General features: G+C 38.3%; 4 protein-coding genes and 2 pseudogenes across 4 annotated transcripts; 2 read left to right on the top strand and 4 right to left on the bottom strand.

Moving 5' to 3' along the window:
- LOC106377708 overlaps positions 1-5,821 on the bottom strand; it is a 12,554-nt pseudogene extending 6,733 nt beyond the window's left edge.
- Positions 5,822-8,338: 2,517 nt separating this feature from the next.
- Positions 8,339-11,286, bottom strand: LOC106380585 (RNA-binding protein BRN1). Its single transcript, XM_013820374.3, has 9 exons — positions 10,956-11,286; positions 10,768-10,850; positions 10,082-10,133; positions 9,878-10,003; positions 9,709-9,788; positions 9,447-9,626; positions 9,053-9,374; positions 8,833-8,976; positions 8,339-8,748 (listed from the first exon to the last, which is right to left on the bottom strand). Exons 1-9 carry the CDS (start codon positions 11,131-11,133, stop codon positions 8,603-8,605), a joined length of 1,311 nt encoding a protein of 436 aa, XP_013675828.1. The 5' UTR covers positions 11,134-11,286; the 3' UTR covers positions 8,339-8,602.
- A 6,493-nt stretch (positions 11,287-17,779) lies between these two features.
- Positions 17,780-20,813, bottom strand: LOC106405067 (mitochondrial substrate carrier family protein ucpB-like). The gene is made up of 8 exons (XM_048748556.1): positions 20,496-20,813; positions 20,291-20,416; positions 19,399-19,466; positions 19,082-19,318; positions 18,836-18,997; positions 18,700-18,748; positions 18,464-18,579; positions 17,780-18,375 (listed from the first exon to the last, which is right to left on the bottom strand). The coding sequence occupies exons 1-8, from the start codon at positions 20,533-20,535 to the stop codon at positions 18,301-18,303; spliced, it is 873 nt and encodes a 290-aa protein (XP_048604513.1). The 5' UTR covers positions 20,536-20,813; the 3' UTR covers positions 17,780-18,300.
- LOC106404864 (U1 small nuclear ribonucleoprotein C-like) lies at positions 20,656-22,629 on the top strand (the record flags this gene model as incomplete). Its single annotated transcript, XM_013845520.3, has 5 exons — positions 20,656-20,708; positions 20,777-20,819; positions 21,449-21,481; positions 21,567-21,798; positions 22,096-22,629. Coding segments are annotated over 5 exons (627 nt in total), but the record flags the coding sequence as incomplete, so codon positions are not given.
- A 15,944-nt stretch (positions 22,630-38,573) lies between these two features.
- On the top strand, positions 38,574-39,964 carry LOC106396762 (autophagy-related protein 8a). The gene is made up of 6 exons (XM_013837240.3): positions 38,574-38,708; positions 38,830-38,883; positions 39,146-39,201; positions 39,270-39,322; positions 39,463-39,581; positions 39,679-39,964. Exons 2-6 carry the CDS (start codon positions 38,847-38,849, stop codon positions 39,792-39,794), a joined length of 381 nt encoding a protein of 126 aa, XP_013692694.1. The 5' UTR covers positions 38,574-38,708; positions 38,830-38,846; the 3' UTR covers positions 39,795-39,964.
- Positions 39,965-40,017: 53 nt separating this feature from the next.
- On the bottom strand, positions 40,018-41,656 carry LOC106392969 (annotated as a pseudogene).
- Between the last annotated feature and the right edge of the window lie 30,433 nt (positions 41,657-72,089).

Raw genomic sequence — 72,089 nt, forward strand, 5'->3', positions numbered from 1 at the left:
TCAAATCGTAAATAACTTCTTTTTTTTTTTATATAACTCGTAAATATTTTTTGTTCACTAAGACAAGAAAATGCTTTTTACTATCAAACTATTTTTCTTTGTGCGAAAATGTTAAGTTCTCTATTAATTTTTGAATTTTTGATAGAACTTACGAAGATATACAAGACAAAAAATCTAAACAAAGAAAAAATCAAAAGAGTAGTTCAAAAAAAAAAATCAAAAAATCAAAAAATCAAAAAAATCAAAAGGAAAACATGGCAACAAAAAAAAAAGCAAAAATGAAGAGTACAATCAAAAATGAATCAATATAGTTTAAACATTTCTAGGGTAGTCAATTACGAGAAGTAGAAACGAATGGTTATCAATAAGGAAGAGACCTATATTATTAACAAACAACATTTAACCGCTACTGTTAGTTGTTGTCGTTAGCGACTATCAAACGAATATGACTATAATGTCAAGGAATGGATTACAAGCAATCATAATAGTAACAGTCACAGTGATTAATCATTTGTGTACATGAACTTCCCATGAAAATGGAAGACCACAATATATAACTATGATGCATTTCGCAATTAAGGAGAAAGATTCGAGAGAGAATAGATTATTTATTTATTTATTTGGCTAAAAGAGTAGAATGGATTATTAATAGCATTAAAACTTTCTTCGACTATGGAATGGGGAAAGAACGACATTATTCACTGGAGAAGAGAACAAAATCACTTGTGTTATTGACTTCGAAACAACATTGTTGTAGCAATCCGTTTGTGGAACGAGTGACAGTAACAAAATCACTTTAAATTCATAAAAATGGTTAAAAAATCATTAAAACTTAATCTCATTAATTCATTCTTAAGTTTATTCTTTATATAGCCTTGAATCTTTTGTAAATATCATTTTTATTTATAGATCAATAAATTTGAAATTTTATTAAAAAGAAAGAAATAATAAATCATCAAACATTTAGAAAAAATACTTACTGTATCAGCATCTATTGTTGACGCTCTTTTAATCTGAAAAAAAAATCAAAATTATGTAAGAAAAAATTATACAATCACTTTAAATTCATGATTTTTTAAAAAAAAAATTCACCTCTTTGTCAACTAGAACCCAGACTAGAACTAGCAGATCATTTATACCACAGTTGAAATAATAAACAAGTAAACATTAAAAGAAAAATGTTTACTTTATGAGCACATATTGCTGATTTTCTTGTCTTCGAAAGTGTTGTTTCACGCAGAGATCAAGATAAAATATTGACCGCAGCATTTATGGGGTTGATTGGTAATGATTTCATTTTTTTACCGTAGAAATATTGCTGTGGTTTCTATTGCTTTGGTTTTAGATTTTTAATTTTTAAAAGTCTTTAAATATGGACTGTAGGTTTTTGTTTCTGCAGAGAAATTGTAAAGACATAATTTCAAAGAAGTGCTGTGGATTTTATAAAAAGGCTGTGAACTTAAAAAAAAAATAGAAATCAAGATTGGTGTAGATTTAGTGCTCTAGAAAGAAATGAGGCTGTAGAGAGCACTCACAGCCACTACCAATCACACCCTATATCTTGGATGACCAAGGAGCATCGAACTCGGAAGCTCCAACTGGAACTCCTTTACTACTAGACCAACATTATCTATGATTAATAAACCTCAAATATCTATTTTTTTATGTGAAAAAAAGATTGCTACGAAAGTGACCAAATATAAAATGGTTTATATATATGTAAAAATATTTGGAACACTTCAACTATTTGTTATAAAGCATCTAAAAGTTAGATTTACAGTGATTTAATGCTTAAGGATGCCTACATATATTGAATAAGGGTTTAGGGGTGAAAGTTGGAGTATCATTTGAATCAGACTTTTGGATTTTTGACATAAATTTCACTCAACTATTTTTTATTTTTGTATTGGGTAGGTTTTTTTTTGGTGTGATTCAGATAGGATTTTACATGATAGCTGAAATTACCTAAATGTCCATAGCAAAATATTCAAAAGTATATAAATTATATGAAAACTCCCATAAAACTATCTAAACTATTCAAAAGTATATGAATCAACAAGAAGTTCAATACAAAATATCTAAAATCCCTTAAAGCACTTGAAAACTCTAAATTACTTAAATTTAGATAAAAATAGGTCAATGAATTTAAGCAATCTAAGGTAGTTCGGATACCCGCTCAAATTTTTGTTCGAATAGGATATTATCCCTTAGGTGGAGTCTTTAGTGCTATGCTCCATTAAACAATTGGATTTGGATTCTTTTGGAATGGGTTCAGATTCGAATTTCAGATTTGATTTTTTCATCTGTGCAACCCTAATCTTGAAATCAATCATTATTAAACCACTAGTTCACAACACATAAATAAAAGACAATACATCAGCAACCAAACTAATCTAACGATATATATATATACATCAAATAAACAGACACCCACATATTTGATTTCTTAACAAAATTTCATGATGAAAAAATGTTCAACACTTCAATTAATTGTTATTATATATCAGGTATGATATCGAAACTGAAATTTCGTAAAGATCTGATAAGCTAAACTAGGGATATTTAGTTTCAAAAGAGAAAAGAAATATTGACATACCCGAAGCAAACTTTTTGGAGGCGGCTTCATCGTGCAACATAAGAAAACCCTAGAAGCGAAGGATAAGATAAAAGGTTTGTGTGTGTGCGCGCTATATATACTGATGATAAAGTTGACTAAATTAATTTTCTTAACAAAATTTTAATTCTATATTTTCACTGAAGGAGAAAATAAAGTAAAATGGGGAAATAAATAGATATACTGTAAATATAAAATATTTCTGATTAATATATTTCATTACCATATTAAGAGATAATTCTAGTTTAAAATAAGAATATCCACCACATATAGTTTACTCTTGAAGGTAGATAATTTTATTAGGTCAACATTCAACTATTTTCCATTTGTCAATTGAAAAACTATTCATCAGTGGTTAAATTTTTTAAATTTTTCATTTTGTATTGTGAGATATATTTGTTACTCATGACATGCATTCTTATAATATAACATGAAAATGTTAGAATTGATGTAAAAAATGAAGCTCAGAGTGTTTAAGTTATGAACTAGAGTAATTAACCCGGACAGATATGCATGTATTTTTTTCATTTTATAAATGTAGAATTTTAGTTTTACATTTTAGTGTTATTTATTGTGTAACTCTTTAATCTTATTATTTAGATCTCTTATTAAAATATTAATATATAGTGATTTGTTTTATATATTTTACTTTTTATTAATTGTTATTAAGCTTTCGAGTTTGGTAGAATAAATTCATAATCTGAAATAATCAAATAGAGAATATTCTTTAAAATATGTTTTTGAAGATATATAGCTGTAGATATATAATGTAACATATGTTAATAATTTTCTTTTTGTATAAAAATATTACATAGTTTACAAATTTTAACTTGTTTTAATGGTGAAAGATAATTTGTTCAGATGAAAGAATTTAAAAAGAATAAAATAGGTTAATTTATCAATTTAATATACTTTTTCGTATCTAATTCATATAATATTTTTATTTTAATATAATATAGACTATAATTATATATATTTTTTAAATATCTTAGAATTATTTTTGTTTTTTAATAATTTTTGTAATTAACAATAATTTATATTAATATTATATTTCTAATTAGAAAATAATTAATGCATTATTTAATAAAAATATTTAAAATTCTTGATAAGATTTTGTTAGATTTTTTCTCATTTGTTTTATTATAACTAAAAATAAAAATCAAATTTATAGTTCAAAGTATTTTTTTCTATTAATATCCGTCTTGATTATTAATATCTTATAGAAATATTATATATTTAAGTAATTAATATAAATAATCAAATATGTCATATTATTTAATTAAATGGTCATAATATGACTTATTAATAGTAGATAAGAAATAGTCACTCTATTTTAATAGAATATATATATGCTTATTAAAATGAGAAATTAAGGTCTATATACACGAAAAATTAAACTTTGCCAGATACATATTTACTATTGATGATAGTATTAAATTTTCATCAATATGTTCTTCCCCTTATGTACTAATAAATTTTAAGTAAAGATGGAATATAAATGTGAGTTTTATCCAAATTGCAATGATATGTTCAATATATAAATATTGTATATTATGATGTAAAAATATCTAATATTATAAAAATATGACTATCATATCTTATATTTTTTATTTTAAAACATTCATACATATATCCATAACTAATAGTCTACAAGAATGAAATAAAATATTAGTTAAACACATAATAGAAAATTTAATTTAAAAAAATTCTTTATCATTGTTTGTGCACTTTTTCAATTTTTCATAGTTTAGGTACACTCAAGAATGAATGATAAAAATGTTGTCTTAAACCCGACAATACCACATAATATGGTTCTAAAAATCGGTCTAGGCGGCAAATCAGTCTTAGCCAAAACGATTTTCTTCAAATCTGATTTACACGATTCTAATCAGTTTAAATTATTCTAAATCAGTTTTTACTGTTTTAAATCAAATTAAATTGATTTAAATTTGTCTAACTAAATCTTTTAAATTAAGCATTATTGTTAGTACAAATCCACAATTTTGTCTAATTTTTTTGTTTTTGTATATATAATTTTGATAATTCATCAAAATAATTTTATAATTAAAGGCAAAAACTAAAATACCTAATAAAAATGTAAAAATAAGTAGAAATTAAATCAGTGATTCGTTATCACCTAGGTCTTGACTAGTTCTGGAATAATTCGTGTAGCCGTTAGTCCTCTATAAATTGCTTAGTTACTGCCTAGCAATTTTTGAACATTCCCACATATATACAAAGTCAAGAAACACAAATAACTATAACCATATACAGTGCCGGATGTAAGAAGGGAGTAGGGGGTCAGCTGACCCAACCTCATTTTGAAAAATATATGTATTCCTTCAGATAAATAATGTACTGATCCCATAAAATATTTTTTTAACCCCACAAATATTAAGCACATTAAAAACAAAATTCTAAAAGACCTAACTAAATGATTAAATGGATTCACTACCTTTTGTTGGTTAATTAAAAATTAATTAGATTATTTTTATTTTAGAAAATATAAAGTTCAGAGATAGGAGTTTAATTATATATTGTGTTGATGATTTGTGAGAATTTTAGTTTTTGTTCAAATCTCTCCATATTGTATTAGTAAAGCACTGCGACATCATTCTGAAATAAGAATCAAAACTCGCTCCTAGCTGTCTCTCGTACGATCTTATAAGCCATGCTGGACCTCCCAACGCTAGAAATGATTGGAATCTTCCATCTTTCAGTACGCTCTTTGCAATATCCCGAGCTATCCCATTCGCTGATACCTTCTCCTCTTCAAAAGAGACACTCATAAACATACTTTTCAGCTGGTTGATTTGGTTCAATAAGACTCGACCGTGGACATTGCAGCTGGGCGTTGATTGCTTCTATTACTTCACGATAATCTGATGCTATGACTGCTATGGGTACCTGTAAGTCCCGCAAGCTTCTCAATGTCCAGATTATGCATCTTAGCTCTGCAACCATTCTGTTAGGTGAGTACGTCTGCGCATCTCGAGCATGATGTGATACATTGCCCGACTGATCTCGAGCTATCCATGCCACACCACTATGAAGCCTTGCATTTCTCCAGTTGGCATGAACATTACCCTTTAAAATTCTGCTACCTGGTGAACACCATTTCTCCGAGTTGCTTGTCCTATGAACTCCTTCTTCATTTTGATTTTGGACATTAATTAACATGAACCATTGCTCTGCTTCGTCAAACATCTCCTGATCTCCGTCAGAAGTCTTTCTACAGATTCCTGTGTCTCAGCATACATGATAGAATTTATGTTCTTCCATATCAACCAAAGTATCCAAGGCACCACTCGTCTAACTGCCTGAGGTTTACTTCCATCTTCAATCCAGTCAAAAACAAGAGTAACATTCTGTTCAAGAGCTTAATTAATTATTTTAAATTTATCAAATAAAAATAGTTAAAAAAAAAAGATTTCTATATTTTAAATATATAATATTTCGATTTGAGTAAAAAAAAAAAAAATAGAGATTGGTGAAAGATGACATAGTCCACATCAAATGCAAGTGGCTTATCTATTCAACAAGTCGGCTTAAAAGATTAATGGGCCATGTGCATATTTTTTTTCTTCTGAACATTGATGATCAACTAAAAATGTAGACCCTTAATTTGTAAGAATTCCAAAAATGAGGATACTAAAATAACAAAGAAAAATAAAATTAAAATTAAAATGTGGGGTCATGTACTTGTGCACTGTCAGCACATCTTGAAAGCCGGCATTGCTGTTCAATGTAGCAGAGTCACTGTTCAAAAAAAAAAAAAAAATCCAGAGAAGATAGAAGACAGAAGAAATGAATCACAGAAGACTACATGTGAATTCAGATCCTTGTTTGAATAGGCCTGGAAATTTGAATCATAGCCCGCAGGCCCCACTCCGTTTGACCCGCTGTGGGGCGGGTGCATGTCGAGTGTTTTGAAAAAATCGATTCGCGGATGCGGGTTAAGACTATTTTATGCGGAGCGGGTGCGGGTTGGTGGTAGGGGTAAACACAAGCCGGGTACTTGGTATTTTCGTTGTACTTAGTACTTGGCTTGGCTTGTCCGAGTAGTAAAATTTTGGAATTGTATTTGGTTTGCTAAAAAAAAATACTTATAGTTTCAAGTACTTGCAAAACATTAATGGACTTACAAGTTACTTGCCTTGTTTTATACTTGTTACTTGTAAATTACTTGATAATTATTGGTAAATTATTTGCTAACTCGTTAGAATTTAAAAGTAAATAATTTTATTATATTTAAATAATATGTCATTGTTTTCATTTATTTTAGTCAATTCAAGAATTGGAATATATAAGAAAGAATTTTTTTTTAAATGCTTATATAAAAATATATCACTTATGTTTGATTCAGTTATGAAAATAGAAACATAAACAAATTATTTTACTATGATTTAAGAAAATGTATATTTCTTAGTATTGAACCAGACAACACTAAGTAATTTATTTTATTTTAATATTTGATATTTATCTTGTAATTGCAAATGATTTAAATAGATTATTTGACATCGACTAGATCAAAACAAATACTCAAAGGATCATGTACTGATTAAGTAGCGATTAGGAGGCAAGTAACGAGTAATTGTGGCCACTCATAAAATGCAATACATAAATTTTAATTAACTAGTGAAATTGATACCAAGTATTTAATAAACCAAGTAATATATAACAAGTAATAGGATAAGTAACGAATAACAAGTAACGAGTCAAGTAACGAGCCAAGTAATTAAAAATAAAAATGAACTTGATACTTGACTTGTACTTGCGAGTAATAAAATTCGCTTACTTATTACTCGACTTGATTGTATCAAGTACTTGTTTTTTCAAACCAAGTCGAGTCAAGTACCGAGTACAAGTCGGGTATCAAGTATTTGTGCCCAGCCCTAGTTGGTGGATTTTGATTCGCGGGTATCCGTCAACCCGCAAAATTAAAAAAAAAAGTCGTTTTTAAAAAAAATATATATATTTTTTATAAAATACTAATTTTCTTTAAAAATAATTATTTTTAAAAAAATAATATAAAAAATTATTTATAAATATGTTATTTTATAGAAAAACTAATTTAATAATTATTTTTCAATTAAAAATATAACACGCGGGTCCCGCGGATTACCCGAAAAATAAAGTAGGGTGGTGCGGGCATTAGTTTATTTCTTTGCGGGTTGAGCGGGTCAAAATTTTAAGTAAAAAAAAGAGTCGACCCGTGGGTTGGCGGGTGGAGTGGGGCGGGTTGACCCGCGAACCCAAGCCTATGCTTAAGTAAGAGTCTATGTGTTTAGTGATCGATACTCTCAATATTTAGCCTACACTTTGCAGAAATGAGGTCAGTAGAGGAGTATGTCAAGCGCTAGTAGTTGTGTTCTGGGTTGGATGATATGGTTGCTAAGCTAGGATTTAGTACATTGAAATGCTTCTGAAGTTAGGCACTGATTCGATGTAGCTTGCAACATTGCAAAGTTGAAGGTAGTAGTTTTAAAGATGTGTAAATCCCTGCACTTTTCAAACCTCTTTCACATGACTATTATATTTTTTGCTTGAAGGCAAACAAAAGATAAGTCTGAAGAAATTGATAAACTACTCGCACATAATTAAGTAAGACATAAACATAAATTGAATGAATCGCATGAATAGATAGAATTTTTTGTTCGGATAACGGTGAATCTCTCTACTTAAAACAACAAATTAGACCATTAAAAAAAACTAAAGAGAAAATTCAATGAATTTAATGTTAATAAATCATAAAATGTCTACATGAATTTCAATGATGCATAAATTACAAATTGTTATTTGCAGAAATTAAAAAAAAAATGAAAAAGATGATTCATTTGCAGAGGAAGTTATAGATTCTGGTTTGATTTGAGAGATTTGGAGTTATACACAGATGCATGCATCTATTCAAGATTGGTCCAATTCTTTGGTCGACTCATTAGCCCGACCTTTTGTTTTTTTCTTGTAGTTGAGAAGAGTTGTATGAGTTTAACTACTCTGTTGGCCTTTGTTGTTGTTGTTGTTGTTGTCGTCTCTCTTAAGCTGGACTTTCAATTTCTTACCGCCTAAATGGCGACCGTTCATCATGTCAATAGCGTTCTGAGCAGCTGCTTGTGAGTCATAACTAACAAAACCTGCAACCAACAACAACTTGTGAGTCATTCACTTCACCATTTACAATGACCAATCTTTAGTACCAAACTAAAGAGAGAGCTTACCAAAACATTTGCTTACACCAGTGGCTTTGTCTACAAACACCTTAGCGCTCAGAACAATACCGTAAGGTTGAAACGCAGCAGCGAGTTCTTGATCCCCATATTCACGAGGTATGTTATAGATAAACAGATTCGCACCTTCTGGACCTGAAGAACCAAACATAATGTTTAAGGTCTAAAGAAATAGAAGAGAATAGAAAAGAATAAGGTACTTAACACTAACCTTCGGTTTGAGATTGAACCACGGAACTCAAACCGATTCCTAAAGGTGTTGACCCGCCAGGTGATATGGATCCAGGAGAGCTACTTAGAGGGCGAGGATTCATAATCCCTCTAGGATGAGCCAATGGATAAGGGAGACCTCTCACAGGGGGATAGCCAGAGCCCATGTAGTTTGCTGGAGGCAAAGGAAAGTTCCTACGGGCCAAGCGAGGTGGCACAGAGTCAGGTGAGGTTCTTTGCAGCGCGTTGCTATTACCTAGATTGGGTAATGGAGCTTGGTTCTGAATTGGTGGTAGCATGTAGCCATAAGTTCCAGGAGCTTGCTGTGGAAAATGAAAAGGAGGAACTTTTATAAGTTATGATTTTGAATGAAACATATGTTATAGCTCGCTTACGTGGTAACCATATCCATTATATGGTGGAGCATAGCTCATGGGTAATGCTCCAAATAATGAGGGGTTTGTTGGATCAGCGGTAGCTAATCGAGTGAGGTGAGATTGAGCCTTTTGAAGTCTTCTTGTGTGTCTCTCCCTTTCTGTGTCTGCCCATTTGACAACTAAAGGAACAGTTGAACCCTAAGAAGAAATCAAACAATAAAGTGATGAAACTGTCACAGGAGGAAAGGTGAGTTAACAAAAAGTAACAAAAGCAAATCACCTCCATTTTGTGTTTTCCATTGATGGATTCCATGGCAGAAACAGCTTGTTCTTTTGTCTCATACTTGAGAAAAGCACAGCCTAACAAAAAAATACACACACAGAAGGTTATCAAAACAACGGAGAAAAAAACGAAAAGAAGAAGACAACACAGAAAATGGGTTTAAAACCTTTGCTTGTTTGTTGAGCACCTCTTAGAATCTGTAGATCCTTTATGGTGCCGTGCTTGGAGAATAACGATAGAAGTTCAGCTTCAGAGACATTCTTTGGAAGCATACCGACAAAAAGCTTGTGCTCTGCATTGTAGAATAAAAGAATTAATAAAAGAAGAATCACATAGAAGCAGTTCTAACAACAGATGATGGCGGCATCACCTAGCCTTTCCAGTTCGCCATCTGCATACTTTACTTGCAATAGACTGGCTGCCTGAGAAACATTATTTAAAAAAAAAAACAAGGCACGTTAGAGAACGATAAGCTTTGATTATCATCCCAAAGTTTACCTATAAAGCCCACAGAAAAAAAAAAAATTAATAATGTTGCGAAAACAAACACAAAAATTCATCATCAGACCAATGATGTCACAAGATTCATCATAATTTCAAACAAATTAACATATTACATTTTGTGACAATAATTATTCAGGTTTTTCGTAAGAAGCGAGGATCAAACTAACAATCTGTTTCGGTTAAGGACCCATTTCTAGTAATTTTACTAGAAATATCCAATTGGTTTCAGTTTCTTGGGTTTGAAGACACCATTTCAGACCAATGACACAAGATTCCGACAAAGCTGACCCTTAGACTCGGTTCTGATTTGGGAAACACCTAAATACAGAAAGGGAACGCTTCGTTGGAAGCATGTATACAAATCAAAACTTGCCTATTCTGGAAATTAAACAGAAACCCAAAACCAAGTACAATAGTAAATTAAAAACAATTCACGAGATTCTTAAAACCTGACTCTGAATAAATGTGAAATTCAATTATAGAAGCTTCATCAATACTTATTCAAGAATCTTAACAAAATAAATCCCCGGAAGGAGAAATAAAAAAACATACACCAGGTAATGTCTTCTTGTTATGACAAGCATTGACCAGCTTATCTGCTTCCTCTCTCGATGGACATATTACAAAACAACATCCTAAATCACGAGGATGGCCCAAAACAAAGGTTAGGGTTTCGAAATAATTCAAATAAATCTCGACGAATCACATTGAAAGAGAAACAGAGAGGATGAGAAATAAACCTCGAGAGGCGCGTGTGAACTTGTCCTTAATGATGTTAACCTCGTCGACAACAGCGAACTCTTGAAACAATGTAAGGAGTTGAGATTCCGACATGTGTTTCGGTATTTGTCCCACGAAAACCTTAACGCTCTCTTCTTCTTCTCCTCCTTCATTCTTCTCCCTATTTTCTTCCGCCATTGTTGTCTCCGTCTTCTCCTTCTTCTCTCTCTCTATTTGACAAATTGGTCGTCTCTCTCTCCTGTCGTCTTCTCCTTTTCTCTCTCCCGGCAATTTTTTTGTTTCTAAAACAAATATTTGTTTTTTAAATCAATTATGAAGGAGAGGAAGAAAATGGTGGAATTTTGATAAGCTGGAATTAAACTAAAAATGCTGACAACCTAATTTAAACCCTTTCTGTTACTACTTATTTACGATATTTGCCATTGACAGGTGTACAAAGGGGAAGGCCAAGCTTTATGATGCGGGGAAAACACTTGGGATTTTTTTGTCTTGTTATGAGATTGCAAACCGAATTTACTATATTGCCCTGCCGTTACCCGGTTTGTGTGGTTGTTTTTTCTGTTTCCTTTATTGGTTCGAAATAGATAATTGTAGTCAAACTTGTTTACCTTTCTTTCCCTACATCAACTTCTATTGTTTACTTAAAAGATGGAGGGGAAGCTGTCAGTTTTATAACCTACTGTATATTTTTGTATAAGGCTCACATTTCCAAAACTCTAATTGAATAATGGAATTAAATACTCCCACTTTCAATATAATGAATATTTTAATTTTTTTTCACACATATTAATAAAATATTTAATAAATACATATCTTTTTTGATTATTTTTTTTCATAAATCTAAACCAATAAAAATTTAATAAGTGCAATTAAGTTTTTTGAAATTTACAATTGATCATTATTAGTTAACAAAATATGTATTGAAAATACATAAAATGTATCTTTTTGTAATAAGTTTTTGTAAAATATGTAACATTATGAAATGGAGGAAGTGTAAAACAAGATGTCATTATTTCTTCTGAATATTTTTCTTTTGTTTCAATATCTTTCTTCAAATAAATGTTAAGACTAGATTAACTATTAAATCAAATCTATAATCAGGGTTGTGCCCGAATGAAAGCAAGTAAATCATGTGCTTGGGACCTTGGATATAACTTATGTACTTAAAGGGACAATTATTTGACAAATTCTTCCCTAGATCAGTTGGCTACAAGAGCATTTAGAGGTGACAAGCTCGATTGCCGTTCAACCTTAGATAAGGATTGATTTTCAGTTTTCACTAATTCATTGTAAAATGGCCATATAATTATTTTGTGCTTGGGACCCATGTGATGTCAGGCACGACCGTGTCTATAATCGTACGTAATATGGAAGTGGAAACGAATACGCTAAAACGAAATATGGAATCGTGATTTTGAATTTAAAAAAAAATGAAAACGTTTTGGCAACATCTATATATATATATATATATATATATAATTTAAGCTTGCACATACTTTTTCTCAAGTCCATATCACTTACACATATTTTCTCCATGTCACGTACTTTCTTGTGTGACAATTTCTAATTTACCTCCAAAACTAGAATTAGTTTAGTTACCTCTCTTTCTCTTTATGGTGATACACTCTCTCTTTCTCTATCCTGACCCCACTCTCTTTTTTTATTCTAACCCTAAATATTAACGATTTGTTTTTTTTCAACGAGCAGACCAATAATCGCAGATCTCAACATCCTTTACCCTTTCAATTCACCTACATCCCCTTGTTTCTATTGTAGATTTGGAGCATTGGAATGCGTAATCTATCCTCTCTATCGAGTTCGCCTTCAGCATCACCGTTGTGGCTCAAGCTTCTTCGCAGTGGTACAAAACCGGTATTGATTCGAAGCAACCAAAACCACGTTATATCTGTCCAAGTGGCCTCGTCCTCTCCGTGGTCAGCTCTCCCGTCGTGGTCACTACCGGAACCGTCATCATCAACCATATCAAAAGAGAAGAAGGATGGAGCACATCAATGGTGGTTTCTCCATATTTACAGATCTGGTCTTCCAAATCTTAGGTGTTTATGAATTTATCTTACCTTTTAAAATGTGTAGAATGGTCCAATCGATTTTCCCCAAACATTTTAATCTTACAATTTAGCCCAATCGATGTTAAACCACTGCCTTTTATATAAGTTGTATGCATCCACAGCTCTCCAGGCCACATCAACGGCTAGACACCCTCTCCTATCTATAACCACACCACTCCTGACCACGGTCACCAATATCTTTACCATATCTACACAACCTACACTATCACCACTACTACCGTTCCAAAAACTTTTTCATATTGTTCGACCACTTTCTATTCGTCCACATCTACCAATCAAATATACGTAACTACAAAACTAGTTGACCATAAACACAAATAAATTAAAAATAAAAATGTTAAAATATAGAAATACAAAGTTATAATTTATTATATCAAATACATTAGCTATATATATTTTGACAACAAAAACTAACAAAATAAAAGTGGGAGGGTGGAACACTAATTACACAAAAAGTATGAAAGTCAATTATTCTCCTACATCCCCTTGTTTCTATTGTAGATTTGGAGCATTGGAATGCGTAATCTATCTTCTCTATCGAGTTCGCCTTCAGCATCACCGTTGTGGCTCAAGCTTCTTCGCAGTGGTACAAAACCGGTATTGATTCGAAGCAACCAAAACCACGTTATATCTGTCCAAGTGGCCTCGTCCTCTCCGTGGTCAGCTCTCCCGTCGTGGTCACTACCGGAACCGTCATCATCAACCATATCAAAAGAGAAGAAGGATGGAGCACATCAATGGTGGTTTCTCCATATTTACAGATCTGGTCTTCCAAATCTTAGGTGTTTATGAATTTATCTTACCTTTTAAAATGTGTAGAATGGTCCAATCGATTTTCCCCAAACATTTTAATCTTACAATTTAGCCCAATCGATGTTAAACCACTGCCTTTTATATAAGTTGTATGCATCCACAGCTCTCCAGGCCACATCAACGGCTAGACACCCTCTCCTATCTATAACTACACCACTCCTGACCACGGTCAACAATATCTTTACCATATCTACACAACCTACACTATCACCACTACTACCGTTCCAAAAACTTTTTCATATTGTTCGACCACTTTCTATTCGTCCACATCTACCAATCAAATATACGTAACTACAAAACTAGTTGACCATAAACACAAATAAATTAAAAATTAAAATGTTAAAATATAGAAATACAAAGTTATAATTTATTATATCAAATACATTAGCTATATATATTTTGACAACAAAAACTAACAAAATAAAAGTGGGAGGGTGAAACACTAATTACACAAAAAGTATGAAAGTCAATTATTCTCCCCCCCCCCTATCTGGTTCGGTCACTTTCCATTTAAAGTCAACTAGGTTTTTCACCCGCACGGATGTGCGGATAGATTTTTATTTTATAAATATATAACGGATACCATCGCAAAACTTTAAAAGATATTTACATTTTAGTGTTATATATTGTGTAAATCTATAATGCTATTGGTTATGTTTCTTATTCGATATTATTAATGTATAATGATTTGTTTTATATATTTTACTTTATTATTAATTGTTATTATATATTAATATATTTTAGAGTTTGGTAAAATAAATTCATAGTATGAAATAAAAAAAATTGAGAATCTCCTTCATTTTTTCTAATTTTTACAGACTGAATACAATACATTTTAAAATTTTATTTAGTTATACTATAAACTAATATTTTCTTAGCATAATTTATATTTCTATGTTATTTATTTTAGTATATTGTGGGATTTTATAACTAAATACATTATAATAATAATATATTATTAATTATGAAATCAATCGCTGCATTAATTTAAAAATATTTTAAAATTTTATTAAGATTTTGTTAGGTTTTTTCAACATATTTTGTTTTAAGTAAAAATAAAATTTAAATTTATAATTTAAATTTATTTATTAATATCTATATAATTTATAAGATTTTTTAGAAATGTTATTTATTAAATAGATTAACTTAAATAGTCAAATAGAAATTGATAAAATAGACCTAGTATGAATTTTTATGGTATTTCTTTTAATAAAGAAGATATAGAATATAATTATAAAATTTGAAAAATAGCATACACTTTTATTTTATTTTTTTTATAATAAAATGTTATTTAAATTAATGTTTAATAATATATATTATTAATTACGAAATTAATCAATGGTATTGATTTAAATAAAATATTTTAAATTTTTAGAAAGATTTTGTTAGATTTTTTCTCAACATTTTGTTATAACTAAAAATAAAATTTAAATTTACAGTTAAAATTGATTTATTATTAATATCTTTATATATTGAATAGATTAATATAAATAATTAAATAAATGTAATTAATGAAATGGACCTAATAAGACTAGTATGACTTTTTTATGGTAGATAAAAATGGTACTTATCTTTTAATAGAGAAGATTACTTTCTCCTTTTTACCTTAACCAGAAAAGCACATCTCGTCTGTGAAAATGACATTTACGGGAGAAAAAAAACAAAAGTAAAGCAAATAGTACCCTTGAGTCCCAAAGTATGTGACATGCAAACAAACCTGGAAAAGTAACTTTATACGTAAACAGCTCTATATATATTGACTTTGGTTTATTTACACAATTTTAAGTTTAACTAATTGGGGATGATATTAGTTAGGGTTTTTGACTTATCAAAATAACAAATATGTGCCTATTGTTATTAATTATTTATAGAATATGTTCTAAAATAAAGTCTTTTACACATTTTCAAAATAGAATCGTAAGTTTTTAAAACAGAAACGCAATTTTTTATTGAATTTCCAAGATGAAATTTTCATGAAACGAGTTTTCAATGCTTTTTCGCGTGTTTCCACCTTCAACCATGCTTCAATACAACCTAGCTATAATCTCTAAACGATAAAAAAAAATTCTATCAATCACTTCTAAATTGTCAAAAAAAATCAATAATATAACCAAATGTGTGCACCATTTCACCAAAGATCTTTATAGTTTTAAAGTAACAAAAAATAAAAACAATATGCAAAGACTAGGAAACGATATCATCTTCATAATAATTTTTAACATCTAGAACTAGAGTTATCACCACATTTTACTATTTTATGTAAAACACATATAAAATTAAATTGATCGATTCAAATCTTATATCAATGTTAGTTCCATTGAAAACCTTATCTATGTTTTCCAGTGTCCAGAAAAAAAAAACATGTTGTGTTAATCAATTGAGAACCGAAAACCGAACCTGAACCAAATTAACAAAGCCAAAACTTAGCCCAGCAGTTCTCACAAATATTTGAATGTTTCTTATATATATCGAACTAAAAACTGAAACCGACCAAGAACCAAATAGGCACATGAATATGCAAAATATATGTTTATTTTTAAATATTTAAATATCCTAAAATACTATTTATAAAATAAATTATCCGAAAAATTCGAATTACCCAAAATGTGTTATTCAAAATATTTGAATTTATCTTAATTATCCAATATTTTTAAACGAATAACGCGAATTATCCGATGTTTAACCCAAAAAACAAATATCACTTTTTATCTGTGTTATCCGAAATTGTCCAAAAATCAGTACCGAACCGAAACCAAACTGAAAACCAATACCTAACCAAATAAATGGTACACTGTTTAAAGCTGATAACCAGCAACTTTGCGCCCTCAAATTTCAACATTTGCTGCCGTATCCTCTAAACGAATCAACTCCTGAAGACTTGGCTACTTAATTCTTAATTATTATACTCCCTCCGTTTCTTAATATAAGTCGTTTTAGAGAAATTTTTATGTTCCAAATTATATGACGTTTTCGGTTTTCTATGTAAAATTTATCAACAATTAATGTTATATGACCAATGATAATATATTTTCTATTTTATTATTGGTTGATTTGTGGTTAGGTAAATAATTAATGATGTTTTTGTTTATAAAATATAAAAAATTAATGATTTCTTAATCTATGTGCACAATTTTAAAACGACTTATATTAAAAAATGGAGGGAGTAGTTAAAAAATCCCTTTTTAAAAATGAAAGAGAGATCACTTTAAAAACATTCTTTTAATGTAAATGGATAAGCGCGAAAAGAGTTTGACCGTAGCTCTCAGTAAAAGAGGATCACAACTGAAACATCAATGTCCAAGGGCAAAATGGTCAGATCAAAGCAGAAAGAATGGCAAAACCGTGATTAAATCGTAAACTAAGGGACAAAACATTTGCATGACAGACTGTCCCGCCAACGCGACCAGAAAACAAAAGACTCGAGCAGCTCCAACTTGCTCCTTTCTCCTTTCTCCACGCCACAAAATTAAATTTCTCTTCTATTTCCAACAAATAGACCCCTGAATTCTTTCGTCTTTCACATAATAGCCCTACAAGTTTTGAACGTGATGTTTACATCATTGTCGACAACCAACTTCCACCATGACAAATCTAATAATTATTGTTTTGTTTGGATAATTAGTTGTAATCAATTATTAAAAAAAAATGTGTGTTTCAAAAAAAAAAAAATGTATTCTTCGTGATAGAGACACACTTTTGAAACATATAAGTGATTTCGACATAACCACTACGCATATATTTTTATTTGGATAAATAACATTTGAATTCAGTGCCTATCCGATCTGATTAAGAAGACAATAAGAATATAAACAACAACAAAAAGTACTTAACCTTTTCTTTATAATTTTTTTTTTGTCAAGAAACCTTTTCTTTATAATAAAAGTTGATTCTAAGGCTTCCAATGGTGAACAAGATTGTGATTCCGTAAAATTGGACGGTTGATAAATATAAATAAACCTAAGACAATTAACAAATAATAATTAAAATTTTGTGGTGAATAACAAGCTCACGTACTCTTAATTTTATTTTCTTCAAAATTGGAGTAGAACTTAAGCTGGAGCCGGACCGGACCCTCGAGTGGCTACATTGTGTGAAGTCCAGCGAGTGATCTTAGCTTCTCGCAGAGTATGAACGTGATCATCGTTTGTGGTCCGAGCCGAGCGAAAATAGCGAAGAAACGTTTAATTTATTTTACTACGACCATCTCCAATGGCTTACTCTATTTTTTACTCTAAAATAGAGTAGTTTTATAATAGAGTTTGAGTTTACTCCAATAGTACTCTATTTTAGAGTAGAAAATAGAGCGATAAACAAAAAAAAAAAACTACTCTATATTTGGAGTAGATAGAGTGAGAAATAGAGTATCATTGGAGCATTTTTTACTCTAAACTTTATTTTTGAGTGAAAAATAGAGGGGTTGAAGATGCTCTAATAACTGTTTCTATATATCCTCAAGAAATGATATCTTTTTGTCTAACCCTTTGTAAAGTGCCATAGGTCCTTCTTTGCGAACAACCTGAAGGATGAAACATAGATATAGAACATCAACGTTCAACACAAGTAACTCCCAGTGAAAGTATATACTAAAATGTATATTACATTACCTTGTAACCACAGTGAAACCCGTTTCTGTAGATTCTGGAGCTTCCGGAATCATGCTGCATCATCAAGCGTGTTTTAATCATGTCCATGGGAGCAGTTATCAGCGTGCTTACTACACCTGCAACCACACTTGAGCTTCATTCAGCAAGTGGTAGATTAGTTAGTTTCTGTCCATTTATCTGATTTTGTTACCCGAATGTGTAAAAGTAGAATTGGGCAGTGGTTGTAAAACTTTTACCATAAATGAAGATGAACCCTTCTTCCAAAGAAGTTTGTGTAACCAGAATCTGCAGTTACAAGAAACATTAGGTGCTCGAATGTTAGAAAGCCGCAACCTTCTTTTGAATCAATCGTAGGCTAGTCTTAAATATGACCCGCTTTGTTTCGTCGTATGTTGCAAGCTGTGAGGCAGTTAGTGCTGCAGATCTAACCATGGCAGGACCAAATCCTTTCCACAAAGCTCCTATACCTCCTTTAGAGACTATTTCCCGCACTTGTGCCATGGGAACTGCGTTTGGATTCATCTGCAACCTTACCTAACAGAAAGCCAGGTTGTTACTTGTCTTAATAAACCAAGAATGAGCAGCAGAATCTAACAAATTCTTAAGTTTTCCACCTACCTTGACAACTTCAACCGGGTTGGTTAATGCAGTGGAGAAGGCCCCAGCAAATGCTCTTGATGCTATCTTGACCAAGACAGTGGTAGACCCAAACGCCCAATCGAAAGAAACCTTGGTGGGTTCGTATAGTCCCAATCTGAGACCACCGTAAAGCACTGATCTAGTGAGAGCAGGAGTCAAACCCAAGTACAAAGACCTAGGCCCTTCATTCTTCCGTAGTTGAAGAAGGATTCCAGTCTGAAACAGAAGAACATTTCAAAGAGTTAAAACTCTACCATCAAGAGGACACAGTACATGTTTCATCAAGACATTATTACCATTCCGATTACTGGGCCTCTTTGTCCAAGTCCAACATGCTGCATCTGCAATCTTACTTTCAATACATCTGAAAACGCAAACAAGGAGAGAAACCATTTAGGATGAGTATATTATGATGGAAGGGCAACCACTTTCTTCTGTGATATCTTCTCAGTCCCTAACTTTAAAATCCCACATCATATGCCCAAAGTAGTTGAGACAAGACTTATGCACTGACCAAGTACTTCTGTTGCTACGTTATACAAAGATGACTATCCTAAGAGGAAACTTGAAAATCCATCACACTACTAGTGCTACAAACCTACACATGGGGCAGCGATTACCTGAATTTTTGGTTTTTGGTTCATGTTCGGTTATCAGTTTTGAACTGATAGGCACATTTCCAAATTAACTCCTTCTAATTGCAACTAAACCGATTTATACCAATATTCGAAGTGAAATAAACAAACTAACGGAATGATTTGAAATCTAAATATAGCCTAAATTCTCCGGAATAAAACCAAAACTTAAATCGAAAAGTCAAAATTTAAAACCGAACCCAGATGGTTCAATTAGACAGACTTTTACTGTTTTACATTTCCAAATTAACAAAAAAAAAAAACGAACAAGAAAACCCGAATTAACCGATCTAACCACAACCGCAGGACTACTACATCCAAGTGCAGAACATTGCAAATCAAAGAACTCTTCTACCAGAAGAAGGCAATTCGAGGAATTGGAAAATAATAATCCAGATATAGAATTACAAACACCATCATGTTTTTCTTCTAAGGTGGATCATCCAATACAATACAATACAACAAGTGTGTGTAGCTCAGTTTCTAATTTCTAAACCAAAACTGGAGTGAGACTAAATTACGAGTGAACCAAAGGCATGAGGAGGAATCTAACCAAGAGGATGAGTCACGCCGGTGGCCAACGCGACGGACAATCCGCTTGTGCCAAAATGAGACGCCACCGCTGATAACGGCGGTAGCAGATTCTTCGTCTTCCTCACTTCCGCCTTTCCTTCAACAACTACACATATCCATCATTCAACATGAAACTTATGCCGACATAAAAAAAAAAAAAGAAGCTCAATAAAGATCCGACGAACCTGGGATTAAAGCGTCCGGCGGGGAGATATCTCCGATCATCGTTAAAAATTATCTCCTTTTTTATATACATCGTCTAAAACGACGCCGTTTTAATTGAGATACTTCTCAGGTCAATAATAGCCGTCAGATATCTTAAATAAATCTGTACCATTGGATTGACAAATCATCTTCCTACCTCCCCCGAGTTTCCGTCTCTCTCACTCACTCGCAAGGTTCTTGGGTCCGAGATCTCCATACATGTAGTTCGTTTTTGGTTTTGATTACTTGACTTTTTTCGCAGGTATTACTGTGATTATTGCGATACTTATCTCACGCACGATTCCGTAAGTCTTCTTAACCTACCTTCCTCTTTAATCTCCGGCGGTGTCTGTTAAGTTTCCGATTTAAGAGCAGTAGGGTTATTCACCCGGTACATTGGTTCGATTCTTGCATTTGGCTTGGCTCAGCTACTTAATTGTTACTAGGAAATAGGAATCAAGCTTCTGATTTTGTGGTGAAGATTATTTTTCTTTGTTAAATGGTTTTTTTATGGCAAATCTCCGAAATAGCAAATTTCTAAGTTTATATCACAAAAATAGCACTCAAAAACTAAAATGACCAAAATAACACATTTCTAAGTTTATCCTTTGAAAATTTTAATTTTTTTATTTTTCAAAATTTGAAATCTTAAACCCAAAACCTCATTTCTAAACTCTAAACCCTAAACCCTAAACTCTAAACCCTAAACCCTAAATTTTAAACCCTAAACCCTAAACTCTAAACCCTAAACCCTAAATCCTAAACCACACCCTTTAACTCTAAACCCTAAGTTTGTGACTTTTGATAAAACATTAAGTGCTATTTTTGTGATTTTTGACCTTGAGTGCTAGTTTGGAAACAAAAACTTGATTTAGTGCTATTTTTATCTTTTTCTCTTTTTTTATTAGCTCAAGTTTTTATTTTTATTTTTCAGCCATCGGTGCACAATGCTGGTTACAAACACAAGGTTATATAAACAATCAATCCATAATGTTTTTATATTTTTTGCTTGGTGTATGTTCTTTTAATAGAGTTTTGATTATGTTCTTCAGGCGAATGTGAGAATATACTATCAGCAATTTGAAGAACAACAAACCCAAAGTCTGATTGATCAGAGGATTAAAGAGCATCTTGGCCAAGCTGCAGCGTACCAACAAGTTGGTGGTGTGTTTAATCAGCAGCATATGCTCGCTAGACCTCGCCTTCCTATGATGCCACCACCTGGAACTATGCCTATGGGGATGCGACCTCCTCTCCTGCCTAGACCCATGATGCCTGCTCAAGGTAGTTTCTGTTAACAACTTGCCTGGTTTCCCGAGTTACATTACCAAGGTTTAGGAAGTAACACTATCGTAGTAAGTAATACTTAGAAAAGACTAGTGATGAGAAATAAGCTTAGTGAAGAACTGCATCTATATAGGTGGGTCGAGTCGAGAAGCATGTATCATGATGACTCTTATGAAATAGGTTTAGTGAAGAATCCATTTTTTAAAATCATGTTGTTCATATCTAGATGTTTCAGTTCTTCTTTGCATTCAGTTGTTTTTTGAATTGACATGTAATCCTTTGTACTTCTGCCAGGTTACATGCCTCCTCCGGGAGTACCACAGATGATGGCACCGCTTGGTGCTCCTCTACCTCCACCTTCACAGAACGGTATGCTGAGGCCACCAGGAATGGCTCCAATACCAGGTCAAGGTGGTGGACCACCACCCAATTATAATGGACTTCCTCTTCCTCCGCCTCCTCCTTCGTATCCTACAAATCCAGCTGCTGCTCCACCAAGTGGTGGTGGTGGCTTCAACAATCCAAACCCGGGTGCTGAGTCTCCTGAAAGCCATGAGTAGAGTTTAGGTCTGATGAGTCATTTTTATCCTCTTGTTTAATATAGTACAAAATCCAATATATGTGAAGATGTTTAGAAGTAATGCATGTCAAATGCCATAACTTTCATGTGATAGATTCTTATTTGCGTAGAATGATTGAGAGCTCTTAGTATTGAGTTGTTGTGGTCTCTTAAAACAAACAGGTAAGATTTATGAAAGACTTGATCAAATGGCTTCATTCATTGTTTGAAGTCTTGAACCAATCAAGTGGATGTGTTGCTTTAAAATTTGTGTTTCTTTTGTTTCCTTTTGCCTACAATTTAGAAGAGACGATCCCTGCAACAATAGAAAACCAAATAATTTTGAGGTTTGCATGCGACCCAGTTTCTCTTAATTATATTCTTTCAAAATATCCATGGAAAAGAAGAGGTAATTCTTGATAGCCAATATAATTAATGATTTGTGGATGGCATGTAATCTTTTCATTTATCTATCACGGTGTAATCTCCTATATAAGGAACCTCTATGTTATGAATAAAGATAGACTTTTCCATTACTTTCATAACACGTTATCAGCACGAAACTCTAAATCTCTAAGATAATACCCAAATCGAAAAACCCTAACCCTAGCCGGCGATCCGACGAACCCTAAACCCCGATCGCGTCCCTTGTTCCCGCATCTGTTCCAGCTCGCGTCCCCGATCAGCTTCAGCCCAAGGCGTTCCTGATCCTAGCTCAGACGTTCGCGACCCAAGAGCAGCTCCAGCACGCGACCTCTTCCTCGTTCGCGACAGCATCAGATAGCTCGCATCCGACGTTCAAGGCGTTCCTGATCAAGCAACAAAAGACGTCTGCGACCCGATAGAAGCGACTCGATCCATTCCAGCTCGCGTCCCGTTCGTGTCCAGCTCGCGGCTCAACTCCTTTCGTGGTCCGATTCAACAATCATCTAAGATTAAAAGGTAATTCAAAACCTAAGAACCCATAATCGAACATGGATTGATTGATAAAGAATGAAACCCTAAAACCTTAATCTTTATGAATCAAAACCATAGGGTAATAGATCAAAAATCTTAATTGAGTAAATCGAAGCTCTAAAAGTTCGATACCCCAAACCCTAAATCATGTTCCTACATGATTAAAACTCCAAATCGGTTTTTACAAGTTAAAATCCGATAAACCCTAACCCTATATCTATAAACCCTAAATAATATAAGTATCAGAATTAATTATACTATAATTATCAAATCACATATTAAAACCCTAATCGAATATTTTGAAATCAAAACTGTTTTCGGTTTTGATCATTGAGGTTTTAAATCTGATTGAATCTGATGCTATGTTGCTAGAATTGTTTGACCGTTAAATTGATAGATTTATTTTCTCATCCTGCTTGGTTAATTGTTCATCTGATTTAAAATTGTTTAAACCGACCAGCCTGTTAAAACATTGATTGAATCCGATAGGTTGCTAGCTTGCTTTTCTTATATAATCATATAGGTTGATAGATTGATTGAGGTTTACTTGTTTAAAATCCGAATGATCTGATTGCATGATTCTTGAGGTTTAATATCATCTGTTAGGATTGATAGTTTTGTAATCTGATCTGTTTTAAATAGAAACCCTAAATAATCCGTATGATAGGTTATATTGATCTGATTTGGATGTCTTTGAGAATTGAGAATCCGTATGCTAGGTTAATAGATTCATGATAGAATCTAATGTCTTGAGGTTTAAGATTGTATGCTAAGTTCGATTAAATTGATTGATCTGGTTATATGTTTTTGAGGTTTGATAAATTCGGATACTAGATAAATTATTTACACATGGTTTATGCTAAATACCAACCAGCCTTGAAACTGATTCATTGAAATTCATGCTTGAAATCTATTCTAGTATTGCTAAAATCAGCCTTGAAACTGATTCATTGAAATTCATGCTTGAAATCTATATTCTAGTATTGCTAAAATCAGCCTTGAAACTGATTGAGTGATTAATAAATCTTTTTACTAGTCTTGCTAAAATCCATTGATTGTTAAACCCGAATTGCATAATTAATTGAATCCGTTTTTGCTAGTCTTGATAAACCATAATATTATGAGCACATAGAAATAGTATTGCTGAGACTTGCTAGAAATTGACTGATTGATTAAATGCCTTTAAGATTGATAGTCTCATTGTCCTCACAAGATTGAAATCCGAATTGATTGTTTTTAAGAGTAAGGCCGCATGAAAATTATACCTAAATATTGAGTGATATATGATTTGAGATGTCGAAAATCAACCTGGATTTTGCTGCCCTAAATCTCTCTGGAGATAATTATTTACGGTGGGCATTGGATACAAAGATTATCCTAAAGTAAAAAAAAAAGACTTGATGAATGTATCATAGAAGACAATAATGCCAATGATAAAGATTGATACAAGGCAATATTAATTATTAGCCATCATCTTATTAAGAGTCTTAAAGATCAGTATCTGACTATAGAGAATCCTCTAGACCTTTGGACAGAGTTAAAAATCGAGATATGATCACCAAAGAACGATGTTATTACCAAAAGCCCTATTTGATTGGAGGAATCCCAGAATCCATGACTATATGTCCGCGGATGAGTCTATTGGTAGCTGGGCAAAATAATGGATTACTGATGAGAAACAGTGAATTGAGACCTCCTGGATTAACTTCCATTATCTGATACCAATAAGGCAGCAGAATAAAAAAAAGAGGTAACCACGTCCAGAATGATAGACCACACGGTCATGGCCGTGGAGGGTGGAAAGGACGTGGCCATGGCCACTATAACACATTTGGCCGTGGGAATCACTATGGCAGAGGCCGTGGGTATCAACCCAATTTGAGCCATGGTCAAGGCAGTGGCCGTGGTATATCCTTTAAACTACAAAGCTTGACCAAATCAGTGTGCCATAGATGTGGAATTGAGAACCATTGGGCTAAGATATGAAGGACTCCCAAACATTTTTGTGACCTCTATCAAAGAGAGTATGAAAGGGAAGAATCCCGAAACCCACTTGGTGTATAAAGATGGTGAAAATAATTTCGAACATGATCAAGATGATCTTATGAAATATGAGACTTATGATTGCCTAAAAGAATCCAGTTGATAATCTGATTTCGACATCAAACTTGTGTGATTGCTTTGCTTGTATGTTTTCTCTGATTTTTATCTCCTTGAATTTATTTCTATTACATTGTCTGCTTAGATTAAATGAATGAATGATTTTTCTATATGAGTACACTGAAAAATGCCAATATAAGTACTAAAGCAGGTATCGCCAGTCTGAAAGAAGACTATGGCTAGGCTAATATATTATTGCCTAAGGGTATGCATCTAGAAATCAGTGATGTCTTATATTCACCCAGCTCTAAGAGCAAGAGTAGCCTATTGAGTTTTAAAGATATAAGAATAAATGGTTTCCATATTGAAACAATTGGCGAAGGAAACAAAGAGTTCCTTCAGATATATGTATAAAATCACCCAAGGCCATAATAAGTCCTAAAGACTATACCTGCATTCTCTACTGACCTAGACTATGCATAGATCAGTATGATAAAGGCTAAAAGCCTGCAAAAATATACACTTTATGGCACGACCGGATTGGCCATCCTGGTCCAAACATGATGCGAAAATTGATATTCAAAAGGCACACATTAAAAGATAAGAAGAGTTATCCCAAAGAATCTCACGTGTGTAGCATGTACACAAGGGAAACTCATTAGGTCATCACCAGTAAAACGGCTACGAGCCCCTTTTTCATAAATAAAGACTATATATCTAGATAATACTGGTGAATACATGTTCCAAGCGTTTAAATGATTATGGTATGTCCATGTGGATAATTATGTGATACATGTCCATACCAAGAACGGCTTGGTCGAAATCTTTTAAAACGCAAATAGCTGATTGATAGACCATAACTTATGAGGTCAAAACTCTCATTCACAGCTTGGGCCACACGAAATTTACATGCACCTAAGTTAATACGCATCAGGCCATTTAGTGAGCATAGATATCCCCTATCACAATTATTAATGGGTCAAGAGCCAGACATACCCCATCATAAGACATTTGGATGTGATGTCTATGTACTAATTGCTCCACCACAGAGAACTAAGATGGGACCTCAAAAGGAGGATGAGGATATATGTTGGATATGATTCTCCCACAATAATAAAGTACTTTGAGCCAACTATGAGTGATTATATTTGAGGCCAGGTACATGGATTATTTTAAGACCAGGAGGAGAAACAAATAATAAAGCTGGTAAAAGAATGGTAAAAGAAATAGAATGGAATCAACCATCAATGTCTTGGCAAGATCCTCGGACTAAAGAATGTGAAATAGACGTCTAAAGATTATACATTTACAAAGCTAGCTAATCAAATGCCAGACACATTTGCTGACCCGAAAAAGAATGACTAAGTCATATATAAACCAGCTTGTAAAGCACCAACGAATTTGATGTCCAAGAAGAGACACAGTCAAGTTGCTACAGAGTCTAGACAACGTATGAAACGTGGTAGACCAAATAGGTTCCAAAAGATAAGAATCCTCGGAAACAAAAGAAAGGTGCAGAGAATGATAATCAAAATCCAAATCCGAGGTTACTAAGAAAACCATCCCAGACATGGAGATAAGGCCGGCCGGCTCTAAGGTACAGGTACCAAACAATGTAGCTTGGGACGCCAAGCTGCAAAGTATTAAAGGTCCTGATAATAATGAATCTCAATCGATTATATCATGTCTGGAACATAATGGAACCAATAAGGAATGTCGACATAAGATGATTTATTTGCATACAAGGTAGCACTTGAATTTATGAATATAAGTGAGGATCATGAACCCACGTCAATATAAGAGTGCGCACTCGTAGAACAGATTGGATTGAATGGAAACGTGGGGTTAAATAGTTTAAAGAAGAAAGGCGTATTTGGTTATATGATTAAGACGCCATATGATGTTAAAATCAGTGGATATAAATGGGTCTTGTGAGGAATAGAAATCGTGAGATATAAAGCTGATGTTGCACAAGGATTCTCACAAAGACCAGTAATAGATTATGAGGAGACATACTCCCATGTGGTGGATGCAACTACTTTTAGATTTCTCACAAGTCTGGTTATATAAGAGAGAAAATTAGACTTGCAGCAAATTGATGTAGTGACTGCATATTTATATGGTCCACTGGATAATGAAAGTACTAGAGGGTATTGAGCTGAAAGAACAACAAGTTCTCGAGAACAATATTGATAATCATCAAAGTATATGATCTGAATATCCTAGGAACCTCTGGATACAATTTCCCAAACAGTTGAATATCTCAAGAATGAGTTTGAGATGAAAGATCTTGGAAAACAAAGTTTTGTTTGTGATTACAGCTTGAGTACATTAACAATGAAATCCTTGTGCATCGAATATTATATACAGAAAAAGGTACTCAAGAGATTTAATATGGACCAGTCTCACCCATTATCTAGTACATGGGCGTGAAATCACTTGTTTTGGATACTGATCCATTCAGTCCAAAGGTGGACGATAAAGAAGTCCATTTAGTCCTGAGATGGACGATGCAGAAGTCTTGTTTTAGATACTGATCTGTTTGGTCCATAAGAAGGACGATGAAGAAGCCTTTGATTTTGATTTATTTTATACTAACCAGTCCAAAGAGGGGTTATTTGGTTTTGTTGATTTGTTTTCAGACAGGTTATGTTTTACACATGGTGGTACACGCATATCACAGCAACATCATCCAAGATTTCGTGTGTGTGTATTTGAGGTCGATGACTCAATATGTTCGATCAGATTGTGGCATGGCCGATGGTAAAGAAGAACCAATTATCATGTTCGAAGACGAAACATATTCTGTCCAAGATCTTCATCACCCACGGATTACAAAAAATTGGAGAGGTCCAAGGAACCTTCAATAATGTCCAAATCAGGGGAAGTAATGTGTGTTGTACTCTTTTTCCTTCACCATGGTTTTGTCCCAATTGAGTTGTATTTTCCTATATAAGGAACTTCTATGTCATGAATAAAGATACATTTTTCCATTATTTTCACGACAAACTAAACCTTCTTCTGTTGCTCGAGTGTTTCACCGTCCAGGTTATTGCTGATATAAAAACTCGAACATGTGCTAATTTTCTTGGTCCACGAGAAGTCACCTACCTTTCTTGATCTCCTTGTGAAGAAATGACTTGTGCCATTAATTGGTTATGTTGCCACATCTCAGTCTGTCGTTTATCTCTCTGAACTGAGCTTTCACCGCATTCACTTCTTCTTTCGTAATGGGTTTCACCGCCCGTCTGTGCCTCTTCTCTTCGTCCAAAAACCATTTGGGTAAGCCTTGGTCATCAAACATGTACTTGTTGTAAGCATCGTCAAGCATCTCTTCTCTCTCCGCTTCTTCCTTTGCATTCTCTTGGCACAAACCAATATCTCAGCCTTGTTTGTATTAGCTTCATCATCAGAGGATGAGTCTGAATCCGTCTCCGGGGTAGGGACAATCTCAATACCGTCTTCCTCCTTCTTCTTGGACGACTTTTGGTCAGGTTTAGACATAGTTTGGCTCTGTCTTTCAGTTCCAAGATCTCCTTCTGCTTCAATAGCTTCTACAAATATTCTCTGACTGAACTAATGGTTGGATATTTACTCCTTTGTTTGCTCTTCCTCTCCATCACTGTTTAAAACAAAAACGGCGTGTTTGTTGGATTCATACAATGAAGAATTTAAGAATTAGATTTCTTAGATTCTTGAGGTTTAAGAGAAATCAACATAGAAATCAAATGGAAAATGCACATCTAAAAGAGTTTATTGATCAAAGATTATATTACAAGTATGATTACAAGTGTAAAGTAAATCTAAGAATCCATAAACTCTTTATAAGAAGTGTTCTAGATCTAAGTGGAAAAGAGATAGGATCCTTTGATAAAGAGAGGTGTATCTCTATTTATACAAGGAAGAAGCTAGGGCTTCATAACAAAGTGGGCCTAATTCATTGTCTTAATGGGTCTTGAGGGATGATGTAAATCCACCCCCAACAGTAAGCCCCCAAGTTCGTAGAGAGAGAGACAGAATCGATCTCTGCGAATTTTACGAACAGGGTTTATGAGACAATGAACTAGGCACACACCCATGTCGTAGACGATTGTCATAAACGGACTGTCGTGGTTAGGTTGCCATAAACGAAGTGTCATAGACAGACTGTCCCGGTCGAGCTGTCATCGATATACTTCTGATTCCGATCGGACCTCCGGGGATGGTTGCGCAAACGATCTGTGAGGACAGTGTTCGGAACCACCCGAAAGAGTCGCCATGGATGAAGTGTCAATCAACAAACTGCCAAAGACAAGTCGCCATAGACTTCGTCATGAACGTACCGCCATGAAAGAACCGCCACAATCAAATCGCCGTGGATGGGCATGTCTTGCAAGATGTTGCAATCTTCACTTCCCGAAAATGAGTTGTGATGAAGATGACACTCAGACTTGGCGGTTAACACGAGTAACAACGCCCCGTCCTTGGCGTGAAAGAGAAACTACACCGTCGTGATCTCGCTGGCGTGTTGAGTGCGAGCTCGTGATCGGTGAGGTCGCCAAGAGTTGTAAGAACTGTGATCAAGTCAGCTAGAGCTTGTACCGCTTGTGGTAAGCTGGTGGTAGGCTCTCCGTGAGAATCAGAATCTGAGCTTGTCATTTGTGGGGCAATGGCAAGAGATTGATTTGAGAAGGTCACACGTCCGCCTCACAAAGAAAAATATGATGGTTATCAGATCAAGTTTATCCAAAAGAGATAATCAAGTTTTATGTAATTGATAAGCAAGTGACAAAACTTGTTTTACTCAGACCTTCACAGGTTGCATATGATAATAGTAATTTATTTATAGCTAAACAGTATGCACAGGTTGCAAGCAATGAAGCAGTCAAAGTTATAGAACACTTATCTTTGAGGATGAGTAGAATTTTGTTTCAAGGTGAACCCGATGTTTTGGTCATATCTCTTCAATATATTAGCAAAAGGCTTGGTGGTTGTGGTTATCCTGCTAAGAGAGCTTTCTTGAGATAGAATCAAGAGATTGATGCCACAATGCCTTCGCCAAAGCTCCTTCATTCCTTTCAACCGCATGTTAAGAGCGACGGTCCCACCAGTTTGACCGATCAATATTTGAAGTGGTGAGTTCAATACCAAGACAAGATCAGAGCTTCAGTTGTGAGGACAAGCTCGGGCTCATCGTTTGATGAGTGCGTCATTCACAAGAACGAGATGTCGTCAACCATGTGAAATGAATGACAAGGTGATAAGGGGACAAGGTGATTGGTTCTTCGTCTCCGCTCTTGCCGAAATCAAACGGTTTGCAGGAAGCGACAAGTTCGTCCAACAAGAAAGTCTCGAACTTTGGAGGTTCTTTGGTAACATCCACAGCAAGGCTTCATGAGAGAGCTTCCTACCCTTCGTTCGCTGTGTTGATCGAACGCTTCTGTAGATTCTCTCGCTCTGTCTCTTCTTTGGGAGATGCTGAAGCTGTTTCCTTCGTGGAGAAGATGGTGGAGTTATGGTACGAGCACGAGATGGCGAGCACGAGACGGCAAGCTAGAGACTTGAGTTTTGCCAAGATAAAGTCTCAAGCTTTGCTAGAAAGTGATGTTACTCTCCCACCTCAGCTCTAGCTTTCCTGAACTCTCCATGTAGCTCTAGCAGCTCTAGCAGAGCAAAGAAAACAGGGAACCGGTTCATCTTGCTGCTCCAGCAACCCGAGCGACTCTCCTAGAAGGCGTTCTCACCAACCACGAGCTTGGAACCGAGCCGAGCCGAATCTCTAAAACCGCAAGCTGGCAGCATAGAGAGAGAGACAGGAACAGAGAGTTCAAGAGACATGAACGCTCTCTACCAGGACCGTCACGAAGCCTAGCTTGTCTTCCGTAGAGGTTTCCGCGCCGGCATGAACAACCCGACAGGGAGTTGCTGAGATTGATGCTTCCCGATAAGACCGTGTCTGGCACTGAAGTGACCGCGTTTCTCCCTGTTCTCCTCGAATCTCGTCGCCATTCCCGCCGATCTGTGAATCCTTCGACAAAATCAATGGAGCTTGAAGTCAGAGACGAGCTTCTAGCGATGGATTTAAAGGGATATCAGCATCAGATGCTGCTTGTCTCAGAACACGTTATTTTTCTCTACTCTGAAAGAGTCGAACTTGACGAAGTGATTGTGCTGTGGTTTTGTCTGCTTGTGCCAGGATCGAATCATGGTCGTCGTCATCTTTCTTCTCGCTCTGAGTCACGAAGAAGGGCCAGGAAGGTAAGAAGCACGGTAGCTTCTGAGAAGCATCAATCAACATATCTCATCTCTGATTTGTGGGTCAAAAGGTTGAACCTTTTCGAGAGAGACTCGTCGCGATGTCACCAAGTCTGGAGAGCTAGATTCATGAGCTGTTTCGAGAATGGAACAGGAAAGAGTCGATCTTTTTTTTTTTTTGTTGAAACCAACTTGAATCATAGATCTAGATTTTTCCAAGTTTGATATGCTTTGAAGATAGTTCTCTTTGGCCTCCTCCTTCTAGCGCCAACTGTTTGAACCAAAAACGGCGTGTTTGTTGGATTCATACAATGAAGAATTTAAGAATTAGATTTCTTAGATTCTTGATGCTTAAGAGAAATCAACATAGAAATCAAATGGAAAATGAACTTCTAAAAGAGTTTATTGATCAAAGATTATATTACAAGTATGATTACAAGTGTAAAGTAAATCTGAGAATCCATAAACTCTTTGTAAGAAGTGTTCTAGATCTAAGTGGAAAAGAGATAAGATGTTTTGATAAAGAGAGGTGTATCTCTATTTATACAAGGAAGAAGCAAGAGCTTCATAACAAAGTGAGCCTAATTCATTGTCTTAATGGATCTTGAGGGATGATGTAAATCCACCCCCAACAATCACCAAGTGATGCCACAAGAGGGTTTGACTCATCCTTGTCCGAATAAGGGATTAGGGTTTATTACCAGTGCCTTAATTAATAAGTATTTACTTAACGAGGCTTTTCAATCTAGAAGCCTGATTGGCCCTGTAACATCTCTTTTTGATGGGCTTTTCGCAAAACATGTCTCTTCTTTGTTTTTAAAATCCAACCCCAGTATCATAAAGGACGTCAGCCTATTTCGTATTTGCCTTTTCTATCAAAACATGTGAGATATTGGTGTGAGTTCCAAGTACAGTGATGTCCCTGGTGATTCCATTCTTTCCCAGCATGGTAGATCTATTTATATAAAGTAGAGTTCCGTCTCTCCCGGGCCATTCACTTCACTAATTCGTTTTTCTGAGAGCGACACGTGGCAGTTACATTTTGCTCTTTCGATAAGGTTTTCTGTCCGGACCTTTACAACCATAAAATTGGGCTTTAGAAGATTCCGCATACAGACCATCATAGGCCATAACTCCTTTCTTCATCTCCTAACTGGATTTCAGATCGACGAGTTACGCCGGGAAGATTCCGTTTGTCTGTCGATGATCGGCAAAATGACCGCCATTAGAGCGAAGTATAAGAAGAGGGTCACACTAATCAGCTTCCCAAAATCTCTCATCTTCGTCTTCTACGACTGATTCGAAATCTGCGTTCCGAAAGTGTCGTTGACTATATAACTGAACAAATTATTTTAATTGGTTTAGAACTAACCAACAGAAAATAAAACTCTGGTTCAATTAAATCGTATTTCTTTCCGGTTCAGTCAAGTGGTCAAATATATTATTTGATTATATACCGGATAGAATATACCGGATGAGACGTCCAAAAGATATGAACTTCCGAACCAATGACGAAGCTTGTGTTCGAAAGCGCGATGGCCTTTTCTTTGACCTGTCGAAACATGTTCATGACCAGGATAGGTTCCGGCCGGAAGGGTGGTGCCATCATGGATTCGTCTATTACGCTCATTCCAAACGTCATAGATAACTGCATACCGAACCTGATAGATTGCAACAGTGTTAACGTCTATTACATTTCTGCACCAAACTTGATAGATTGTAGATTAAACATCATGGATTCGTCTATTACGTTTCTGCACCAAAATATTCTTTTACTATTTTGTGTTTGGATTAATACTTAACATTCTATTATCGAGAAGATTTTAGATTGGTTCGGTGGAACTATGGGAAGCAATTGTGTACTTTAATTTTAAAGAAATTCGATTTTAGATCATTATAACGTATCTAACTTTTAATCTTCCTCTATCTATTGATTTACAGCTCCTGGAGTCAGGTTTTGAGAGATAGATGGAGCATAAGTATATTATTCTTGTGGAAAACTCATAACTACACTCTCTCACAATGATATTCCAGTTGAATAAAAAAATCATACGGTTTTAGCCTCACAAAAAAAGTGTTCTCTGTTTTCTATTCTCTACTATTTTCTTTAATTTGTTGTCTAATGTTTTATTCGTTGAATCAATTATTTTTCAGTATTCACTACTATAGTTGAGTTCAAGGCTAAAGATATTGCTGAACTTATTAAGAGCTTGCATTTCTGAATCCAAAGGTGAATTCACTTTACTTAGTTATTACTAACATTTTTTTTTTAAATTATAAAAGGCAAACTAAAGTTGTAAATTTTAATCATATAAATTCAACAAACTAGGTTAATTTTTTTTAAATGTGTACTTAAAAAAAAGATGTTAGGTAAATTAACATAAAATGTCAATTTTAAACTATAAAATTTTAAATATAAAATTTATTAGATTCATGGTATCTAAATTTACACTAAACTAATAGGTATTTGGTTTTCAGTACCAAATCATCCAATATTCTATCTCAAGTATGTTTGTATTTTGGTATATATATATTTATTTTTTTGAAAACTTCTACAAAAATGTATCCATTTTACAATGAAATCAAAATTATTATTTTATCATTTCAAATTCTTTGTTTGATGCATGTACTTCTAATATTATGTGCTACTGTGGCCTGTTCGTTTGTACATCTGGAAGATGCATCCAGATGGTCCATCTAGATGTCTTATCCAGATGGTCCATCTAGATGTCTTATCCAGATGCTCCATCTGGGTGTTGTTCGTTTCTTCATTTCGTCCATACATCCAGATGAATCATCTGAATGCAACTATGTTCGTTTGCTTTTCATTTTTTAACTTCCACCTACATCCAGGTGTACTTGTTAATAAAATGATTAAAATATATTTTTTTTACGTTTCGGCGAAAAAATAGCAATTTTACGGTTTTGGCGGAAAATATTTTTGCGATTTTTGAGGAAAATGTGTTTTTGACGAAAAAGTGCATTTTTGTTTACGTTTTTATGGGTTTGGCGGAAAAATACGTTTTGCGGTTTGGACGGAAAAATTGTGTTTTGCTGTTTTGGCGGGAAAAGTGTTTTTGACGAGAAAAGTTTTTTTTCGCGATTTTGGCGGGAAAAGTTTTTTTTCGAGATTTTGGCGGGAAAAGTTTTTTTTTGCGATTTTGGCGGGAAAAGCATTTTCGCGATTTTAGCGGGAAAAGCATTTTTGAGGTTTCAAAGAGAAAATACATTTTTCCGGTTTTGGGTGGGAAAATACATTTTTCCGATTTTGGTGGGAAAATACATTTTTCCGATTTTTGCGGGAAAATACGTTTTTTCCGATTTTGACGAGAAAATGTGTTTTCCAGTTTTGGCGGGAAAAAACATTTTTCCGATTTTGGCGGGAAAATTCCGTTTTCCGGTTTTGGTGGGAAAAGGCGTTTTTCCGGTTTTGGCGGGAAAATGCGTTTTTCCGGTTTTGGCGGGAAAATGCGTTTTTCCGGTTTTGGCGGGAAAATGCGTTTATCCGGTTTTGGCGGGAAAATGCATTTTTCCGGTTTTGGCAGGAAAATTCTGTTTTCCGGTTTTGGCGGGAAAATGCGTTTTCCGGTTTTGGCGGGAAAATTCTGTTTTTCCAGTTTTGGCGGGAAAATTCGGTTTTCCGGTTTTGGCGGGAAAATGCGTTTTTCTGGTTTTGGCGGAAAAATTTCATTTTCCGGTTTTGGCGGGAAAATTGTGTTTTCCAGTTTTGGCGGGAAAATTGTGTTTTCCGGTTTTGGCGTTTTTGGCGTTTTTCCGGTTTTGACGAGAAAATTGCGTTTTTACCGGTTTTGACGAGAAAATGCTTTTTGCGGTTTTGGCAAAAAAAATGCTTTTTGCGGTTTTGGCCGGAAAATGCTTTTTGGAGTTTGGCGGAAAAATGCATTTTTTGGGTTTCGGCGGGAAAATGCGTTTTTTTTTGTTTTGACGGGAAAATGCGATTTTTCGGTTTTGGTCGAAAAGTGCGGTTTTACTGGTTTGGGCGAAAAAATGTGTTTTTATTGAAATGTGTGTTTTACGTTTTTTTGCTGAAAAACGCACCTTGCGGTTTTTGGCGGAAAAATGTGTTTTTCAGTTTTTGCGAGAAAATGCATTTTTTGGTTATAGCAGAAAAATGTCAATGAAAAAAAAATTGAATTTCGGGTTTGAAAATAATATTTTGATTTTAAAAGGTCATTTTTGTCATTTTTCTTTTTGGACTGAACTAGATGCATCTGCATCCAGATGCACCATCAAGACTCACCTTCATTTGAGTGAGAATTTGAGATGACTTTTTAAAAATTCAGCTGGGTGATCCATCTGGATGTAGCATTATAATGCATAAAACGAACATCGATTTGCATCTTCACCCAGATGATCCATCTGGAAAATGAAATATAATATTTATTCACTTATGAAAATGATCAAATAATTTTTTAACAGTGAATTGACGCACAGGTGGTAATACTAGTTTGATTATATACCGGATAGAATATACCGGTTCAATCATGTGGTTGGTTTAACTACATTTGAGATTTTCCAGCAGTGGAGAGAAGGAAACGTAACGATGAGGGAGGCGAGACCGGTGCCGAGGAGAGAAAACACCGTTGAGTCGCTAGTCTTCGATGTTTAGGGTTGTCGCAGGTGTAGAGATTTGTTTCTAAAAGTCATCTCTGGAGCGTTGGCTATGTTCTGGAGGCCGATTAATCCCGACCAATCTCTATTGAATGCAGCCGTCTTTGTCGAATCGTTTACTGCTCTTCTCACCTGCGAAGGAAAGCCGGTACCGTTACGGAACTCGAGTAGATTACATCATTGTCATTAACTTCCTAATTAACTCCATCTCTCCACTCTCTTTTCTTCAAGTCGGTGAATCTATAGCTATAAATAGGTATGTTTGCATCTGTAATATTCATCATTTCTTTCCTCACTATTATATTAACACTAAAGACTCTCGCAAAGTAGAATGGCGAGAACTCATCTCTCCTCCTTGCTGACTTGAAAGGCGGACGCTGTAGAAACACCATTGAAGTTCGTCTCCTAAAGTTTTGGGAGGACAGAAACGTCAAGAAACGCGGCGAGCTTATGGGTGTCGACATGCTCATCTTCGCTTAGGTAATTCCGGGGAACATAAAAATCAATCTCTTTCCTTTTTCAGATGATATTTGTGCTTTACAATATAGGATACTTCTAAATATTTGCTTTACACGTTCTTCGATCGTGATGTTGTTGTGTTAGAGTATGTGTTGGTCCCAATCAAAGCAAAGGATAAAGAACGTAACACAAGTTGTTTTTGGGTAGAAAAATCTACCTCTTTTTGGGTTTTCCATTAATATAAATAGAAGTACTGAAACAGATTTGGAGTTACCACTCCTACACGTTAGGGAAAAGGAAATGTGGAAGAGTTGGTTCCTAAAAATAAGGAAGACCATGTCTCTTCTTATTTGCACTTAAATCATAAATAACAACTAAAAGAAATAACAAAACCATGATTACTTCGACCCCAAGTATCTCTGGTTTGGTTTCCTTGGCCGGTTCGATCTCCTCTGGTTCTGAGCATCTGAATTGGACCGGCCGTTGACTAGCTCTCCTGCATTCGCATCATTACTCCCATCCCCAAGAAGAATCTTGTCCTCAAGATTCAGAGAAGGAAAACTCTGCTGCAGCTGTTGAAGGTCCTCCCAAGTGGCATCCTCCAGAGGAAGGTTAAGCCATTGCACCAATGCCTCACGTGACGTGGATCCCAGGGTTGTGGAATGACGAAGCTCGAGTATCTTTTCCGGAATGAGGCGCAGTGAACCGTTAGCTCGAAGGGGTGGAATAGTTCCCGAAACTGGTGTGTCTGATCCAAGCCGTTTCTTGAGAAGGGAAACATGGAAGACTGAGTGAACTCGTGAGCCTTCAGAAAGTGTGAGGCGATATGCTACTGGTCCGATACGAGCTTCTACCTGAAACGCTCCGTAATAACGGTTTGAGAGTTTCTGACATGTCCTGCGGAATATGGTGTGTTGGCGGTATGGCTGGAGACGCAGGTAAACCCAATCACCCACGTCAAAAGAGATGCCTCGACGCTTGGAGTAGGCTGCCTGTTTCATGCGATTATTGGCCCGTTCCAAGTGTGTCTTTAGATCTGTAAGCACCACTTCTCGTTCGATCAGCTGTTCATCTAGTTCCTGAATCGCCGTAGCTCCTCGTTCGTAGCCAGGAAAGGAGGGAGGATCGCGGCCATACGAAGCTTTGAAAGGTGTCATTCCCGTCGAAGCGTGAAACGTAGTGTTGTACCAATATTCGGCCCAAGGCAGAAGCGAACTCCATTGTTTCGGTCGTTGGCTTGTGAAACAGCGCATGTACTGCTCGAGGCAACGGTTAACCACTTCGGTTTGACCGTCGGTCTGAGGGTGATATGCTGAAGACATGCGGAGTTTGGTTCCTGAAAGACGCCACAATTCCCGCCAGAAAGAGCTAACAAAAACGGGGTCACGATCACTTACAATGGAGTTTGGGATTCCGTGGAGTTTGACGACGTTGTCAACGAACTTTGAAGCGACTGACTTGGCTGTGTACGGGTGTGCGAGAGGAATCATGTGGGCCGCCTTGGAAAGACGATCGACGATGACGAAGATCGAGGTATGATTGTCTGATTTAGGAAGACCGTCGATAAAATCCATCGAAATGTCAGACCAAACCTGATCCGGGATTGGCAGCGGTTGGAGGAGTCCGGCAGGAGAAAGGCTCTCGTACTTAGCTCTCTTATAAAAATGTTGAAAACCATCTTTCAAAAAAGTAATTGGTGATTAGAGTAAGATCCAAAACGCCCAGCAATGATCCATATAAAGGCCCGCCCAACAAACGCCGACCATAATACTTGTGCTGACGTAAGACAGCGTCGTAATATCCAAGATAATTAAAAATAAAAATAAATAGTAAAATCCAAAGTTAGGGTGCCGTGTAGGAAACAATCACTAAACCCTAAATACATTCTTTAAATATTCTCTTCCTTCAGGCTTTGATCACCGAACCCTAGTTTCTCTCGATCATCGATTCGCTTCTTCTTCTTTAGGTATATCTTCGATTTCGCCTCTGTTCTATCAATTACAAATTCTGGGTTCCATCTCGATTTCGCCAAAAAGGATAAAGATTTGTTTTTTTTTTGTTTTTTAATTCTTTCGTAATAATCGCAGATACGGATCGAATCGCCATGGCAAAAAACTCCTTCAAGCTTTCTAACCCTCTGAGTAAGTTCCGTTGTTTCTCCTCTCTCTTGCTTGATCGTTAAGCGTTTATTGTTCTTGTTTGATTCTATCGGTTTAATTGTTTAGATTGTGGTATGATTCTGATCTTTGTTATAATGAAACTCAATTTTGGATTAGCTTATATAACTTTTGAATATGGTTCTTTGATCTTTGATGCTCGTTTCTACGCTTGTGTTTGATATAATCGATTTCGATTCTTAAGGATTTTATGTGATTGGTTAACTTATGGTTTTGTTTCTCTCAGAGGTGAGAATGGCTGAATCTACTCGTATCAGAGAGAAGTACCAAGACAGAGTTCCTGTATGTTTCCTTGAACTTTGACTAGTTCTTTCAAGTACATATTTGTTCTGATTAGAAACTGAATACAGGTGATTGTGGAGAAAGCTGGACAGAGTGATGTTCCTGACATTGACAAGAAGAAGTGAGTACATATGTTACATATTGATTATTGATTCTCAGCTTGAAAAGCTGTATTGATTCTCAATCTTGTTTCTTGGTTGATGATGAGTTTAAAGCGAGTTCCTTAGTGAAGTTTAAACTTGATTTTGTTTCTTCTCTTAGGTATCTTGTGCCAGCTGATCTAACCGTTGGGCAATTTGTGTACGTTGTGCGCAAAAGAATCAAGCTTGGAGCCGAGAAAGCAATCTTTGTCTTTGTCAAGAACACGCTACCTCCAACTGGTAATTAAAGATTGAGACTTCTCAATACTTTCTGAATCTTCAACTTGTATCCTTCCTGTCTTGACTTGGTCTCTCTTTTTCTTGTTCTTATGAACAGCTTCATTGATGTCTGCAATCTATGAAGAACACAAAGACGAAGATGGGTTTCTCTACATGACATACAGTGGAGAGAACACGTTTGGATCTGCCTCTGCTAATATTGCTCTGCCATGACACTTTGATCTTCTCTGTGATGCTCTTATTGTACATTCGTTTTCCCCTCTAGCTTCTTTCGCTCTGATAATGTATTTTTCTTTCTGTGGTTTTATCTTCTGAACCTCGTTCTCACTGGATTTGAACAAATATTCTATCTTCAGTTAATTTGAGACTCTGTTTACATTGCTTTTGTTTCCTCTGTTTCATTCTTCTATCTTGACTCACTAGTGCTCTCTATGGTCATCTCTGTTAGTTACACTTCATGATAACTGAGTAGAAATCACAAATGATTTGAGAGAGAGTGGTATGTACTCTGGTTCTGATTCTTAAAATCTCAACTTATCCTTGTAATTGAGGATAATTCGACATCAATGTGAAGAAACAAGAGCTTAATTTCACTAATAACCACAAGTTTACATTGAAAAATCTTCACTGTAGTACAAAAACTCGAGCTTTGTTGCAGAGTGGATCTCTAAAGTTATGAAGTGTTCTTCAAACACTAACTTCCATCTGTTATAGCAACCAGGAACGAGATGAGAAGGTTCTTATTTGATCTCTCTTTCTCATGGAAATGTCGGACTGGTTTGGCTGTTGATCTACCGGACAAGATTAAAGAACGAGGTCAAAGAATCAACGTCTCTCTTCTCAGATGGATACTTGATCGGTCTTGAAGAGTTCTTGGGGAAGACAAGTATGGTGGGGAAGCTACCAAGCTGTAACTCCTGCTTAGCAAACTCCTTCTGGTCCCCATCAGCTCTGAACTTCACAACCTTGACTCCACTTCTAGCTAACTTATCAGCCAACTCAGTATACGATGCTTCCATGGCTTGAAAAAAGGGACACCAAGGAGCATACAGCACAACAATCCATGGCTCCTTTCTGTTCTCCAACTTCATCAGATTCTCAACTCCTTGTCTGCTCAAAGTCGCAAGACTCTCACTCTTAAAGATTCGCCATTTAAATTGTTACCCTTAGCATCCTTCTTGATGTTCCCTTTGTGAAGTCCACACTCTTTCGCCTTAGCATCTTCCCACCACCATCTCCCTTCTCTCTCGTGTTGTCCCGGTAAAACCGCTCTCGTGCACGGCTCACAGCCGATGGAAACATACCGCGTGCAATGTGTTAACCGGAACGTCATAGCCCTCAAGAAACTCCACACATGGTTCCTTTCAACATTAGCAACCGGATTCCACTTCACCAAACTACCAGCTCCACCATCCAAACCTTGGAAAACCGGATCAACCTGAACAACGGGAATCTCAGACCATGTCCCCGGAGACTGATCTTTCCTCTGACCAGTGATCCCAGCTCTTAAACCCACGCCTCAAAGGTCTCACCTTTCGAACACGGCAACACTCTTGATGACCATCCTCATAGAAAGAGAACAAACCCTTGTTCCTAACCAAACCTTGAACCTCGACAGAGTCAGGAAACATAAACTCAATCCTTATCCCATAGTGTCTCTCCACCTCATCGAAAAACCGATAAGTCTCAGGGTTCAAACTCCCTGTATCCAAGCTAAACACACTGTATGGTCTCCCAGTTAAACGTGCATACTCAATTAGAGCAACATCTTCTGCAAACACAAGAAAACAAAAGAATCAGATTCATCATAATCATATCATGGGACCAATCTGAAAATGTAATATCTACCTAATTGCGATGGCAATATGGTTCCCGAATGTCTCGAGGGCTTTATCCATAATCTCAAGAGGTGAAGCATTCTCTAGCATCACGGAATGGAGTTGCGATACTGTAGAGTTCTTCCATGACTACTATGATGGTCTATCTTTTATTTGCAGGAGAAAATAATGTCAAGTTTAGATGGATAATTACAAAGATGAGGAAAATTTGAACATTTCCGCAAAGAGATAAACTTGGGCCCAAATATAAATGAGGAAAAGGGCGACCGACCTTAAAGACATATATAAGAGGGGCTAAAGCAATGAGCACAAGGACGATGCTTTGAGACTCTATAACTCTCCGTACCTAGAAACCTTAGGCTTATTTCTTGACAAGTTTGGTTTCTATGACTGACACTCGATTACTAAACGAACTCGCCCATGCAGTTCGATTTCTTGTTCCACTCTCTTAATTGAACTACGTTCGGCTTGATCCTCGAAAGAGGTACGTAGGCAGCCTTTCATAAGGTCCAGTTCGAAATCTTTTAAACCTTTTTTCGTCTTTTTCGTCTATTGCTAAGAGAGTTGCGGCCACATAGGTTTTTCTCCACATAGGTAGTAATGCTAGCAAGCTTAGTCTCGTTTTACTGTTTGTGTTATACAATTTCCTTTGTAATCCCGTTTCCAGACAAGCTTCATGTATGCTTTTGTCTTTGGAACGCTCATACGCAAATTCCAAATAAAGATCTATTGTTTTCTAAATTCTTTTTGTTATCTTTCATATTTTCAGCATATATTTGGTCACTTGTCGTCGGCTCTCACAAAAAATCCGGACCTAAAGGAAAGTAGGGTTTTCTTTGCTTTCTTCAACAAAAATCGACGGTGTGAATTTCGGTTCCCACAGTTTGGCGCTAGAAGGAGGGGGGGGGGACGATTACTCTTACTCACACAACCGCAAAACGCTTGATCAAAACAGTGTCTAAAGACAAATTCGCAGCTCGCAACAACACTGGTAAAACAATTCTAGCAGTGACTGATCCTATGGCCAACGCTTACGCAAACGCCGCAATGCTCGAAAAACTCGAAAACCTAGTTTTTCGCCACAGGAAGAGCACGAATACGAGCTAGCGATTTCTATGTCTAAACAGAAAGGGAAATGATAAAATCTCTCAAACTCCGCAAGAACTTGTCTCATTACCGAGTCAGAGAAATCTCAACAAGTAGGGATTCGACCGAAAAACGTTTTCCGAGATTTTCTCAGAAAAATAAACATGTTCTCCTCAAAACCCTGGAGAAACCCTAGATTACTCGTGGAATAGAAGCACATAAAATCGGGTTGCCAATTCCCCACTGCTGTGATTCTTCCGAATAACTTTCACAAAAACAAAGTTGATATCTTTTGAATCGCTCGAAACCTAAAACGGTTGACGAAGACTAAACTAAGCAAACCGGGAATGTATCCCTCACTGCTAAAACGTTTTCTGAAACCTAAGATTTCGTAAAAATTCAAGCGTCGATTCTATAGTAACATATTCAGAGAATTCAAGATAATTGTCACCTAACCTTACTTCGGAAAAACTACTCAAAACTCCCTCGGATCAATCCTGTGGAAACCAGAAAATTTCTGATTGAGTTTAGTAGTGATAATTAAGCTCCTAACAGAGAGAGTTTCTGATCCAGGAACTAAATTTTGCAGAACAGCCGCAAAACATGAGTTTTCCGGCTCTCCTACAGCCAAAATCGACGAACACTTTACAGAACAAATTTCGTAAATTTAAGCTCGACAACATATTCAAAACAACTTTCATAAGATTAAGCTCGGCAATATTCTATGAAATATCATTCGTAAAGTTAAACGAGACACTATTTCACGATACAATCTTCAAAGAGTAGATTTGACAACATTTGCGAAACGCCTCTCGTAAATAAAACTCAAAAAAAAAAACTCGACAACCTTCAAGAAGTCAAACAAGATCGAACAATCAACGGAAACACGAAGACAATAAGGGCTAGGGCAGGACCAGTTCGCTCACAGCTTGACGAACTGAGCACCCCACCCAAACAACATCGTATCCATTGTTTCTTTTTCCCAATCGCCAAATTCAGCCTTATTCGATTCATCACCTACTTCCCCCCACTTTGTTTCAACAATTTCGTTAAATTCCTTTTGTACAAAAAACGCAATCCAGTTTTACAAAAATTGCCACGTTGAGTCAAAAACATCTATTCATAAATGTTTGATAGAATTTTCGATGATATACAAAGCACACTTGGTTAATTTAGTAAACTCAGCGGTCAGAAGACACAAAGAGAAGGAGAATGAAGAAGATGCAAACCTTGATCTCCGATAAGACTAAGGTCAGAAGACACGAAGAGAAGGAGAATGAAGAAGAGGCAAACCCGAATCTCTGATAAGACTAAGGTATGTCCGACATAGAAAATATTATCAGACTTGGAATTTTTCGTAGAAAAGGAATCAAAATGTCTTAGAAACTGCCGTAAACTTTAGGGAACTTAGAATCTAGGTGGATAGTCTAGCAAGCGAAATCTTAGGCGGTGTTTTCCAGTCTTGTACTATTGTTCCTTAACTGTCAAGTCAGAACTTACAAACTGATCTAATCTCTCGTACAACCGTGAAACGATCGCCACACGTTCGAGCGTAGTCATCTCATAATAATCATTAAACCCTAAACCTAAATGCTAGCTTCATTTCGAAGACTATAAATCTATTGTGTAATCCTAGAGTCTCTGTGGATTCAATCCCTAAGTACTACATCTGAACCTCTTATTTGAGAGAGTAATTCAGTCCTTACGGTAATTTGAGTGATATCAAGGTGATTTGGCTAGTAATGTGGAAAGCTGGGACTTGCTGGAAAACAAGTCTCCATCTCTTCTCTGCGCTTGTTGAACCATGTACCAGTGAAGTCTCGCATTGCTTCATCTCCTCTGCGTCATTTGTCCTTCATTGTTGCAGTTACATTCTCTATCTTCTGCAATCTTTCTCCGAGACTCTCAAGTTGGAACTGATTCCTGATGAGTGTGGCGTATGTGTCGTCTGAGATCTCCTCTCCATGGTTGTTTGTATCAGACATGTCTGATTTTATCTTTGGTACTAGCCTCCCTCGGGTTGCTGATGTAGCTTCGTCGGTCGATATGTTGATGCGTCTGTCGATCGATGTTGATGCCTCTGGTCGACGAGCGATGTATCTCTGAATCTCTACTAACTCCCTATGTATTGCTTCCATCTGAGAAGTTAAAGAACTCATTGTAAGGTCCAATGGGAAGTAGATGTCATCACATCTCCTATCAAGCCTCTCTTCTGCTGATTCCAGAGTTCTGTAGATCTCTTCTACCAACTGATCAATCTCTGCTCTGGTGTAGGAATCTGGTTGAGACTTCATCGGATTTGAATGTGGTGGGTTGTCGTCGATCGATATTGAGAGCTTTCTTTCGATCGATGCTGGTGCAGTTGCTTCGGCCGCACGCTCTGTTTGGATTTTGGCTATGTCTTGCTTCGTCTCCTCCATGCATGTAGTCAACCAACTGATGCTATCATTCAGTGGGTAGTAGACACCATCAAGCTTCATCTGGAAGTCACCTTCATTCTTTTCTTGGGCTCCACAGACTCCATAAAACATCTCATTGATCTCATCCTTGGTGTAGATCTCTGGCACTAGCTTGGTCTGTGTGAATGACCTAGCATGCTCTGGAAGACATAGGTAGCTGTGCTCATCCATTGAGGCTCCTTCCAGAAGACTTCTGATATCATCATTGGATACTCTGATGATGTGCCCACCTATATCTCTGGCATGTCCATAATCATCTCTGTAGACTCCATATTCATCCTTCTCCTCCCAGTGGAATCTCCTTGTGCCATCACGGTCATAGGCTCTTTTTCCAAACTTTGGGCGTCTGTCGATCGATGATGGGTTGTCAACGTCGATCGACGGTCGAGTATGATGTCGATACTTCTAATTGGAACGATTGTCTCCGCCACCAGCTTCTGCTTGATGTTGATCTACTTTATCACGTTCTCGCATGTTTAGAAGTTTCTCTGTAGTGAAACCCTCATGAAGCTCGTTTGCGCGTGGTTGAGATATTGCTGTCTCTACTGCAAAGCTCTCGTGACAGTGATCATCTGCCCAACTTCTAATTGAGTAATCTCCTTCTCGTACACGGTCGACTCCAGTGTCGATCGATGGGTAGTAAGCAATGTCGGTCGATGCGCGTTTGCAACTTGTCTGATGAAGATGAGCGTCGATCGATGTTGGGAAGCATCTGTCGATCGACGTCGCATTCCTTTTCCAAGAGGAATGGTGGAGAAGTCTATCTTCCTCAGAAATAATGGCTCTGTACTCTATAGCTCGTTCCTCCTCATGATCTTCATCATACTCCTCTGTCTGCAGGGTAGTAGTGTGCATCGCCATGGTGGGATTGTAGTAGTCATTCTCCCAATCGCCTGGACTACTGTCGATCGATTCTTCCTTATGAATGTCGATTGATTTTTGATTGGCACTGTCGATCGATGTGGCAGTGTGAGTTTCGATCGACGCTGAATATTCTATCTCATACTCAGCTCCACAGTGGCATGCTGCGATGAGTTCTAGATCATCATTTCTTCTGGAGGACGTCTGTGGCTTCATGACTGGAATAGGATTTTAGTGGACATGTGGATCTATGAGCGTCAGGCACAACTGGTTGGTTTGCATGTTGCACACTGCTCCTACTGTTGACAAGAAGGCTATCCCAAGCAATAGAGAAGAGTTCCAGTTTAGCTTGATATCCAAGACATGAAAATCAACAGGAACTAGGGCATTACCAATCTGCACCTCAAGGTCTCTTACAATTCCTCATGAGCTTCTCTGAGAACTGTGGGAACCGAAATTCGCACTGTCTATTTCCGTTTAAATAAGGAAAGTAGGAGAATCCTAATTTCCCAGAGGTCCCAGATATCTGCTAATACCACACGCCAAGCAATCAGAACACGAAAAAAAGACGAGAAAATATAAGAAATCGAAAAGAGAGCAAAGTAGATCTTATTCCGAATTCGTGTTTGAGCGTTACAACAAGGTAAGAGTCTGGGCTACGAGAGCTGTCGGCGAGATCCCAAGTTCTAAAACCATAAAGCTGCTAAACCTAATTGAGTCGCAGCTCGAATAACAAAAACGGAAAATTGCCTAAATTGCTCTAAGTGCTAAATTTGCCGTGTATCGCAAATCCTTCTTTGCCTCTCACCTAGGACTCCTTATATACTTGCTCCTAGGTCGGTTGGCACCTTTCCTCTTCTGCCCCTAAGCCGTCATAACTCAAAAATGGAGATATTCCAATTTTCCCATCTTCGTGATTATCTTTGGAAACTTCACATTTATCCGCGGAAATTTGACATTTATCTTGCCATACGAACCAAGCATAAACCGTCATAAGGCTTATGGATTTTCGGTTAAGAAATCGTAAGTGGGCTTCGAGTTGCGTTTTAGGTCTCTTTGGGACGTCTTTGACTCGAAAGGTTTATTACGGTTTCTACGATAAAAACAAACTTCCCGTGGTTTTTATCATAACAAAATTCTACGATAAAAACAAACTTCCCTAAGCCATCATAGCTTAAAAATGGAGATATTCCAATTTTCCCATCTTCGTGATTATCTTCGGAAACTTCACATTTATCCGCGGAAATTTGACATTTATCTTGCCTTACGAACCAAGCATAAACCGTCATAAGGCTTATGGGTTTTCGGTTAAGAAATCGTAAGTGGGCTTCGAGTTGCGTTTTAGGTCTCTTTGGGCCGTCTTTGACTCGAAACGTTTATTACGGTTTCTACGATAAAAACAAACTTCCCGTGGTTTTTATCATAAAGTTTGACTGATGACTTCGAGTGATGAGAAACAAAGAATGGTTTAGCCATGGCCTACGAGAGATAACATTAAAGAGTAGACGAGAATGCATGGATTCGTGTCGTATCGATGTTTTGGGAAAGTTCGGTCGCTACGTAGCGACCGAGCCGTGTGCGTGGTCCGATGGCCATACTTGAGCTTGTCCGTGGCCGATTTGGATACGTGTCCATTGACTTTCAGACATTGATTCCGTCGTGACCCATTTTGACCCCAACAGTTAGTCCCCCAGCTCGTTAGAACTATGAGCTTCTAGCGTGAGGTTCTAGCGAGTGGCTTGGCGAGTTAGGCAAGTTAGGCGGAATTAATGGTTGAAAGGTCCGTGGTAAGTGTTCTTCTCACTCTTCTAAGAGTGGAACGCGATAAAATTGGGGCTGCACCTTATGACGGCTGCCTACGTACCCTTGTTGAAGGGATCAAGCCTTTTGTAGTTCATCTTGGAGTTAAGGTTCTTATGACATGTTTTCCGGCGAGACCTTTACGGTCTAGTTTATATGTAGAGGTTATCAGGCATGCTGCTGCCGATGGCATTTTATATGGGTGTAGAGGGAAGACTACGAGTTGTCATCTCGTAATCTAACTCTGTATGAACTGCTATATCTGTGATATGTTTCGAGAGTTTTCTGCAGTGTGTAAACTCGCGGGATTTCTGAAGACGCTCGAATATTGGCCTAGAGACAAATTTTGGGATCTCGTATCCGGGTGTTTGATACTATGCCTAGAGATGTTAGAGACCAGTGTGCTGGGTTTAGGGCAAGACCTAGGTCTAATCACGACTTTAGGGGGTGCGATGACTACTTCGACTTACGTTTCCCGTATCGTTTTCGACCTGATTCCATCCCGCTTTAAAGTCCGCGATATGTTCTTGGCTTACGTGACTTGTATGGTAGGAATCGAGCATCCCTTCGAGGACAATTTTTAAGTCTCCCGAAAGTGCTGACCAAAATTTTGGATTATTTTTTATATAGCGCTATTACCCTTGTGTCGGGTGTTCGAGAGCTATCTCTACGAGATGGCTTTGTCTGTTTAGGACGTTAAGAGTTTGTTGTGATCAGAAACAAACTTATCAGTAGATATTACCGTTTTTGAGTCTTCGCGAATAATACATGTTTGAGAAGATGTTAGTATGACTGTTTGGTCTTCCAAGAAGGTGCCTTTATCGAGGAAGGTAATTTTGTCGAAAAATTGTTCTTTAGGCGTCTGCGACGTCTCGCAATGCTGAAGATTGATTTTTCTTTCGTATGCCGCGCAATCGTTCTTGGAATGTTCGCGGGCTTGAAGATGTTTCGTGATATTGCAAGGGTTTAGTCATAACCCTGCGTTTGAGAAACATTCTGGTTTGTCTATGGATGTTCGCAGCCAAAATTATTGTACCTGTTTGGATGCTAATAATTTGATTTGCGATCGAGGAATTAGGACCGAGGGGTCGCGTAAATTTGTCCCTGGAAGAAGTGTTTTCCTTCGTAGTGCTTTGTGAGGTGTTGGCTTTTCGAGATCTATTTCGTGTACATTTGATGATGTTTCGTATAGCTCTAGGAGCTCTTTTACGAGTTTTCCTTACATGCCGCATTTTACGGGTAAAACGTAGCGGGATTTAAAGTTATCGATGGAACGTATTGAACTCGGTCTATTGTCAATAAGTTTAGGTTTTCTGTTAACCGTTTGGTTGTTAGGACTGAGTTTTGTTACGAAGAATTTATCATATAATTTCCGACGGTGGGCTATACAATAATTATTCTCTTAATAATCACACGACGTTTTTAGACAAATCGTAGATTGTTGTTTAGCCGTTAAGTGATGGAGCGATGGTTTCTCAAATTGTTTGGCTTGGTGTAAAGGATGTGTTCACTCAGATCGCCAAGGACGTTGTAGGTCAAGGATTAGACCATGGTACTTTCGTGTTAAAATTAAGGTCATATTAGTTTACGATCGTCCTTAAAGGGGATGCCAAATTCTGGTTTGGACCTATACTGGAAGGCGTAATTGACCGAGGGCCAAAGAGCGCTTGTCGAGATTGATAGGCCAAGTTTGCCAGAGTTATTCGTGTTAAGATGGCTGATAGTCATAGAAAACGATTCTATGCTTTAGGTTTCAGTTATACGATGAATGTTTCGTATAATATTCCCTATAGTCTTATGAAAATTGATTCGTTTTTGTCTGAGGAAGACGTAGCCTAAGAGGTTTGATACAGAACCAATGCGGAGTCAGTTGCGGGATGATTGCCTGCTCGGATGTGACCGAGGTGAACGAAACGCAGAAGCCAGTGAGCCGCATCGCTAAAATATGAGATCTATTAAATCGTAATGCGAAGAGATCTCTCTATAGATTGGTCATCCAAAGTCAAATTTTAAAGCTTTGTGTCTGCTATACAAAATATACTTCTTCGTAAAACCAATTATGTTACTTTCAAAAGTTTCTTCGTAAGACTTGGTCTGATTGTACGAAAGATTTTTCGTGTAAGTAATGGGGACCGGTTTTACGAAGATTGTAAATCGGTGATATGTATACACATGTCGTTGTTTCTGCGGGTTTTACGAGAAACGTTTCTGCTGTGATATCGATCTTAGGTGAAAGTTGCTTGGAGTTACTCATGGAGTGTTACCAAAGTTTATTTCACTACGATCTAGTCGCATAACGTTTTTCATTGGTTTTTTGAGAGGATTCTCATGACACATTCGTTTCTGGAATGAATTGGTCAACCAGCGGTAGATCTAGCCAACGATCGGGAAGAAAGTGATCCTCTTAATGTGCACAATGCTACATCTATTCGTCGCAAATGTTTTCGATGCTTTTCCGTGACTCACTTGGTACAATGGAAACTGAAAGAAATTCTTTGGTGCTTGAAGATTTCTCGTAGAAATTTTTAAACGAAACTGGCTTTATAAAGCCGGAAAGGGTTTCAAGACTTTGGCTAATCGTCGAGTTTTCAGATTAATATTGGTACAGGTTTTCTATACGCATGATTGCGACAAGAAATGCTGTATAGTCTTTGAGATTATGTTCATGATCGTCTGGATATGTTGCTAGCGTTTAGACGAATTTTAGATTTATGTTTGCCTACTTGGGACGATTTGCTTTGACGAAAGCGTTTTCTTGACGATTTGCAAAAGTTTTTGAAGTTTGGGAGTATACGAGTATAATATACGTACCTACTCCCCCATTTTTTACGAAAGAAAACGGTTGAACCGATACTTTGAAGGGTTGTGTACGTTTATTCTTCCGAGGTCTGGAATGATCGATAATCCGGGACGATTTAAAGACGACGCTGGGTCTGTGATTTGGTGGTTTCTAGGTTGACGACTTGGAATGTGTCGGTTTTAAGAAAATCGCTAGAAACGAATCGGTTTTAAGACGACGTTCGTGTCTCTAGTTTTTTCTCTCTTTAGGAAGCGAGCTGGATATGCGTGGCGATCGTTTCTCGATTTTCAGAGAGTTTAGATGAGTTTGCAAGATCTGGCTGAACAGTGATAGAACGATATATCGAGATAGGAAAAATTGCCTAAGACTTAGTCCGCTATACTATCTGATACGCCCTAAAATAGGGAAGGATCACTCGACTGGATTAAAGGGATATGAACTCGCCAAAAGGGAGAACTGATGGATTGAACGGTGACACAATGGGTTGCGGATGGCCCAATGATACTACCAGACTTCAGTTAGTGCTTGATATGACTCACAAGTCCACCAAAAGAAGGATTTCTAAACGTTGCCTGATATGACGCACAGGTCCAACGAATTAGAGGCTGTTTACTCGGAGATAATCTCACCAAGAAACAAAGAAGTGTTCTACAAAGAACAAATAGATAAACTCAAATAAAAGGGGAAAAAGCCATTTTATTTCGTGGCTCTTAGGCCCTATATATAGGATTACAAGTTGTAGAAATCCAAAGAAGAATGTGCTAAAAACAAGACATGGAAACTAGAAATGAAGACTTTGACTAAAGACCGAAATTAATGATTTTTGTTGAATTCTTTTTCCCATGCACGACCAAGACTTCCTTGCTGACTCCCTCTTTGCATTCTTGATGAGAATGGGCTTGAAATGGACTGAGGAAAGGTCTGGTCGAATTTGGTGTAAAACCGACCCAAATTGAATTTGTTATGAATTTTTCTTTGGGCTGAAAAATGCTCATTTCGCCCAGCAACTAAACCAGCTCCATCTTCAGTGTCACTTAGCTCATTCAGCTCCAAGCTAGTATCACTTAGCTCACTCAGCTCATCTAGCTCATCTACTATCACTTCAGCTGGTTTCAGCTCAAGCATACTCTCTTCAGCTGGTTCCAGCTCGTCCTCAGTCTCATCAGCTGGTTTTAGATCAGTATCCTCACCATTAATCCATCCTGGTTTGTCTTTTGTTGAAGAATCATCTGGCTCAGCCATGGTCGCATCATCCTGGCCCGGGTCTATGATCCGAGGCGCATCATTCCCTCCCTCTTGAAAAGGATTTGACCTCAAATCCATTTTACCTGTATCAAAAGGAAATGAATCAGACAAAAAGAATTTAAAAATCATGTAAAATTTAGTGAAGGAAAATTTTGGAAAGAAACTTCCTTGGAGTTTTGAAGTTGGTTTCCTCGAGTACATGCATCTCCAAGTCTTAAACTGATAAGCACGATCTCTGCTTCTGTTCCTGACACCTCTTGGAGACTGATCATGTTTATCCTGGACACTCAAAACAAACATTAAAATACCAGGATCATATGTACAAGACAAGTACTTGTTCGGATCATAAACCAAAGTTTCTTTCCCTAGAACATGTAGCACACGTTTCAGATCATCATGAAGCCTATCAAAGTAAGTCTTGTACACCAGAATGGTGTCAGGGCACGTGATAGCACAGTTCCTAAAGAACAAATTCAAATCATGCGCAAGTTTCTCAGATTTAGAACACAAAAGATTAAGTTCAAATTGAGAATTTCTTATCCAAGGCTCAGCATGTTTATCAAAGAAGGTGTTGTAAATCAGAATGTTTTCGAGGCATGAACTACCATAGAACATTTCTAAAACGTGCCTAACTTGATCAGATTCAGAACACAAAAGTTTTAGTTCAAGATCAGATTCAGAATAAGAATGGACAGGTTTCAAAACAGAATCACCACAAAAATCTGTTTCAGCTTTATGTGAATTCTGTTCCAGCAATGTGCTAACCATAAAATCTTCCAAAGCATATGAGGATGCAAACAAAATTCCAGTGATCAGTTCATGTCCATAAGATCTCAGACTAAAGCTATTTTCTTTGAAGACAAATGAATCAAACGATTTTCTAGAGCAGAAAACTAGTTGTTGCAAATCAAGCTCAGATGACTTTTCAAGATGATCAAGACCAGAAAGTTTTATGTCATTGGAACTGACTTTATCAAACAGATCAGGCAGAAAATTAATCAAATCAAGTTTCTCACAGTGCTCTTGAATGTATGTGGTCAAAGGCGTAGGAGTTGTGCCGGGATCAAAGCAAAGTTGGTTCTCCATGATGATGGATGTTATGCTTGGTGCTTCCGCTTCAAAGGTTGGACCAGGTTCGCCTTCCTCATCAAATATGGGACCTAGATCATCGTCATGGGTCTCCTGGTGCCAAGAAGCAGTCCTTGATGTGAGTAGTCGAATGGTTCTTCCTTAAAATCCTGTGAAAATAGAACAAGACTACTCGGATGCTCCGGTTCAAAACAGGTTAGTCCATTAGTCTCTTCATCATCAAACATAAAATCAGATTTTGGAGATGGAAGATCACATTCATCCTCACAAATGATCAAACTTTCAATCATCTCTTCATCATACTCATCAAAAATTGGTAAAGAATCTGAAAAATCTTTTTGATCTTCAAGGTTGTTTTCAGATTTACCTTTGGGTTTTTCATTGATGAATAAGGAAGGCTTAGCTACAGATGCACGTGTGGTTGTGCTCTTCTTTTGGATCTTGCTGACGTCCTTGAGGGCTTTTACCACACCCTCCACAAGGTTGTCACAAAACTCCCAGACTTCAAACTGACTGAAAAGCCTTCTTTGATCAGCTTCAAACATCTTAACCTGAAAGTTCTCAACACAAAAGGTTAACAGATAAAAATAATCCTCACACTCTCAAGTGTTTGATCTCACCCACACAAGTGTTTCTCTCAGATTTTATGGTCACTCAAGAGTCTCCTCTCAAAGTTCTAAGAGAACAAATCAAATAACCCAATGGATTTCTCCAAGCAAGCAAGAGATGAACACAAGATAGAAAGATAAAGAGAATTGTTTTGAAATCCGTATTAACCACTCCAAGGCTGGATTTCTCCTCAGCCAGCAGGATTTCTCTTCCACCACCTAGCCAAATAAATCAAACTTTTTTTTTTCTTTTCTCTTTTTTTTTTGATAGATCTTTTTTTTTTTTTTTTTTTTTTTTTTCTCTTTTTTTTTTATAGAAGAATGGCGATAGGTAAGGTAGTGGCCCGGATTTGAGATAGAAAGATGAAGAAGAAGTGTTTAGAAATGAAAGATGAGAAAGATGGATAGATAGTACCGGTTGAGTGGCTCTGATACCACTTGATACGCCCTAAAATAGGGAAGGATCACTCGACCGGACTAAAGGGATATGAACTCGCCAAAAGGGAGAACTGATGGATTGAACGGTGACACAATGGGTTGCGGATGGCCCAATGATACTACCAGACTTCAGTTGGTGCTTGATATGACTCACAAGTCCACCAAAAGAAGGATTTCTAAACGTTGCCTGATATGACGCACAGGTCCAACGAATTAGAGGCTGTTTACTCGGAGATAACCTCACCAAGAAACAAAGAAGTGTTCTACAAAGAACAAATAGATAAACTCAAATAAAAGGGGAAAAAGCCATTTTATTTCGTGGCTCTTAGGCCCTATATATAGGATTACAAGTTGTAGAAATCCAAAGAAGAATGTGCTAAAAACAAGACATGGAAACTAGAAATGAAGACTTTGACTAAAGACCGAAATTAATGATTTTTGTTGAATTCTTTTTCCCATGCACGACCAAGACTTCCTTGCTGACTCCCTCTTGGCATTCTTGATGAGAATGGGCTTGAAATGGACTGAGGAAAGGTCTGGTCGAATTTGGTGTAAAACCGACCCAAATTGAATTTGTTATGAATTTTTCTTTGGGCTGAAAAATGCTCATTTCGCCCAGCAACTAAACCAGCTCCATCTTCAGTGTCACTTAGCTCATTCAGCTCCAAGCTAGTATCACTTAGCTCACTCAGCTCATCTAGCTCATCTACTATCACTTCAGCTGGTTTCAGCTCAAGCATACTCTCTTCAGCTGGTTCCAGCTCGTCCTCAGTCTCATCAGCTGGTTTTAGATCAGTATCCTCACCATTAATCCATCCTGGTTTGTCTTTTGTTGAAGAATCATCTGGCTCAGCCATGGTCGCATCATCCTGGCCCGGGTCTATGATTCAAGGCGCATCACTATCCACCTAGGTTTTAAGTTCCCTAAAGTTCTATAGCAGTCTCAAAGGCATTTTTATTTCTTAGTAATTTCGTACGAAAATTCCAAGTTCGATTTCAAAAATTTCAAGTCGGAAATACCTTAGTTCTCTCGAAGATTCGGGTTAGCCTCTTCTCCGTTTTGCTTGCTCATTTGCCTTTCTCTTTTTGTGTCTGTCTGCCCACTTTGAATAGCAAAAATATTAATTTTTCCTGCACTTCTCAGCTTCCCTGGCCGCGTTTTGGCTGCTGCCAGTATTGCGGTTTTCGTGATCCATGTTTCAATCTTAGTATCATTGGATTTAAGAAAATGAATAGGCCTCTCGTCGAAAACTTTTTAGCGTTTAGGAATTGCCAGGGACGATTGAGAGATGCCAAGGATGATCAGGAAGACTCGCTAGGTGATGAAGTTTTGGCCACAGATCAAGGCGCGAGAGGAAGGATGGTGAGACTATGGAGGCAGGCGGTTGGGCGAATTTTGATTCTCGGATTTCGCTCTATCTCTTTCCTTTTCCGAGATTATTTTTCCTACGATCGTTGTTAAATTTTTGAAGGTTGTCATATGTTGCAAAAGTTTTTCCGAAAAAATAATAGCGATCGACTCGTTCGCGGGTTGATTGCAACGTAACGACCAACCGAGTGGCTAGGTTGCTCAGTACGTAGCGACCGACCGAGTGGATTGGTTGCTTAATACGTAGCGACCGACCGAGTGGCTAGGTCGCTCAATACGTAGCGACCGACCGAGTGTCTTGGTCGCTCAATACGTAGTGACCGACCGAGTGGCTTGATCGCTCAATACGTAATGACCGACCGAGTAGATAGGTCGCTCAATACGTTGAGACCGACCGAGTGGCTTGGTCGCTCAATACGTAGCGACCGACCGAGTGTCTTGGTCGCTCAATACGTAGCGACCGACCGAGTGACTTGATCGCTCAATACGTAACGACCAACCGAGTGGATAGGTCGCTTAATACGTAGCGACCGATCGAGTGGCTTGGTCGCTCAATACGTAGCGACCGACCGAGTGTCTTAGTTGCTCAATACGTAGCGACCGACCGAGTGGCTTGGTCGCTCAATACGTAGCGACCGACCGAGTGGCTAGGTCGCTCAATACGTAGCGACCGACCGAGTGGCTTGATCGCTCAATACGTAGCGACCAACCGAGTGGCTAGGTCTCTCAATACGTAGCGACCGACCGAGTGGCTTGATCGTTCAATACGTAGCAACCGATCGAGTGGCTAGGTCGGTCAATACGTAGCGACCGACCGAGTGGCTTGGTCGCTCAATACGTAGCGACAGACCGAGTGTCTTGGTCGCTCAATACGTAGCGACGGACTGAGTGGCTTGGTCGCTAAATACGTAGCGACCGACCGAGTGGATAGGTCGCTCAATACGTAGCGACCGACCGAGTGTCTTGGTCGCTCAATACGTAGCGACCGACCGAGTGGCTTGGGCGCTCAATATGTAGCGACCGACCGAGTGGCTAGGTCGCTCAATACGTAGCGACCGACCAAGTGTCTTGGTCGCTCAATACGTAGCGACCGACTGAGTGGCTAGGTCGCTCAATACATAGCGAACGACTGAGGGGCTTGATCGATCAATACGTAGCGACCGACCGAGTGGCTAGGTCGCTCAATTCGTAACGACTGACCGAGTGGCTTGGTCGCTCAATACGTAGCGACCGACAGAGTGGATTGGTCGCTCAATACGTAGTGACCGACCGAGTGGCTTGGTTGCTCAATACATAGCGACCGACCGAGTGGCTAGGTCGCTCAATACGTAGCGACCGACCGAGTGTCTTGGTCGCTCATTACGTAGAGACCGACCGAGTGGCTTGGTCGCTTAATACGTAGCGACCGATCGAGTGGCTAGGTCGCTCAATACTAAGCGACCGACCGAGTGTCTTGGTCGCTCAATTCGTAGGGACCGACTGAGTGGCTTGATCGCTCAATAAGTAGCGACAGACCAAGTGGCTTGGTCGGTCAATTTTATGACAGTTATTCCGCAAAATGTTATCGATTTTAATTTTACGAAAGTTGTTTCGTAAAATGTTGTCGAGCTTAATTCTTGCGAAGGTTATTTCGCAAGATGTTGTCGAGCATAATTTTTACGAGATTTGTTCCGTAAAGAGGTTTTCAAGTTTTGGCTGTACGAGAGCTGTGACGAGACTAATTATTGCAACCAAACTTAGTCAGATGTTTTTCTCTTATCCGTGGGATTGATCCGTGGAAGTTTCGAGCAGTTTTTTTTTTCGAAGTAAGATTTAGGTGACAAACAGCGACAACTCGCGGAGTTTATTACTATGAAAGTGATACTTGAATTCTTACGAAATCTTAGGCTTCAGAAGACATTTTAGCGGTGGGGATACAATCTCCCGGTTTGCTTTTTTTTTTTAGTCTTCGTCAGCCGTTTTAGGTTTCGAGTGATTCTATAGAAATCAACTTCGTTTCTCTGAAAGTTATTTGGAAGAAGTACAGCCGTGGGGGTTTTGTAACCAATTTGCCACGCTTCCATTCTCTACGATTAATCTAGGGTTTTTTCCGAAAGATATTCGGAAGAAGTACAGCGGCGAGCTATGTACCCGATTTGATGTGCTTCCTTTTTCCGCGATTAACCTAGGGTTTTTCTGCGGTTTAGGGGAGAGCAAGTTTTATTTTCCTGAAAATTTTTCGGAAAACGTGTTTTGGTAAAACCATTACGCGTTGAGACTTCTTTAGTTCGGTAATGAGCCAAACGTACGGGGTTTGATAAAATTTATCGTTTCCCTTTACGTTTAGATAGAGAAAACGCGAGCTCGTTTCATTGCACTTCCTGTGGCGAAGAGTCGCGGCTAGGTTTTCGATTTTCTCAAGAACTGTGGTGTTTGCCTAAGCATTGGCCGTAGGCGCAGTGGCGGCTGGAGTTGTCTTACCAGCGTTATTGCGAACTGTGATTTTGTCTTTCGTATTTCCAGACATTGTTTTGATCAAGCGTTTTGCGGCTTTGAGTTAGAGTAATCCGTCTCCCCCGCCTTCTAGCGCCAAACTGTGGGAACCGAAATTCGTACTGTCGATTTCCGTCTAAATAAGGAAAGTAGGAGAACCCTAATTTCCTAGAGGTCCCGGATATCTGCTAATACCACACGCCAAGCAGTCAGAACACGAAATAAGGACGAGAAAAGATAAGAAATCGAAAAGAGAGCAAAGTAGATCTTATTCCGAATTCGCGTTTGAGCGTTACAACAAGGTAAGAGCCTGGGATACGAGAGCTGTCGGCAAGATCCCAAGTTCTAAAACCCTAAAGCTGCTAAACCTAATTGAGTCGCAACTCGAATAACAAAAACGAAAAATTGCCTAAATTGCTCTAAGTGCTAAATTTGCTGTGTATCGCGAATCCTTCTTTGCCTCTCACCTAGGACTCCTTATATACTTGATCCTAGGTCAGTTTGCGCCTTTCCTCTTCTGCCCTTAAGCCGTCATAGCTCAAAAATGGAGATATTCCAATTTTCCCTTCTTCGTGATTATCTTCGGAAACTTCACATTTATCCGCAGAAACTTTACATTTATCTTGCCTTACAAACAAAGCATAAACCGTCATAAGGCTTATGGGTTTTCGGTTAAGAAATCGTAAGTGGGCTTCGAGTTGCGTTTTAGGTCTCTTTGGACCGTCTTTGACTCGAAACGTTTATTACGGTTTCTACGATAAAAACAAACTTCCCGCGGTTTTTATCATAAAGTTTGACTGATGACTTCGAGTGATGAGAAACAAAGAATGGTTTAGCCATGGCCTACACGAGATAGCATTAAAGAGTAGACGAGAAAGCATGGATTCGTGTTGTATTGACGTTTAGGGAAAGTTCGGTCGTTACGTAGCGACCGAGCCGTGTGCGTGGTCCGATGGCCATATTTGAGCTTGTCCGTGGCCGATTTGGATACTTGTCCATTGCCTTCGGACAATCGGTATTTAGTGGTTCGATTGAGATTAGAACAAGATTTTACCGCAAAGTTCTTCGTAAAGATCTCTTTACGAAAATTTCTTTTCGTAAAAACGTTCATGCTGATTTTTACGGGGACTTTCAGACATTAATTCCGTCGTGACCCATTTTGACCCCAACAAGAACAATCCACAAAAGTGAATGATTCCTTGGAAGGCTCCACCTTCAGACCCAGATGGTCTGCCATAACCCTTGGTAGGATGATGACTGATGCTCATGTGTCACACAGTGCATGTGGGAACTCAATACCCTTCACCCTACATGATATTGCAAACTTCCCAGGATCACTCTTCTTCTTCAGCGTAATCCTATTTTTCATCTTGTCTCTGGCCTCACAGAACATTCTCCTAATGTCCTCTTCAGTTTCTCTGGTCTCTCTGAAGAACATCCACAATCTGTGGGTAAAATATGCCTCCTCAAATGGTTTCTCTAATGGAATCTTGAAAACTCTCTTTTGGAAACTTTTCATCTCCTTCTCATTAGCTGCACTTTTCAGATGCTTAGCAACCTTTCCTTTTCTCTTCCTCAAGGTTCTCCCAATAGGTGCCTTATCAACTTTCATAGACTCTGCTGCATCGTCTGAATCTGTGCTGGTGGTCTTTGGAGGGTTAGCTGAAGGTTTGGGTTGTGGTCTGAGTGCATTGAGACGGGCGACGTCTATCTTTGGTATCTGAGCTCGGTATGTCAGAGGTGTGCGTCGATCGATGGAGTTCTCTCTCTGTCGATCGATGGCAGGACCAGTTTGCCGATCGATGTTGACATAAACAGGGCTGGGCGGATGTGGGTGTCTTGCTGCGAACTCTTCGTGAGTCATGATCCTCACGGCATTGCAGGATGCGGTCGACTCCGTAGGTGTCGTCGATCGATTTTCTGTAGAAACTGTCGATCGGTTTTGATTGACGTCCGTCGATCAATGTTCAAGATCTGGCGTCGATCGACACCAATGCGATCCGCCGAAACTCATCGAACTCTCTACTTCGAAATCTCCTTCTTGCAGCTTCTCCTGCTTCAACATTTGCCAAAAATCATCATCTATGATGGCATTCACGTGGTACTTCATCACATCATCTCCTACCCCTCTTGTTAAGGCTTCTTGCCTCTTAACAGCTTCTCCTGTCTGAACAACCCGCATCTCCAGCTTCTTCACATGAGTGCTCAAAGTATCAAACTTTGTGTTCAGGTTGTTGTAGACAGAGTTGATCTTCCCATGGAAGTCCACCGTCATACTCTGCTGTCCCTCAAGAACCCTATCAAGCATTGCTTCAATCTTGCTCTCCTGAGTAGGTGGTGGTGGCTTCTGGTAGGATGATTTTCCATAACTCCTGTTGTTGCTGCTGTAGTTGTTGCTCTAGGGTTTCTGGTACTGCGAACTCTGGTTGAAATTACTCCTCTGCCCATTACCATAGAAGTTTTTGTTCCCACTCTGGTTTCTAGAATCCTGGAATCCAGTTCCACTGATGAAGTTCACATCTTATTCTACCTTTGCTTTATCCTCGGTGTCTACAGCTTCTGCATCCTCAACTAAGCAAGCCTGCTTCCTGAGAAGCTTGTGAATACTGTTCAGCTTCGCTCTAACCTCATCCAGCTGGTCATTCCCAAGTATGGCAGCAGATCTCTTCCTCTCAAAGTCAGTGTTCTTGTTGCTGTTGCTGGATGCTAAGTTCTCAATAACTCTCACAGCCTCCTCTGGATTCCTGGTGTTGAAGTTCCCATCGCTAGAAGCATAAAGAGCCATCTGATACTGCACTGCGATGCCTCTGAAGAAAGTGTTGAGCAGTTGCACCTCATTGAATCTATGGTGTGGACAGTCCCTCTGATAAGACTTGAATCTGATCCAGGAGCTTCTGAAGGACTCTGTAGGCTCCTGAGTGAATGTGGCAATTTTGCTCCTCAAGTCTTCAGCACGCGCCTCATCAAAGAAGTTGCATAGGAATGCATTCTTGATGTCAGCCCAGGATGTGAGAGATCCTAGTGGTAACTGCTTAAGCCAATGCAAAGCCTCTCCAGCAAGTGAGTACTTGAAGAGCTTGCAAAGTAGGTAGTCCTCAGGGACTCCTTTCACTTGAATAGCAGATATAAGATCCTCGAACCTCTCCAGATGGTCCATAGGATGCTCGTGAGATAACCCATAGTGGGGGTGTCTGTCCCACGAGTGTGTATTACTGTAGCTTCAACTCGAAATCCCCTCTCTGGATAGCTGGGGGACGAATAGCTGATCTGTTGGTGTAGAACTGATATGGACGGTTACAATCAGCCAACGTTCTGGGTCGAGCAGCCGCATCTATAGGTATAGTATCTCCTATAGCATCAGTATCGGACTCAGGGATTGCAGCCCCCTGAGCATATATCATTCGACCTGCTGCAGTACGCAGATGACCTTCATGGTCATGCAGGTCTCCCTTCTCATCACGTACAAGAATCAAAGTCGCAACCATGTCTCGCGGCTCAGTATCGATCGATGTTCGGACTGAAGTATCGATCGATGTCGGATGGAAGAGTGTCTTCGGTCAACGGTGGTAAGCGAGTATCGGTTGATGAGACTGGTGTTTGGGTTGACGGTGGTTGACGAGAATCGAGCGACGAACTAGTGTTGTTATTGATCGATGAGGAGTGTCTTTCTTTGCTGATTGAACGTTCCAAACTTGCAGGATCTGATGAGAATAGTAGTTAATTTTCCCTGTTGCTTCTGGTACTGTTGGGCATGTACCAGAAAAGACAAGAAATTTTTTTTGTGTCAGAAAGTGGTTTTAAGAAGAAACCTAGACTAAATTGAATTAATTTTATCAAGCGATCAAAGCTCCCCGGCAACGGCGCCAAATTTGATCTCATTCAAATTACCCTAAGGAGTGAATTACTCTCTCAAATAAGAGGTTCACTTGGAGTACTTAGGGATCGAATTCTCAGGGAGCTAGAGAACCTAATAAATCTAATTAAATTAATTAAGCTAGGTTGATTATGATTAAATGTAAAAGACAGGTTTGTGAGCAAGGCAGTTGCTCGATTGATTGATTGTGGGTTTTGGTACTTAGATGAAAGTAGCTAGACTTAGGGGTTTTATTCAGGTAATCAGGATTATAATCCTACAGATGTCTAATAAGTTGTATGCATGATATTATAGAGCTCAACACTTATAAACAAACCATTAGGCTCTCGCTTTCTAGGTTTGTCTATTGACCAGTGTCGATCGATGATTTTATAGGAATATCGATCGACACACTTGTTGAAGCGTCGACCGATTATTCGATTGGAATATCGATCGACGCGTTTGGTCAAGCTTTAATGCGCGGGTTGAATGTGCTCACTAAACTTCCTACATCAACTCTCGCCTTACTCTAGCTATCTTAGCTCATTTAGGATGGATTCAGGGTGAGATGCAAGCTATTGCTTATGTCTACAACTCCTAGGGCAAATTCTAGGTAGCTAATCTAGAAACATGCATTAATGACAATCCTAAAGATAAATATCACAACTTAGCAATCTATAGTTGGGGCTAATCCCTCTTAACCTATTTAAACCCTAAATCTAACAAAAGAACTACTCAGATATGGCTAAGCAATTCATAACAGCAATAAGGTATAAAAACTGCATAGATAAATAGATAGATATCAATGGAGTTCCAATCACAAATCTCTTTGGATCTTCTCTCCAATCTACTAAAAATCCTAGAAAACCTTTTGCTGTTAAAATAGTAAAACAAGGAAGCACACTTTGCCTCTAACAGTTGGCAAAGCTTATATAATTAGGTTAAAACTCGTCAGGGGTAATCTTGTAAATTGGTGAAGACTTGGGCTCTAAGTCGGCTGGGTCCAAACGGGTTTTCTGCGCGCTTTGCTGTCTTTCTTTGCTGATTGAACGTTCCAAACTTGCAGGATCTGATCGATGAGGATCGTCTTTCTTTGCTTATTGAACGTTCCAAACTTGCAGGATCTGATGAGAATAGCAGTTGATTTTCCTTGTTGCTTCTGGTACTGCTGGGCATGTACCTGAAAAGACAAGAATTTTTTTTTGTGTCAGAAAGTGGTTTTAAGAAGAAACCTACACTAAATCAAATTAAATTCATCAAGCGATCAAAGCCCCTCGGCAACGGCGCAAAATTTGATCTCACTCAAATTACCCTAAGGAGTGAATTACTCTCTCAAATAAGAGGTTCAGTTGGAGTACTTATGGATCAAATTCTCAGGGAGCTAGGGAACCTAATAAATCTAATTAAATTGATTAAGCTAGGTTGATTATGATTAAATGTAAAAGACAGGTTTGTGAGCAAGGCAGTTGCTCGATTGATTGATTGGGGGGTTTTGGTACCTAAATGAAAGTAGCTAGACTTAGGGTTTTTATTCAGGTAATCAAGATTATAATCCTATAGATGCCTAATAAGTTGTATGCATGATATTATAGAGCTCAACACTTATATTCAAACCATTAGGCTCTCACTTTCTAGGTTTGTCTATGGACCAGTGTCGATCGATGATTCTATAGGAATATCGATCGATACACTTGTTGAACCGTCGACCAATTATTCGATTGGAATATCGATCGACGCGTTTGGTCAAGCTTTAATGCGCGGGTTGAATGTGCTCACTAAGCTTCCTAGATCAGCTCTTGCCTTACTCTAGAAATCTTAGCTCAGTTAGGATGGATTCAGGGTGAGATGCAAGCTATCGCTTATGTCTACAACTCTTAGGGAAAGTTCTAGGTAGCTAATCTAGAAACATGCATTAATGACAATCCTAAAGATGAATATCACAACTTAACAATCTATAGTTGGGGATAATCTCTCTTAATCTATTTAAACCCTAAATCTAACAAAGAGAACTACTTAGACATGGCTAAGCAATTTATAACAACAATAAGGTATAAAAACTGCATAGATAAATAGATAGATATTAATAGAGTTCCAATCACAAATCTCTTTGGATCTTCTCTCCAATCTACTAAAAATCCTAGAAAAGCTTTTCTGTGAAAATAGTAAAACAAGAAAACACACTTTGCCTCTAACATGTTGGCAAAACTTATATAATTAGATTAAAACTCGCCAGCGGTAATCTTGTAAATTGGTGAAGACTTGGGCTCTAAGTCGGCTGGGTCCAAACGGGCTTTCTGTGCGCTTTGCTGTCGATCGATGTCAAGATGTGAACATCGATTGATTATTGTTCTTCAATATCGACCGATGGTCGTGCTCAATGGTCAGCTCGGATGCTTTCTCCAAATATATCCAAAATGCTCCAAAATCATCACTTTCTTCCAAAGCACTCCTGATCCAATAAACATACTAAATAGACTCTAGAATATAATAAATAATAGTTAAAACACTTATAAATCACGGGTGAAAGTGGGTCAAATCCATGGTCTATCAAGGTCGTGGCCCCTTCGGTTGCTTCTTCCTCATCTTTCATCTCGGAGTCGCTATCTTCGTGCACCAGGGTTCTCCTGGCAATATTGTCTCCGTTCGCGGGTTCCCCTTCTGCTGGTACGGATCGGCGGGGCCCGCCATTTTCGTCAGTAGGTGTGCTGAGGGGAGGCATAGGTCGAACTCAAGTTCGGAACCTTTGCCGTTTGTTGCTGGTCTTGTCGGGAGCTTGATTCTTGTCTCGGAGGACAAGATTCTCGGCTTCGAGAGCCCCGAGCTTCTCGGCGCTTTGCTCCAGTTTCTTGGAATGCTCGTTGAGCTGATCCTTCAAGCTTTGGACTTCTGGGAGGAGCTCTGGATTCTCTGTTGTTTCTCGAGCTTTGTGTAGCTCGGTGACTTGACTTTGGAGGGCATCGAGTCAGTTTAGTAACTCGATCTCCCTCGGGGTAGCTTGAGACTCGTCATCGTGGTCTTCTAATGCCATCGTCACGTGGTTAGGATTACTCCCCTCCTTCTAGGGCCAAACTGTTAGGGTATTTTTGTGTAGGGTCGTTTAAGTACCACGGAACACTAGAAGAACAATGAAAGTAGACAAGAATCAAGACTAAAAGAGATGTTTTATTGATTGTTTGATTAGGAAATACAACGTTTGGTGTATAAACCCTAGTTCTAACCGCCTAGCTTTAATCTCCTAGTCTCTGAATGTCGATCCCTTGTTCTAGGGTTTGGGCTCCCCTTATATAGTTGTAGATGTCGGTTGAAGTATCCTTCCATATTCGGAAATATGGAAGAATCCCCTTACATAGAAAACTTTCTGTTTACCCGGAGGCAAGGTCGGAAGCAGGGGTGGGAACCAGGGTCCTTCTTAGCAGGAGTCTGGAGGCCGGTGTCCTGCTCGGGGTCTGGAGAAATTTGATACCAGAGTATTTTTCCCAAAAGCAGTCATGACTGGTTCTGATGTCTTCGCCGCCTCCGTTGTCTCCTCCTCGTCTTCCATCTCGGAATCGCTGTCTTCGACGACACAGGTTCGGGTTTTGTTGACCGCATTGCCTTCGGTTTCTTTTTCCCCGTCTTGGGGCTGAGGACGTCTGGCTCCTTCTTCACCGTTGATGGGAGTGTCTAGAGGTTGCATGGGCCGAACTTGAGTTTGAAATCTTCGTCCCTTGCTACCCGTAATATGTAGGGCTTGATTCTCGTCTCGGAGGACCATGTTTTCAGCTTCGAGCCGGATTAGCTTCTCGGTGCTTTGCTCCAGCTGCTTAGAGTGTGCACTTAACGTCTCCTTCTGGTTTTGAACTTCGGAGAGAAGATCTGGGTTCTCGGTAACAATCTCTCGGGCTTTGATCAACTCGGTTACTTGATTTTGAAGAGCGTCGATTTGATCCCACAACTCGTTCTCCCTTAGGGTTGCTTGGACGTGCTCTTCATTTTCTTCTATCGCCATCGTCACGTAGTTAAAATTACTCTCGTCCTTCTAGCGCCAAAATGTTAGGAGATTTTTGTGTAGGATCTTTGTGAGTACTACCGAACAATAGAAGAGCGAGAACAAGTATAAGAAATAAAGACTAAAAGATGTTTCATTGATGATTTGAGTAGGAACTACAACGTTTGGTGTATAAACCCTAGTTCTAGCCGCCTAACTCTAATCTCTTAGTCTCTGAATGTCGATCCCTTGTTCTAGGGTACGGGCTCCCCTTATATAGTCATGGAGAGGTCGGTCGGACAGGTCAGACTCTTCCATATTCGGAAATATGGAAAGATCTTTCTAAGTGGAAAACTTCCATTTTACCCGGAGGCGGACCTGGAACCAGTGGTCTGAGCCGGGTTCTCATATCGCAGAAGCCTGGAGGCCGGTGTCCTACTAAGGCCTGGAGAATAATCATACCGGAGTATTTTTCCCCAACGACTGGCTATATGCCTACAGACCCTAAGTATGGTCGTATGCTTGGTCAAGGATAAAGTGTCGATCGTTCGTACTAGTTTCTTGACGAGTGTGTCAAGTATGATCGTTTGGGTCCATGAGGCTATCAGTGGTTAAAAGACTCAGGACTATGTTCATGTTAGTTATAGGGTTTCGGGACTAACTGTGTAGGCAGAATGATTCGTCTCACTAAGCAATATTTTTAGATTTCTTATGCTTTATTAAATGTAGCAGGTAACAACGATGGTCCAGGATAACAGAAGACAGGCGGCCGAGGGGTGTGAGTGGTGTTCGAGTCTGTTAGGCCTAGAATTGTATAGGATCGATATGATAATACTTAAACTATAATGTATCGAATCTTTACAAATAAATTGCAGCCGTAAGGCTTTTCTTTGCTTCCGCATATTGATTGAATAGTGTTGAGAAAATATAATCCATGAAGAGATTACTCCAGCTTCTAGCTCCCGGCTTCCAGGTTCCTGCTCCCGGTCCATGTTCCATCCTCCAGGCTCCGGGTTCAAGTTCCGGGTCAGATAATTCCTCCTGCCTCCGAGTAAAGAGGAAAACTTCAAGATAAAGGTGGACATTCACATTTATCACGATATGGTCGAATCTCCTTAAATCCAAGAGAGAAAGATGAAGTATTCTAATATATATGGCCATCTTTAAGAAAATAGAAATATTTTATTACCTAAGGAAATAATGAATATTTCCAAATCCTAAGAGAGGGGCACGACCTCTACTATAAATATAGGTCTCTTAAACCTAAAGAAGGAGGTCCAAGACGTCCATCACTAGAGCTCATCAATTCCACAGCCGTCAAGGCAATATTCCACACCTAGAAGACCTTCTTCGTCGACACACCTAACAACATGCAAATCCCTGCGATTGTTATCAAGAAGATGAAGTTCTATGCTCATTGCAGCACGTCTACAACTCCATCTATTGGCTCAGGCCACGATCTCATGTCCATCAGCAGGAACGCTCCATGCTCACTAAAGCATATCAACACATTGTTCTCACTGTAGCATATCGACAAGTTTACCATATGTTCCGGCCATGTGCCCTCTAGAACTGATGACTCCTACCAACTACAGAGCTACGTGCTCCCAAGTTTATGTGCCCACTAGGCTATGTGCCTCCATTAACATGAACTACGAACGGCTTGATCCCTCACTGAAGGGTACGTAGGCATTCTCACTAAAGGATGCAGCTATAAATCCAAACAGCCTCCATGGTTCCACGAAAAAGAGCCCAAAGATCATCTCCAAGCAGGAACCATCAACTATATAGCAGGGAGACCTTGCAGCCTTCGTCATAGACAAGCAGTTCCTGCCTAATGATCCATCTCTCCTACTGCTACCAGAGTATCCTTGACATATACTGGCCCATACCCATATGGCAGTATCCTAGAAGCAGGATCTACCCGTTTATCAACAGTCAAAGCAGGAGAATACACTACAACAACATGTATCTTTCTCCCTATCATTACGTAGAGCTGAGCACGAATCGCTTGCACCTAAAAATACTCTGACAGTTTGGCGCAAGAATGAGGGGCAGTTTTAAACTACGTTACGATGTGATAGGAGGAAGAAACATTACATGTATTCCTACAAAAAATCACAACCCCAGCCACCTAGGGGCAAGAAACGACTTATCCTCACCAGATCCAAGACCTATGCAGTTGGACACCCAAAACACCTCTCCAAGGTAGGACATCACTGTGCTAACAGAAGTAGCAAGATTCAATGCATGAACTACCTAAAAGTCCCTGCCAGTTCCGGGTCTAAACCAAAAGTCAAACCCCTACAACCTTTGGTTCCTACTGGTTCCCGACCTCAATTGCAAAGCAGGCTCCCACAACCTTAGACTTAATGATCTCGACCAGGAGCAGTCATCACAACCATCAACATCAGCGGGTAACCCGCTAGAAACAATCTAGCAGGTCCTAGACGCTAGCAAGACGCCCAGGAGTCAAGACAGGGACTCCTGGGAAAACTACATGCATACAAACGAGGTAACCCGAATAGACCCTTTCTTCCTGGTTTATAGCATGTAGGCAATAGTTTAATCCTAGATCGACTAAGAGGCTGGGTGAAGAAAACACCTTCCAAGTTCTCAGCCAATTCCATAGAAATTATCCAAAGAAATGAACTATGACCATAGTCATAGAACATCTAAGTAGAAGTTGGGATTAATGAACTTCTGAGGAAAGTTTCTTTATGGAATTCTTTGAGAAAAGCCAAGAATCAACCAAGAGCAGGAGAAACCTGCCCAATCGCCAGGCGAGTTGTAACTATTGCTTTGCCTCCTGCCATTAGCTTGTTTCCCAAGCATAGGAGCCGAAGAAAATGTTAACTCTACATCAAGATGTGCTGGCCTTCATATCCTCTACTCATTTAGAATAAGATAGGATAAAAGAAGCAGGAGAACTCACGTTACCGCTACTATTCACCCAAACGAAAAAGCCAAAATTCTCGGTTCCTAGTTCCAACTTCAAGGTTCTGGATCACAGGTTCTGGGTCCCAGGTTCCGGATCTAGGGCTGCTCACCTTACAAGGAGGCGCAATAAAAAACTCCACGAAAAAGCAAATTCCAACCACCTTACTGTCGCTTTTCCCGGCGATGTACCCGGGTATACTTCTAAAGGAAGGAGGAAAGCAGGGGAAAATACGTTAAGCGTCAACCCAAGGGAGATACATGAAGAGGTGACGAGTCATCAAATGACATCCAGAAACGCTGAGAGGGGCTCACCCAAGGGGAGCAGAGAACAGCCTGGACGAGTCATTAAATGACATCATAAAACGCTGAGAGTAGCTCACCCAAGCGAGAGAAGAGAACAGCTAGAACGAGTCATTGAAAGACGCCTACAAAAGGAGGAAATTCAAGGGATATGGGCAAATCAATATTTGTGGATGATCAACAGCAGGAATGGACTAATCATGTCCTAGTATGCATAAGAAAACGCTAACCCCCGTGTATGAATTAAGAGATGAATCATCTCATCCATGATAACTCCTGCTATCTAAACAACAGATTCCGGCTTCAGGTCTGGGTGAATCCCTACCAACGGATCAATATGAAACTAGGGGCCACAGGAGGTCATGTCAACGCCTTCTATCCAGGTCCAAGGACGGATAAGTAACGTTGTTCCACCTGACAGAATCTGAGCGCACAGAGAGCGCTGTCCTAGTGTGAAGAGAAAAAAGCTAGTACCCTGCATGCTACATGAACACAAAGACTCGATGCAGTCTTCTGGAAAAGTTGGCCCTCCATCATCTGACCGTGGCGGTATAACTGTATTTTGAAAAATATATTGCTCCATACGCTAGACGTATAATGGAAATCAGCCGATTACGTAGAATAGTTCGTCAACATACAAGAACCTCTGTGTTTCAGAAGGATAAATCCCAGAACCTCCGGGGGTTCAAAGAGGATAACTACCACAACCTCCAGGTTTCAGGATGATATATCCCAGATCCTCCGCGCTTCAGGAAGATACAATCCGTAGTCTCCAGGTCTCGAGAAGATACATCCAGGATTTTAAAATTCCAGAATGAAAAGCCTTGAGACCAGCTAAGAATACCAGAAACTGCAGGACCACGCGTCCCATAATAGTTCTGGTACCACGAAGCTGTCCTGTAAAGCTTGAAGACATTTTGAATGGCTCCACAGAAGGCAACAAGTACAATCTCGACAACAGCCCACATCTAATCGACATCGAGAATGGTCCATCTCTGGAGGACAGAGTGCAATGCCGTATTAAGTCAATAGAGACTATGGGTTCGAGACAGCAAAATAAAAATTCCTCTCCTGGTCAGAAAAAGAAATTCTTCATAACCTCAGGGTTCTTAAGGACAATACCGACATATCCTCCTATGCCAGATGACTAATTCCTTGGAATTTCCGTATTTCCAAGGATAAAGCTATGTGTCCTATAGGATCAAAACATGAAGCCCTTCTAAACTCCAGATTCTAAAGAAAAATCAAGAGGAACTCAGTGCTCTTAGGCAACACGCTTCGAGACCTCGAGGTGATACGACGAATAATCAGCCTCCACAATGGGTCTCGTTCTTCCTGAAAAAGAAAACGAAAGGCGCATAGTCTTCACCCTCCTGCTACCTGGTAGAGAACTTTTCCTGCCTAGAGTCAGGGTACGTCCCCAAAAAGACCAAGCAGAAGGAAAAGAAAACACCAGCAGCAAAATACTGCTTCACCAGGGTGTATGGTCTTCAGAAGATCGTTCTCCAGCCGATATCTAGTTATGGGGCACATAAGCGAGGAAAACGACTTACCCACTGAAGTAAATCGACAATTCACTTGTTTGCCCCGGCCATGTGCCATTCGGATCCGACAAATATGCGGCTCTGTGCCACCAAGGTCCTGCGCTAAAAAGATGGATCTTTTTTTATCACAATGCGAATCCGAGATCAAGAATTCCTGCTTCCGAGTGGGGCAACGGATCACCTATGGCAGATTCCAACAGATACAAGCAATCTTCGTCAGCCGGGAAATGATTGATATCACTAAAATTACCCTAAGGAGTGATTTGTACTCGCTCAAATAAGAGGTCGTGTTGTAGCACTTAGGGATCAAATTCATAGGGAGCTTGGGCACACACTAAATCTAAATAGTTATTGATTAAGCTAGGCTAATAGATTATAAAGAAGTAAATAGCAGAACAGAGTGACCAAGGTAGTTGTTCAGTAAATTGATGAGCTGTTTGATGGAATGATGGTTTGCTAGACTTAGGGTTTATATCCAAGCAATAAGGATTATAATGGTATAGATGCTAAGGTTGGATATTCTAGAGCTCAAACTAATTAATAATCTATCTACTTCCGTTTGTTCAGATTATCTATTGTCTAGATTTAAGACCTTAGTTGTCGCTTGTTGGTCTTGAGAAAGTGTCGATCGATACCGATTAAGGATTGTCGATCGATACACCTTTCAGCCCGTTGATCGATGCAACTACTGAGTTGTAGATCGATGTTCCTTCTAGCAAGCTTTACCGCGTGGGTTTGACTTGTTCACTAGGTTAAACTAAATCAGCTTTTGCTTGTTTCTAGCAATCCTAGCACAATATGAATTAAATCAAATAAAGAACCATTCTTTCGCTTGCACCCTATTATCTAAGAACAAGGTCCTAGTTAGCTACTCTAGAACACTGGCATTAAAGAACAATTCAATTGATTCATATCCTAACAACTTAGCAATTCTATATTTTGGCCTAATCCCTCGTGACTATCTCAATCCTAAATCTAACAAGGTGAATCTATTGAGACATGATACTTGTCAAAGAAAATCATAGAAAGAATAGATGAAATAGTAATAGAATAAAATATAAAAGCCAAAGGATTTCTAGGACGAACTCCTTCAGAGTCCTCCCTTCTCTCCTAACCTAAGAGAAACAATATAATAAAGCTTAGCCGTCAACAATGGCTTAGAAAATACGGCTTAAAAAATACATAAATAGAATTTTAGGTCGTCCATTACTTCTGGGAAAGTCCGTCTTGAAATATACTCGGCCCGTTTTCTTGAATCACCCTTGATCGACACCAAAGGTGCACCGTCAATCGACGTTCCTTCATCTCCTCGACAGCTCTCTCTCGCAAGACAGACTGACCACTCTTCAGTAAAACGGGAATAACTTCTGATATAACTGTTGGACTGACCTAAAACCGGTGGCATTGGGAAACTAACTCAAAGTTCTATCTTGTGTCAAAAGATCATCTCAATCACACTGTGGGAAGGCTCCATCCATATCTAAACATCTGACGCGTCTGTGCAGTTCAGCACCTCAAAAGGCTCTAAAAGACCCCATAACCACCATATATCTCCAAAACGTACTTAAACCTGAAAACATAATAAAAAGACTTCAAAATAACTACAATGTATCTAAAAACACCTATATACCATGGCTAAAAGTGGGTAAAATCCATGGTCTATCAACACCCCCAACTTACTCTTTTGCTTGTCCTCAAGCAAAACAACAGAGTAGTCTCTCTGAAAGAGGTTTGAAAATAGCAGAGACTCACACAATTTAAGAAGTCATATCTGGAACATAATGGAACCACATGAAAGGGTCGACACACACACATAAAGATATATTTGTATAAAGATAC

The sequence above is a fragment of the Brassica napus genome, chromosome C2 (genome assembly GCF_020379485.1).
Source record: "Brassica napus cultivar Da-Ae chromosome C2, Da-Ae, whole genome shotgun sequence".
Lineage (NCBI taxonomy): Eukaryota > Viridiplantae > Streptophyta > Magnoliopsida > Brassicales > Brassicaceae > Brassica > Brassica napus.

What these genes read in the sequence shown, in the direction of transcription:
- LOC106405067 (XM_048748556.1), bottom strand. Translation starts at nt 20,535, where the DNA reads ATGATCGGAGATATCTCCCCGCCGGACGCTTTAATCCCAG. An exon ending in AGGGTTCATCTTCATTTATG is followed by an intron (nt 18,580 to 18,699) that starts GTAAAAGTTTTA and finishes GTGTGGTTGCAG; the next exon opens with GTGTAGTAAGCACGCTGATA. An exon ending in GGTTTCACTGTGGTTACAAG is followed by an intron (nt 18,376 to 18,463) that starts GTAATGTAATAT and finishes TTCATCCTTCAG; the next exon opens with GTTGTTCGCAAAGAAGGACC.
- LOC106380585 (XM_013820374.3), bottom strand. Translation starts at nt 11,133, where the DNA reads ATGGCGGAAGAAAATAGGGAGAAGAATGAAGGAGGAGAAGAAGAAGAG. An exon ending in TGCTCAACAAACAAGCAAAG is followed by an intron (nt 9,789 to 9,877) that starts GTTTTAAACCCA and finishes TTTTTTTGTTAG; the next exon opens with GCTGTGCTTTTCTCAAGTAT. An exon ending in ATGGAAAACACAAAATGGAG is followed by an intron (nt 9,627 to 9,708) that starts GTGATTTGCTTT and finishes ATTTCTTCTTAG; the next exon opens with GGTTCAACTGTTCCTTTAGT.
- LOC106396762 (XM_013837240.3), top strand. Translation starts at nt 38,847, where the DNA reads ATGGCAAAAAACTCCTTCAAGCTTTCTAACCCTCTGA. An exon ending in CAAGCTTTCTAACCCTCTGA is followed by an intron (nt 38,884 to 39,145) that starts GTAAGTTCCGTT and finishes TGTTTCTCTCAG; the next exon opens with AGGTGAGAATGGCTGAATCT. An exon ending in GAACACGCTACCTCCAACTG is followed by an intron (nt 39,582 to 39,678) that starts GTAATTAAAGAT and finishes TCTTATGAACAG; the next exon opens with CTTCATTGATGTCTGCAATC.